The sequence below is a fragment of the Anoplophora glabripennis genome, unplaced genomic scaffold (genome assembly GCF_000390285.2).
Source record: "Anoplophora glabripennis isolate ALB-LARVAE unplaced genomic scaffold, Agla_2.0 scaffold143, whole genome shotgun sequence".
NCBI lineage: Eukaryota > Metazoa > Arthropoda > Insecta > Coleoptera > Cerambycidae > Anoplophora > Anoplophora glabripennis.
Window position 1 is genome coordinate 123,231 of NW_019416225.1, and position 70,431 is coordinate 193,661.

General features: G+C 34.3%; 9 protein-coding genes across 11 annotated transcripts in view; 3 read left to right on the top strand and 6 right to left on the bottom strand.

The window, feature by feature from the left end:
• Positions 1–2,574: 2,574 nt before the first annotated feature.
• On the bottom strand, positions 2,575–5,215 carry LOC108914966 (serine protease HTRA2, mitochondrial-like). Its single transcript, XM_018720902.1, has 4 exons — positions 4,496–5,215; positions 3,740–3,923; positions 3,367–3,577; positions 2,575–2,907 (listed from the first exon to the last, which is right to left on the bottom strand). Exons 1-4 carry the CDS (start codon positions 5,213–5,215, stop codon positions 2,754–2,756), a joined length of 1,269 nt encoding a protein of 422 aa, XP_018576418.1. The 3' UTR covers positions 2,575–2,753.
• Positions 5,216–5,500: 285 nt separating this feature from the next.
• Positions 5,501–7,914, bottom strand: LOC108914977. The gene is made up of 7 exons (XM_018720917.1): positions 7,817–7,914; positions 7,322–7,599; positions 7,058–7,266; positions 6,724–6,981; positions 6,556–6,624; positions 6,404–6,493; positions 5,501–5,684 (listed from the first exon to the last, which is right to left on the bottom strand). The coding sequence occupies exons 2-7, from the start codon at positions 7,590–7,592 to the stop codon at positions 5,583–5,585; spliced, it is 999 nt and encodes a 332-aa protein (XP_018576433.1). The 5' UTR covers positions 7,593–7,599; positions 7,817–7,914; the 3' UTR covers positions 5,501–5,582.
• A 1,219-nt stretch (positions 7,915–9,133) lies between these two features.
• Positions 9,134–11,383, top strand: LOC108914972. The gene is made up of 3 exons (XM_018720909.1): positions 9,134–9,215; positions 10,721–10,877; positions 10,993–11,383. Exons 1-3 carry the CDS (start codon positions 9,165–9,167, stop codon positions 11,376–11,378), a joined length of 594 nt encoding a protein of 197 aa, XP_018576425.1. The 5' UTR covers positions 9,134–9,164; the 3' UTR covers positions 11,379–11,383.
• A 1,674-nt stretch (positions 11,384–13,057) lies between these two features.
• LOC108914973 (chaoptin-like) lies at positions 13,058–17,086 on the bottom strand. The gene is made up of 2 exons (XM_018720910.1): positions 17,026–17,086; positions 13,058–15,951 (listed from the first exon to the last, which is right to left on the bottom strand). Coding segments are annotated over exons 1-2 (2,853 nt in total). The 5' UTR covers positions 17,028–17,086; the 3' UTR covers positions 13,058–13,100.
• A 1,148-nt stretch (positions 17,087–18,234) lies between these two features.
• Positions 18,235–23,308, top strand: LOC108914967 (slit homolog 3 protein-like). The gene is made up of 3 exons (XM_023454560.1): positions 18,235–18,280; positions 18,567–18,644; positions 19,461–23,308. Exons 2-3 carry the CDS (start codon positions 18,640–18,642, stop codon positions 23,155–23,157), a joined length of 3,702 nt encoding a protein of 1,233 aa, XP_023310328.1. The 5' UTR covers positions 18,235–18,280; positions 18,567–18,639; the 3' UTR covers positions 23,158–23,308.
• Positions 23,309–26,814: 3,506 nt separating this feature from the next.
• LOC108909355 (dynein heavy chain 5, axonemal) lies at positions 26,815–49,286 on the bottom strand. The gene is made up of 56 exons (XM_023454623.1): positions 49,152–49,286; positions 48,189–48,482; positions 47,945–48,134; positions 47,692–47,895; positions 47,397–47,641; positions 47,218–47,325; positions 46,797–47,121; positions 46,517–46,740; positions 46,306–46,453; positions 45,997–46,178; positions 45,692–45,898; positions 45,454–45,642; positions 45,118–45,394; positions 44,822–45,067; positions 44,583–44,749; positions 43,389–43,673; positions 42,687–42,928; positions 42,424–42,610; positions 42,094–42,375; positions 41,499–41,978; positions 41,223–41,422; positions 40,925–41,169; positions 40,418–40,860; positions 40,118–40,342; positions 39,892–40,064; positions 39,655–39,833; positions 39,327–39,514; positions 38,781–39,272; positions 38,296–38,414; positions 38,114–38,241; positions 37,600–38,001; positions 37,284–37,549; positions 36,783–37,217; positions 36,050–36,451; positions 35,777–35,985; positions 35,486–35,724; positions 35,011–35,414; positions 34,686–34,912; positions 34,384–34,618; positions 34,107–34,293; positions 32,635–32,780; positions 31,773–32,021; positions 31,488–31,716; positions 30,799–31,185; positions 30,442–30,675; positions 29,861–30,330; positions 29,539–29,787; positions 29,134–29,302; positions 28,904–29,056; positions 28,408–28,815; positions 28,150–28,343; positions 27,914–28,097; positions 27,630–27,856; positions 27,456–27,575; positions 27,255–27,407; positions 26,815–27,201 (listed from the first exon to the last, which is right to left on the bottom strand). The coding sequence occupies exons 1-56, from the start codon at positions 49,245–49,247 to the stop codon at positions 26,815–26,817; spliced, it is 13,935 nt and encodes a 4,644-aa protein (XP_023310391.1). The 5' UTR covers positions 49,248–49,286.
• Positions 49,287–60,218: 10,932 nt separating this feature from the next.
• Positions 60,219–63,115, top strand: LOC108909371 (peptidoglycan-recognition protein 2-like). The gene is made up of 4 exons (XM_018713694.1): positions 60,219–60,430; positions 61,360–61,539; positions 62,365–62,691; positions 62,787–63,115. Exons 1-4 carry the CDS (start codon positions 60,397–60,399, stop codon positions 62,960–62,962), a joined length of 717 nt encoding a protein of 238 aa, XP_018569210.1. The 5' UTR covers positions 60,219–60,396; the 3' UTR covers positions 62,963–63,115.
• A 2,193-nt stretch (positions 63,116–65,308) lies between these two features.
• LOC111691540 lies at positions 65,309–66,146 on the bottom strand. The gene is made up of 2 exons (XM_023454561.1): positions 66,100–66,146; positions 65,309–65,614 (listed from the first exon to the last, which is right to left on the bottom strand). Exons 1-2 carry the CDS (start codon positions 66,106–66,108, stop codon positions 65,309–65,311), a joined length of 315 nt encoding a protein of 104 aa, XP_023310329.1. The 5' UTR covers positions 66,109–66,146.
• Positions 66,147–67,415: 1,269 nt separating this feature from the next.
• The window catches only part of LOC108909379 (alpha-tocopherol transfer protein-like), a 6,475-nt gene continuing 3,459 nt past the window's right edge, over positions 67,416–70,431 (bottom strand). The window contains exons 2-7 of one of the 3 annotated variants that reach the window (XM_018713704.2): positions 69,573–69,777; positions 69,155–69,314; positions 69,036–69,097; positions 68,729–68,922; positions 68,503–68,619; positions 67,416–68,438 (exon numbers count right to left, since the gene is read on the bottom strand). In XM_018713704.2, coding sequence (XP_018569220.1) covers positions 68,178–68,438; positions 68,503–68,619; positions 68,729–68,922; positions 69,036–69,097; positions 69,155–69,314; positions 69,573–69,777 — 999 coding nt within the window. In that variant the 3' untranslated portion in view covers positions 67,416–68,177. Of the gene's footprint in view, positions 68,439–68,502; positions 68,620–68,728; positions 68,923–69,035; positions 69,098–69,154; positions 69,315–69,572; positions 69,781–70,431 lie in introns of all 3 variants that reach the window. The other 2 variants (XM_018713706.2, XM_018713705.2) reach the window with 2 other exon arrangements.

Below are 70,431 nucleotides of genomic sequence, written 5' to 3' on the forward strand. Positions count from 1 at the left end.
TTTTCAAAAAACACCCTGTACAATTATCTGGCCATACCAATAGATCGTCTGGTCATAACGGAGCTTTATTTCTGGCAATAATTACACGCCAGTTTAATGCATTTGCAGTGTAGCGAACTCTAGTTATTTCAACCATAAAACAAAGTATTCCATTTCTATAATTAATAATAAGGCCATTCATCTCTCGGCTGGTAGGAAACCATCGTATAAACGATGATCTCATTGCTGCAAAATGGAGAGAAATGTAATTTTTTTACTTTGTCCCAAACTGTTATTCAAAAATACATTTTTGACTAAATTAGAGAATCAAATTCTATTTTGATACAAATTTAAACTCAGTAAAATGAAACACAATTAACCAATTTCCTTAAAAAATAGTAATAAACCTTCACAACCTAATGATGTAAAGAAAACAATGCTCGTTCGTTGCAGTATTTGCCATCACACCGAGATTTCTGGAATCGCCAATTACGCGTTTCACCTCGGACACAAACAAATACGTGTTTTCAATTATTGCTAATCTTTGAGCCGCTCCAAGCTAAGCGCACGTATATTTCTTGGGCCGTACATTTTGCAGCTGGGCGATGAATCTTATGACCTGGATTGCATCGAAAACAGCCCGCTTTCGCAATATTTCCCTTCTATCTGTTTATGTCGGCAATTTGCAATTCTATTTTAGCACCGAATAATAAAAGTCGGAACAGCAAACACCTTGCTGATATAAAAATAAACACATCCCGCTAAAACTAGCATAAAACTTGTGTACGGTGGTTATTTATAAAGTATTATACTTATTGTAAATTATTTATAATGCTGGACCTTCGAAAAAATAAAGCGCCTCTTAAATCACAAAAGAAAATCATCAATCAGCTTTATGTATATTTTATCTTCTTCGCAAGTAAACTTTGTGCGGAATTTAAAGTAGTGTGTATCGGACTCGCTTTATTACCGCACGTTTTCCGATGATTGACATTTTACTTCAGCGGTTTAGTTTTTCCAGATTGAGGCCGTGGCAGAGTTGTTCGATACAAAAATAATATAACGAGCGTTCAAATAAAAACGTGGTCAAGTTGGTTCTGAAAATTTGGACGTAGGGCGTAGCGTATAGCAAATGAACTTAAACGTCATCTGTCAAAGCGCTATATCGCCGCTATCAATTTGAATATTTTCGTTTTAAAAAGCGTTTAAAATGGTGTTTTCTCAAGAACAAAAAGTGTTTATCATAGAGTCCTACTTTAGAAATGGACGCAAGATTGATGGAATATGGAAGTATTCTATTGAGGAATGTTTCATAGAATTTCAAAATCAATTTCCCGGCGTTGTTGAGTACAAAATTTTTCAAAGTGCAGTTCAGCGTTGTGTTAATGTTTTTCGTGAAACGGGCAGTGTAACAAGAAAAGAAGGAAGCGGCCGACCTAAAAAGCGGACTGAAGAATTAAAAGAAAATGTCCAACAAATAATGGAAAATGCGCCAAGAACTTCTGTACGTGTTTTATCACAAATGGTGGGAGTATCAGTCGGTACCTGCCACACAGTGTTAAAAAAAGATTTGCGTTTGTTCTCCTATCGTTTAACTTGTCAGCAAGAACTTCATGAAGTTGATTTTCCGCGACGGGCTGTATTTTGTGAATGGTTTTTAAACAACTACGGTGAACTTCATAATATCACCTTTTTTTCTGATGAAGCCTGGTTTCATTTAAGTGGTTACGTAAACTCACAGAATATGAGAATGTGGTCTTCTGAAAAACCAGATAACTTTTTTGTCGAGGGCCCTCTACACGCTCAAAAAATTGGAGTTTGGTGTGCTCTCAATCGAAGGAGGATTTATGGACCTATTTTTTTTAATGGTACTCTTACTGCGCAAAGGTATAGAGAAGAAATTATCGCTCCTTTTGTTAACCAGCTGGAAGAAAACGAAATTACAAACTTTTACTTTCAACAAGATGGCGCAAGGGCACATACGGCAGGCGAGACGATGAATATGTTGAGGGAAGTTTTCCAAAATCGACTAATAAGTCTCAATGCTGAACATGAATTTCCACCGAGGTCATGTGATATTACGCCGTGTGATTTCTTTTTGTGGCCTTACCTTAAAAACACTATTTTTGAACTGCCTATTCCTGATTTAAACCATCTGCAGGCTCGACTTATAGACAAGATTCGTGAAATTAACAATACCCCGAGCATCTTAGAAAATGTCTTTAATTCTTTGAGGAACAGGTGTGAAAAGTGCTTGGAACAAGGAGGGGGACACTTTCAGCAGCTGCTTTAATTTATTGTTATAACAAGGAGGGGGACACTTTCCGCAGCTCCTTTAATTGTTTGTTATTGTTATCACGATTATTCTTTAAAATAAAGTTATATAGTCATTAACGTTATTGAAACTGACAGCTGCTATACAGCTCGTTGAGAAATGAGGTTAAGTTGGTCGCTATAAGCTACTCCCTACGTCCAATGTGTCAGAGCCAACTTCGACCACGTTTTTATTTGAACGCTCGTTACTTGGTTCACAGAAAAAATTAAGGTCACCTAGTATGTCAGCATAAGGAAAAATTATAATACCCACATCCAGACACAAGCTTGTTTTATTGAACGTCAATATTTTTTAAAAACGACTGATTAATTGATATTGGCAAACAGTACTTACAACAAATAATAAAAACTACAGCATGCGTGCTTATTTTACTTATCTAACAAATATTCCAGAAACATATCATATAAAATATTGTCAATTTATTCACTCGGCAGGAGTATTATGTGTGCAGTTTTATAATCTTCTTCTGCCCCTTGTGTATCAATTTAATTTCAATGTCCTCGTTGGGACTGGATAAAAGATACAATTCTGAAGGATCTTTTACAGCGATGCCGTTGATGTGAGTTATAATATCTCCAACTTCCATTCCACATCTGTAAAAAATTATAGATTGAGTCGAAGTTGAAAAATCTCTAAACCGAGTCTCAGATAAAATTTCCCTTCGCCAAGTCATCAAATTCTGTAACTTTGCTCTAATTTGACGTTGTATCTCTTAAGATAACCGCGATCCCAATGGTACTCATACATTTGCAGACAACAAAAACTAAAGCAATCAGATCAACTGTCCTCTTGTAGTTAAAATACGTATATTTCAGTCCCTTTACTTGAAATAAGCCTCTTTATTAACATTTTAATTACACTCTGTTTAATAAGGATTCTTAAGAAGTTACATTAGTTTATGAACTTAAAATAAACATTTCAACAAGTTTTCACATTCTTTCAATTGCAATTAGTATAGGAGTTGCTGTACCAAGACATTAACACAATTTTTGCCAACAAAACTAGCATCGAGTCGATACCAGATGAAGGTTATTTTTTATTATTTCACTTACTCTGACGCTAAAGTCCCTTCTAGGACTTTCCAGATGAAAAGGCCCTCGCTGACGTCATTTGGGATAACCTTAAACTCCTCCATGATTTCTGTCAAGAGGTCTGTCGAGATGGAGATTGTCGTTATACCAAAAAGGGTCTTCCCCAGGACTCCAGAGTTTTTTCCAGCTTTGACCCTGTACTTGCTGTTCTCTAAAAACTTCCTGACATATTCTGAAAAATAAAGATTTCATTCCAAAATCAACAACACTTTCATGGTGGATGCATCAAACGCAATCATAAATTAAAATAAAGAACTTATTCTGAAGAACGTGTATACCAGAATCGGTCCACGTTGTACATTTGGTCGAGGCGATTTAAAAATTGCAGACTTACCCACGGGAATGGCGAAGGAAATACCGGAAGTCAACCGGAGGTTGTTAATTCCGATGACATCGCCGTCTAAATTCACCAGGGGCCCACCCGAGTTTCCGAACGTGATCGAGGCGTCGGTCTGGATGTATGTCATCGAGAAATTCCTCAATCCCAAGTCTTCCGCCGGCCTGTTCACACAGCTCACCTGAAATCGATAAAAAAGCAATGATATTGGACAAAACGTGTAACAGCTTTCGCTCAAATTATTTACCATCTGAAAAAACAGTAACATTTATATAAACTTTACAAATACACATTTGTTCAGTTAAATTATATCTTATCTTTGATGAATCTTAACTTCTCCGAAAAAAAGGTATTCTTAATTTCTACTCATATCTTCAATTTTTGAGTCTTCAATGTACTTCAAAGAAAGAATAACGTTACCTAAAGATGATCTTATTTATCTATTATTGAACTATTAAGATAGTTCAGCTAATACAAGAAACGTAAATTCAATGCACTCCCATCTAGCGGAGGAAAGCACAAAGTGTTGTGTTATCCACAGTCGTCTAGAGACTGAAATTTATAAATCAATATTCGGTTTCCACAGATGCCGTAAGGCTCCAAATAATTTGGGGTATTATAAAGTGGATGAAAAACAGCAACTGCTTCCAATCAAATGACGTCCTACGATGACGATAATAATGACCTACTTTTTAGTACCTTATAGGTACTCAATTATTTTGTGAAGGCATGCATCTAAAAAAATATACTTACAATGCCAACAGTGACCGAGTTACTCAGAGATAAGGGACTTCCCAAAGCTATAACCCATTCTCCAACCATGGTATCTCCAGGTTTCGCAAACTGAAGGCTTGGTAACTTCCCCGGACACTCCAGTTTCAGCAGCGCAAGATCAAGATTCATATCAGCATCTTCTACGTTCACTTTATACGATGAACCATCCCTCATGACCGCTGTTATGGTGGACTGAGGCTTATTCAGCACCACATGGGCGTTGGTAAGGGCCCACCCGTCCTCGCTTATCACGAAACCCGAACCGTTCGATGTTATGATGGGTTCACCCGTCTCCAAGTCTTTCCTGTAAGGATCCCGGATTTCTAGATAGAACACAGCTGGCGCGCACTGCTTCACCACCTTGTTTATGAAGTTGTACTTCTCCCTGATCGTGTATTCTTTGTCTCTGGGATCGATGACTTTCATTGAAGAAGTGCCTTCGAGCAATTTGTTGATCTTGCCCTTATTCGTTTCTTGGAGGGTGGCTGATGTATTTTTCTCATCTTGACCTCCTTTCTTGATCAGAAAGTAAGACGTTACTAGAATAGTTGCAATACCTGCTGTCCCGAGGAGATTGATCTGTCGAATTTTTCTCTCCTGGGGAGAATTTTCGAATGAGAATGGCCTTCTGGTTAGGGTTTTTAAGAAGTTTTTGGTCAGGACTCTGGTGCTCGACAGTTTTAGAAGTGAAAGGCTCATAATTTGAAGGTTATTTTATATTCCACATATTAATTTTGAATAGTTTTCTTGTAATTAATACTAAATTCAATTCATTGCGTATTCCTGGACACTAAAAATTTTGACATTGATTCTTGACTGATTCTGTCAAAACAGTCAAATAAAATTTATCTCAAACGAAATTAATTATGCCAATGTTAATACAATAAATGACAAATATTGATATACCTATAATACTTCATTCATTTTGGGATTTAGGAAAATTTAAGTGCCACAAAAACAACTCTTTAAATTTATTTGTTTGTTCGAAACTGTGATACACATTCAAATACATTGCTCTGGTGTGAAAGAGAGGAAAAGATAACTTTCGAAATATAATTTAAACATATTATATCATAGATTGCATAGCTAACGTCGCATTGGCATCCTCTATTGATGTATCATCAAACTGCAGTGCTACTAGTAGATATGTAATAATATTTCCAGCTATCTAAAAAAGAGAGAGTTTAATCAATCATCTGTCATTGTAAAAAACAGTATATTGTTTTATTAGAATTAAAAGTGTCACTTTTGTGGCGATCTGAAATTTTAGAAAAAGCTAATGCGGCTACTGCAGGCATCATTCCGGAGATGTCAAAATACAATACTATATACAACAAAGAACTGAAGGAATCTCAAGATTGGAAAATCAAAGAAGGGGTGAAAGGTGTAAATGAAGATGTCTTGCTGGTTTATTTTTTCAATTTAAGTGAGAAATTAGCTCCATCCACATTGTGGACTAAATATTCCATATTGAAGTCAACTTTGAGAGTTTACAAGAACACTGAAATTTCTAAATTCGGAAGACTAGTGGCATTTCTAAAATCTAAGCACAAACGTTTTCAACCAATGTTAATGTTATATAAGTAGGTAAATTGTAAGTTTGTAGCATGTTAGGTTATTTGTTAGTATTACTATTTCAAATTGGTTTTCTAATAAAAACTAGAAAAATAAACCAAACATTTTGATGACCTCTATAAGTTACTAGTGGGTTATAAGTTATAACTTGCTAGTGACTTATGACTTATAACTCACTAGTGACTTATAGGCCACATTATTCCTTTAAAACCAAAGAAATTATAGTATCATTATATACAAGTGTTGGATAAATGAATTTTAAATGTATAATATTAAGAATAGTATAGTATAGTATCAATTAAACATGCTCACTGGGGCAAGAAGCCAAGGGCCAAAGTTGACAATCCCCCATGCTGTTAAATAAGCTTTTTTATCATTCCATTGCATCATCAGTGTCTGTATCTGAAAGAAATACGTATATACCATATTACTAAAATTGAGCAAGCAGTTATAAAATCACTAACCTGTTGTTGAACATGGGAAGGTAAATTTGTTATGCGAATTCTCTGTAGAGTCTTAAGAGGAAGAAGACTCTGAAAATAAGAATTTCCAGGATGATACAGCAATAATTTCGTAATAATAATAGCATACACATACAGTTTCTAACAAGTAGAAGTAAATTCTGTACTTACTTTCGTGTGAAAGCGCTGTCCCAAAATCATGTACCCGATGATTTTTACTAATCTGTAGAAGAGTGACGGAACGTAGTAGAGTCTTGAGCTTCTGGTCGTGTATCTGTCTATGGTGAAGGTAATGTAGCGATAGAGATAATAAATCATGGTGTACAGACTAGAGCAATGTCCTATGAGAAGCTGGAACCCAGTGCAATAATTTATTTCGCTCACTACACTGAATATCTCCAAGTGCATAACAGCTAGACGGTCTAGAGACTACAAAAGAAAGTTCATCATTTATCTGTTGTGGTAGCCCTGTATTTACCTTCTCCGATATATCCTCTTTCTTTACCTGAGTCTCCTTCTTCGCGGTCGGTGTCTTGATGTAGATAAGACCACAAGAATCTTTCTCACCACCCATATTCTCAATTGTGATGGCCACCGATTCAGCCAGATATTCAAATTTTGCTTCGACTAGTACCACAAACATATACACTATGGCAATCTCTACCGTTGGAAAGACTACTGTAATTCCTCTGACCAATACAGCAATGGGAGATCCTACAAACGTTATTTTAGATGCAACGTGACGCTAATTTGTATAAAAACAATTTACCTAAACAAGAGCAGCTCATTGAGAATAGGCCTGACTTAAAGGTTGACAGGAAAAGCGCGCTGTGGAGGAATGAACCAATTTTTACACCAAGATACAGCAGGACCAGCAATGTAACGCGAGTTACGTTGGTTTTTAGTTCTTTGTCTTTGGCTATGGAGCTGTCCAATTTGGAAAGTTTTTCGAGGATTCTGCACACCCTTTTACTTCTCATCACTCCTATTAGTAATGTTACCATGGAATCCAAATCAGTAATAAAATAACCCATTGTCATTAAATACCTTAAAAATGAGGGTTATACAAGTATAGCCAAAAACTTGATTTTTTTATACATATAGAGTGTTCTGCTTAAGAACTAGCCACTAGTCATTTATTCGATAAACATTCATGATTTTTTGGTACAAAAATTGGAGAAATTTTGCTACAGTTGTATATTTTTTACCACCAGTTTTTGACACAAACAGAACACTAAAAAAACTGGTTTCTTGTCTTACTCACCAGTCAGTGTCTTTGTAGGATTTGTCCTGTGAACAGTACCACCGGATTGAGTAGACAAAGAAAAAATACGCAAAATAAACAATCTGGAGAACAACGGAATAAGCAATCACATAATTCGACGTTGCGAAAGAACAGCCCCTTACGCCTTTTCCCGGCAGGGACCTTATAGGCAGGATTCCTGCTGTGCGCGCCAAAACCAGAATATGTTTGGAGATTTCACACAGGCATGGGTAACTTTCGCTGCGTTTAGGCATGATACTGCTTCGTTTTAAATAGCGTGTCAGTGCCATGATTTGAACCCGCAGGAAGTTCTTCATGACTGCGTGGAAAATATTAATAACTATATTCAATTACCCTAATGTTTGCGTAGGGGTGGCATACTGAAGTAATATTAATACGTGTAAGTAAATATCTACTGTGTCTAATATTTATTAAAGTAGTAGTACTACAGTGGATTCTAGGGAGGATTAGTATAAATTCCCGTCAAGTATGCTTTTTCTTAATATATTCTTTCTTCAAAATATTCGTCATCAAATAGAGAGATGCCAACTGCAAAATAACGTAATTATAAACTAGATATAGATGACTGATTACAGCTATTGAGGTATATTGTCCCAATAAATAGATAATAGTCTAACGATCAGTACAATACCAAAGTACCATTGCACTTCTTTGTTTAAAACATGCGAAACAACATTAGGAGTATATGCATCAAAATGATATTTATCTTCAAGAAAATTGCAGCAAAGTACTACTACTTATTGTAGAACCCTGAATACAGAGAGTATTTTTGGGATAGTTTCTAGAAAAGGGACACGCAGTGTCTACAGTATTCACTGTGAATTTGTTTCGACCCTAACTTGCTTTATGACCTAGTCAACGTGATATTTTCTTAAATATACGAATGTATTTTAAACTTTATATTTACTGAATCCTACGATTATAAAAGTAGGTAGACGAAAACTTCAATTGCACACCTTGTATTTATTACCATTTCAATATTGGAACTAAGAGAAAATGACTTATCCATTTGTATTATTGCATCTACATATATATATTTATCAAACACATACACACATATTGTCAAATATAAAGTAGGTACTCTTCATTTTCCATAAAAATTATCGAAATTGCTTTTTCCAAGTAATATTGTTAATAATAGAGAGATATATAGAAAGAGAGTACTAGAATAACAAGATATTTACAGCAATACAGAAATTTTTATGTACCGAATCAAAAATGTGAAATCTTATCAGCTTCATATTCACCTTATCCGAGATTAGATAATCTTTATCTGTCATTATCGACAATGGCTATTCTATTTTCGGTGCCAAATTGTACAGTCGAAATGTTGTTCTACATTTTTTTAACGACTGTGGGAATTTCCTTAGCATCAACAGTAAGTACAGTTTTTTAATAAGCTTTTCCTACTTTAAAGAAAGCGTCTAAATAAGAACGAATCGATTTTAATTAACCCCCATAGCAAATTTCCTTTTTAGTTATTTGTTTTTTTTAATATTACCACTTCGATAGTTGTTTTTTATTTATCATACTTTCTATCCAATTGTATAAAAAAGTACAAGCAAACCCAAATTGTTCATACTAGAATTGTATTATTTATTGGCTTTTATTCGTTATTTTCTCAAATATGAATGAATGATAAGGAAATTATATTAGAATGGTTTGTTGTTTAAATAATAAAACAAAAGTGATAACAAAGGCCAAATTCCGCCTTTGATTCCGATTGTTGTTCAATTGGCTGTTAAGGAAGTTTTTTGTTTTGTTTTCTTAGCACTGATAAGTCAGTCCCAAATCTGTCATTATTATTGAGCCGATAACAAAAGTGATTACTAAATACCTTTCTATTTATCCATTTTAATTCGTTAAGTTTTTCATCTAATTGTAAAACACTAAAATAATCTGTGTCGAAGTTTCTTTCTTTTTTATTAAAACCTCATAAAAAATGCTTAGGTCGACGCAAGATGTGCGAAATTTTCACTGAATGTCTAAGGAATCACGCTGTCCATATATTTTTTTTAATTGTGACATTAATACCCTGTCTCAATGAAAATGGCATAAGAAAGCTCTATTTTTTTAGCACAAAAAAATCTTCCTCCAAAATCTTTTGAATAGCTGCGAAAAGGTTTTCTTGATGCGGACTGATTCCAGTTTTTTCAGTAAATATGGCAAATACTTTAAATTGTTATGAGACATAAGAATGTCCCCTATTTTGGTGCAAGAATTACATATACTATAAAGTTTTAAATTAGTTTTTTGTTTGTTCACTGCCATGATTTAATTGTAAGCAATTAGAAGCTAGAGAAAATGACTGTCTACGTGACGTATAGCGCAGACGATTTTGACATCACAAGCCTAAGCCTACTTGATTGCAGTTATGATTTTTTAAGAATCATTGATAAACTGCTATTGACATCACTCTTCTACAAAAACTTACTTTCCTTCTATTTTAGTAATACTAAGTGAATTGTATTGCAAAGGTAAATATTTGAATTCAAAAATTAAATGTCTGATTTATTACTAAAGTGAAAGGAACGTGTTGTTTTTATGTTTTCGGAATTTTCATTTCCAAAACGAGCCATTTTTGAATGTAAAAAAACGCGTGAAATGCGATTAAATTATGTGACGTTTAAGAAGAAAAAAATATGTCATGCACCACAAACAATGTCTACCTGTCAAGCCAATTTTATTTTGGCGAAATAAGTTTCAAAATGAAACATGTCAAATTTTTTAAATAAATTTTTGTTGTAAAATTTTCTTACCAAATCCCCACGTCCTTGAATTAATGTCCGGAAATTTTTCCTCAATCGCGCATTTTTCTAGAAAATTTTCCCTCGCCTGCGACTCGTCCATCGGAAATAATTCAAGTGAAAATATTACTTACAGGTGGATTATGAAGACTATGGGATTTTAGGCCCTCCAATTTACTTTGAAAAATCTGTGTACAGGGCAAAAGTTGTCGACCGTGCCATCGAACTGTTAGATGGACCAATAACTCTACAAAATTGCTATCCATATAACTTCAACGTAGTAGCGATTGCAGGTAAACATAAAATTTATTCTTCAAGCTCAGAGCAGCAATTTTATTCGTTTAACTTGACTTAAATTACCATTTTTGCAATCACAGAATGATAAAATAACTCACCCATTTTTTGCAGATGAGGGTAAATATTTCACAGTGCCCGACATCGGCCCAGGCTGTAACTATAACTGTTCCATTTGTTTTTCCGCATTCGTGAGAGAAAATGTCAATCCAAGCGAAGTACTCTACGACACCATAACTCTGGAGGTTCACAGCGAGTTCTACGGAATCTCCAGTACGACTATAATAATCGTGTACTCGTCGGAATATGACCCGTATAAGTTAGTTTACAATATAAACGGGACAGAGTACGTCATTTTAAACTACTTCTATTTCAAAATATTCCTTTTCATAATAATTGTAACCGGCATACTTTTGCTTGTCCTGGAGATTAGGGAAATAATTCTCAAGCACAAGGACAAAGAGTACGCCCCAGTTAATGACGAAGTAAATTATATTTAAGGAGATTTTATTTTATTTATGTTAACAACTGACTTAGAAATTAGGATGAATCGGCAAGATCTGCTACAGCATATTTACTTTTTCTTGTTTAACATTCTCTTGATGCGTAGAAGGCTTGATATCATGTACCTGCGTTTTTCGCCGTATCCATAGGCCTGGATCTCTTTCAGCCGCTGCTTCATCCTCCTTAGAGCAGATCTGGCCCTATTTCGATAATCCGTAATTTCCTCCTTACTCTCTTTCTTTATTTGTAGCAAAGGATTTAATATTTTGGGGTAACTACATGGCAAGCTTTTGTTATGGATTATAAAATTAAAATAAATGCATCTAATGCTCGTGAGAAGTGACATTGACATGACACAAAGATAGAGGTACAGACACAAAGCAGTTGGGATATGTTAAAAAAAATTGGTTTACTCTGAAAACGTTCTTTTCAATCAGACAAAAATAAACTTTTAGGTTTATTATTTACTTCGAAACAGAAGTCCCTAATTACACACTATTTTTTCTTATCTCCTTTTATCCTTCTCCGCATACGTTTTTTCTTTAACTGCACGTGTCTCTGTTTTTTACCCTGTCCTCCGTAGCTTAGTATCCTCTTAGATACCTGCTGTAACGCATTTAGACCTTCTCTGGTGGTACTTTGATCATCTGCAACTTCTTCTGACTTACTGTCCTTTTTCATGCGCGGGGCAGGCTTCTTTGGAGCTCTCGCGTAATTACGGACCAAACTTTTGGTACACACTGACAAATAGGAAAAAACTTTTCTCGAAAATATTGACACTGACATATTACGCGTATTCTGCTGCTGAAAAATTTTTATTTTGCAATGTAAATTATAATGAAATGTCATTTTTTTAATCCATAAAACGAAATTTGTTATTAAATTTGTAATGATAGTACAAGCAATTGTAAATTTTCAAACAGGCTAAATAAAAGTAATACTCATTATTTCCAGTTCAAATAATTTATTTCATAATTAGTGTCCAATAATTTACCACTTGATTTTATTGCCAAAAATAGTATTTTTCTCATATAAACATTGGAGCTACGCCCCCTTAAATAGGTCCTCAAAAATCCGTTCCTGTTTCCGACTCCAATTTACCTTTAATTAATTTTTTATAAACATTTGTATGCAAAAAACGTATTTTTTTTAGTTTTTTTGGTTATAAAACCTAAACTAACGAAGCAATCTGATTGCTATAGACAATTTGTAGATAACCGAATTACGAATAAAACGAGAGGTCGATCAATCCGATCGGATAATTAGAAACGAAGAAAACCCAGAAAAACAGCAGAAAAGCAGGCATTGTCGGATAATTAGTTTTTGCACAATTGGAATTTTAATTTTTTGGTGCACTATTTCGCAATATTTCTGGATGCGTTGGAGGTGGTCCGATTTTAATTTTTCAGCCGAATTTTAAAAGTACTAATAATACTACAAAACAACAATAATATATTTTAAACTGAGCTTCTTATTAATAGATGGCGCAACTAAAGCAGTCATAATATATAACGTCTGTCTTCTAAGTTTGTTTCACTTATTTAATATTTTGTAATAGAATCTAATTAAATAGAAAAGAAAAAGGAAAACTGTTTTATTACAAAAAAATAGATACATTTACATCCACCTGCTCTAATTCATTCATTAATTCCAATTAAAAACATTAAGTGCGGTGGAAAGTATGCAAAAATAAAAATATATGGTTAATCTATGACACGTTAATAATTATGTAAGGTCTGTTCAACAATTTCGGGAGGGCAATACACAAATTTGCATAAATCTACACACCCTACACCGTCTATATTATCGTTATCGAACACCGGTCTATCTGGCTTGTATCCGATACTCCTGTTATTAAAACTTTCTATCATATAAGAGAGAGTATCGCATTTCCACTTGTTGTAAGATATTCCTACGTACTTGATTTTCTTCAAATTTACCAGAAACCTTCTAAAATCGAACTGTTTCAGGTGATTTCCATCGAAACGGACGGTCTGTAATTGCTTCAATGAAAAGAATATATCCACATAATCCAGATTAACCAACTCATTATCAGACAAATCCAACGATTCCAAGCTCTGCAAATTCGAAAGAGCGCCGGTTTTTAAAAGTTGTATCAAGTTGTTGCTTAAATTTAAATCTTTCAGCGTTGTTAAATATTGGAAAGCTCCTATAGGTATATCCTCCAAGTTATTCCCTTGTAAATGTAGACGTAACAGTTTCTTCAGACCAGAAAATGATTTCATGTCTATTGAAGAAATATTGTTGTGTTCCAAATGGAGATCCAACAAACTGCTCAGGCTTCCAAATACCAATTGGGATTCAATAGCAGTTAAACTGTTATTTTGCAAGTATAGAACCTCCAAAGACTTCAATCCAACGAATGATTTATCATCACACATACCAATATTAGAACTAGATAAATCTAAGGTTTTCAAAGACTCCAAACCGTAGAAAGTATCTCCTTGCAATTCAGTCAAATTGTTGTTATTCAACAGCAAGGTTTGAAGCTTTGTCATACCATCAAAAGCTTTTTCCTCTAGATGCAGCAAAGAAAGCCTCGAAAGATCCAGGTGCCCTAAAGACAACAAATCCTTAAAAGTGTGTTGCTTTATAGTTTTCATATGTTTAAATAACGACTGGGAGTCTAAATATTTCAATTTGAAAAGATTGTTTAAAGCACCAGTCGCCACATACGAGTGACTATTACTGAAGTGAAGTTCCATTAGGTTGTAAAGACCATCGAAGAAATTGCTCTGCAAAACATCGATTTTTGAGTCTTTTATATGAAGGTATCTGATGTTAGAATTCAAGATCTGACTGGATTTAAAGATTCCTTTGAGGGTTATGGAAAGGGTATTCAATTTCAGCCGACTTGAGAAAGGGTTTAAGGTGGTAATATGGTTCCCTTCAAGACGGACAGTCCTTAGGTTGTCCACATCGATAAACAAGTAATGGGGAATTATAGCTATATTATTGTAACTCAAGTCAATCGTTTCAACGCGAGATAAGTTGTAAAAAGCGTATGATTCTACGTTACGCAAGCCCAGTTTAGACAAATTCAATTCCTTCAAGTTACTTAGATTAGTGAAAGCATTGTTCCGGATAGTATCAATTTTATTCCCCTTCAAGATGAGTCTTCTAATCGGCAAATTGTTGAAACTATTCGCTTCTAAAATAAGAAGCTTGTTGTAGGCTAGTGTTAAATGTTGTAGTTCATTTAAATCTAGGAAAGCTTCTGGTTCAATCCTTTCAATAAGGCAACGCTCCAAATTTAAGAAGACTAGACCACGACAGTTAACAAACGAGTGGTTCTTCATGACCTTGAATAAATTAAACGATAAGTCCAGTTCCTTTACGTTGACCCCATCAAAAATATCATTGACGATTTCTAACTTATTTCCTTTCAAGCGTATCACTTCAGCCACCAAATTTTCAAATGCTGAGCACTCAATTATTTCTATATTAGAACTAGAGAGGTCTAAAATCCTTATTGATGAATTCAGGAATACTTTGTTCTTTATCAGAGCTATATGATTGCTGCTTAGATTTAGAGAAAAAGTTCGAAGGTTTTTGAAGTAGTGTGGGGATATGTCCTTCACAGAGGAATTTGACAAGTCTATCCTAGGCTCGTATGGCCAAAATTTAAAAAAGTTATCAAAGATGTTTAACGTTGATCTGTTTAAAACTTCTATTTTACTATTCTTTAGAAACAAGTGTTGTGTAGGTATAATGTTAATGTTACCAAAGTCCAAAAAAGTTGTAGACGATGATAGATCCAACTCGTCTATTTTTACAATTTTATTTACTCTTAAGTGGCTGACATTAGTTGCAGAGAGACCAAGAAACTTTTTATCGTTCCGAAGTAGCACAAGAGACTTCAGTTCGTTGTGGCTAAGATTTAACAAGTGAAACGCTAAATTTAATTCAAGTTCACTAAAAGCTGTGATTTTGTTGTGGCTCAGGTCTAATTCATATATTTTAAAAGATTCTTTCGACGGAATTAAGGTTTCGATTCTGTTATGAGTAAAATTTAGATGCTGCACTCGAAAGACTCTGCAAAAATCTAAGATTGAAATTCGGTTGTAGCTGAGATCCAAACGTAGGAGGTGTTTGAGGGTTCCAAACACCTCGTCTACGTAGCTGATGTTGTTGTTGTTTAGAATCAACACCTCCAAAACAGGCGACAAACCGTGGACGAAAAGAATATTGTGTAATTTGTTGTAACTTAGATCTAGACGTCTCAGATCAGTAAGTTCTTGGAACGCTTTATTATCTATACTTTCCACTGAAGAACTTTTTATAGTTAGACACGTTGTCGTGGAGTTTTGTACAGATAAAGGCAAGTTGGGAAAGTGTTTTATTTGGTAGAAAATTGAGTCCTCCAAAGTAATTGTTAGAGATGAAGATATATTATCTGTCTTACATGACTGCGCGTAAAAAGCTTGTATGAAATTTGTGTAGTTTGTATCTCTACAGGACAATTCCATTGTTGTAAGTATGCAGTACCCTTTGACGAAAAACGGATTTAGAGCAAAGGTCAAGAATGTAAGAATTGCCTTCACGTTCCTGAAATATAAAGTTAATGATGTGTCAACTGTATTTCTTTCCCTTTGCTTGAATATTTCTTGTATAATTAGTAATAATTAATTAATTGGGTAATTAATAATAAATTAATTAGTTTTAGAAGAAAATAACGTTTTCTTATATACTTTGAAATAAAGTATAGAATGAGTTACTGCCAAAAATAACAAAAGAAATAAAAAGAATAACAAAAGTTAAAAGAAATGTTGATTGGAAAATATATAATACAAAATTCTGTAACTTTTGTCTTAGTGTTTGTAAAAGTCCGAAATATTTTCCAAGACACAGAGTGTTTAAATTTTAATTTTTTTTTATTTATTTTTATTAATTATGTCAAAGAGTTTTAAAGATATTCACTCGAAATCTGATGGTTGTATTTTATTTAAAAATATTAACAGCAACCTTCTAGATAATGTATAAATAGAAATTAAAAAATTAAAAATACACAACTTGCAATGAAACATGTTTTATTTTTTTCCTCAAAAACGGTGCATCCTACGAAAAAAATTGGAGTGACCAATTTCATTCATAATTGATGGAGGATTTCTAAAAAAATATATAAACTGGAAAAAGTCAGTGGCGTTTCATTTTTTTATTAAAAAAGGTTGTGGTATTCTCGCACGAACGCCACTGGTGCAAGTAGAAATATTCGGATCACTCCAAAAAATGCGCATTAATCCCTCCAAAGCGTTTTTCAAATTTCGAGTCAATATCTTTAAAACTCTTTGAAATAATTAATAAAAATAAATAAAAAATTAAAAAGCACTTTGTATCTCTGAACTCTTTTTCACAAAATAACTTCGGCAACCACCCCCTAAATATTTCGCACTTATTTACAAACACCCTGTATACCAGGTAAGAATTATAAAATAATAAAATACAATTTGTAAGGATTAATTATTTCAAAAATATTTTTCCCCTTGAATTAAATTAAATAATTGTTTAGTGATTCATGTTGAACAATGTTCAATAAGTTGTGTAATTAAAAGCTAATATAAAATTATTGTAATTAATACAGTTTTAAATAAATATTTAGTAAAAAAAAAGTGGAGTACTTACATTTTTAACGATTGTAGAAGCACTCTTGTCACTAAATATTCAATCAGTTTATATTTCACTGCAGCTGTATGTTAACAACTTCTAATTAGTCTAAATAGTGCTTCGAATCATTTTAATGAATGTATGCGCATACTAACTCATAAAACTAAACAAACCGATATAAATTACTTAAAAAAAAACTTATTGACATCATCTCAGAACATTTTTTAAAAAACATGTACTTACTCCTATTTTTAGCTCTCGTGTTTTTTTACTCTGTTTTAAACTAATTAAACAAAATGTATTTTTTTCAATACCTTTTATAAATATGATCAGTATATTTTCCAATAAAGGCTTAATCTGTATTGCAATGCTCAAATGTGGTTTCATATATGTTGTAATTAACTTTTTTAATAAAACTTTATCAATCAGTTTGAAAAATAAAGTATATGTATAATATTCAAATCAAATAGTATTTACAATTTCAGTTTTATCTTGTGAAGTTAAACATATTCAAGGTCAAATATAAATCATTGCATCACTGTTACATAGTTACCCACTTTTACTTTATTATAAAAATATTCAACTAATTTATATAAATCATAAACATTTTTCCTGGAGCATCCTGTCAAATTGAATTACTTGAATAAATGCACATATTATAGTAATTTTTAACAAAAATGATATTCAGAAAATGTCCTACAAAGCCTAAGGTTTAATGATCCCAACTAATTCGTAAATCGTAATGTTTAGCGGGGAAATTAGACAGAGATATTAGTTATTTTTGTCATTCACAAAATAAAATCGTACTTATTAAATCTATAAGTCAAACAGTGATAAAACTTATGACAAACCATAGATCTGTTATATTTTCAAATGACAAGCGTAAGTTTTTCATAAAAAAATTATTCAAAATTTCAAATGTTTTTCTGTAATATCAATTATTACATTTTTGCTAATATGCTACTATCACAACATATCACAAAAATCAATAACGAATTTTCGTGTATATACTAAGATTACAATATTATTTTAAAAGTATTTCAAATAATAGTGATTTAATACTGCCTAAGCGTAATTTCTTTGGGCTGCTATACTGTAACAAGGTATATCGGGGAAGCACATAACTGTGGTACGGTTAAAGTACATAATCATCATATCTTTATCAGCAATATTTTTGTAGACAGTATTATTTATATATACCATTTATCGTTCTCCAATTTAGTTGCAGCGCATTCGGTAACAAGCTTGTTTCTGTGCAACATAACAAAAAAAGGTAAGTTAATTTCTATTACTAATATCAGCAAAAAGTATTAATATTATTGTTAGTAAATTTCATTTTCTAGTTTAAAATTGACAAATTTTTGTTAATTGCTGTTTGAAAAACATTTTCTACATTATTAAGTCTCTACCAAATTTTTCAAAGCGGTGTTTTTACCTGGCAAAATGTTATTTTGATAAATATTCGAGCACATATTAATTATAAGATAAAACTTTAACACTGTTAAGACAACTACCATCACAATCACTTATTTGAAAAATATTTTTTTCTAATTTTTCAGACCTGTGGAATAATATAAATAAGATAGAAGAATAAGAAGATTTTTGCTTAAGAGTTTAGACAGAGAGCTAATTATGAGGTAAGTCGTTTTATGTATTTGAAAAATTTTACATAAGTAGAAATTTTCACTAAAAATCATCACTAAAAGCAGTTCATTTTTAGTAGACGACATGAATCGCATGTATAAATGTATAGTTGACGAAAATTATTAAAACAAAAATCTTATTTTATATTTAACACATGGTATATAATATCTGTACTTGTTACTATTTATTTACTATTAGATGCTTTTTTTTCTTAGAAACATACCCCTGATTTAGCGCCAACGGGTTTTGAGATATTATCAGTTGGAAATTACTTTTCAAGAATTTTCTATCTTGATATACGAAAAACAGATGAAAAGAAATGTTTATCCGAACCTTTTCTCTTCAAAAAAGTATCTAAAGTTATTTTCTAGATGATTTACAAATGTCATTGATATGCAACGTGATACTCTGTAAAAATGGTTCTAAATCGTCTTGTAAATTTGCTAAATAACTTTAAATGTGTTTGTTGTTTCACATGGTTTAAATTTTTCTGCACTTACAATTATTAGCGACACTTTACATAGAATTTTACTTTAGTCAATTCTGTTCCATAAAATAAAAAATAACCTTTAGAATTAGCTTTGCTTTAGACTCTAATATTTTTTAGGAGATGGTGGTATTTTGAACTCGAATAATCCTTAAATTATTAACATGTGTGGAGCAAAAATTAATATTTTCTAAACCGAAATACATATAACTTTAATTTACATACAAATCACCTTTAAAAATTCATATAAAACAGTCTTTCTTTAGATCTGCTTTTTTCAGCTATTCATAATGTCTACAATTTTTTTATTTTTCTGTTTCAGAACAAGAATATTTCATCTGTTTATATTATTCTTCGCTGCTACCACCAGTCTGGGGATGCAATGCAGTTTTCATCCCGGAAAATTTTTCTGTGATGGCACCGACGAATATGATTTCATGTACCATTTCCACATGAATTATATTCCATTACGTTATAGAAACGAGAACTACGAAGTACAAATCGTCAACTCTAATTACTCAGTTATAGAAAAAATCATCAACCCGCCATTGCAACATGGAACCGCTGTAATAACCAAACTGGCAATTATAAATTCTTTCGTACGCCTGGTAAAGGAGTATGCCTTCGAGGAACTTGACCAGATCAAGGAACTGGACCTGAGCTGCAACAAAATCAGCGACATGGCGTTTGTGCTGCCAACAAGTCTGGAATACTTAAATTTGAGTCACAACTACCTCAAAGAGTTGGATTTCAATGTTTTGGTAATGAGTCGTATCGATTTTAGTTATAATTTGATTAGCGAACTGCTGCCTTCTTATCAACAACGACTTTTTTTATACGCTAATTTAAGTAGTAATAAAATTAGCGAATTTAATGAGGTGGAATTAAACTGCTTTTTCCGTTCATTAAATCTTAATGATAATACGTTAAATAGCATTACCTTAAAAAGTTATGAGAATACAGATTACAGCGTAAAAATAAGTCACAATCAAGTAAATTCTATAAAATCTGACAACTTTAGGGTAAAAAATCTTGAACTAACACAATCAATTTTCCCGTTGCCCCTCACATCTCGTGGCATATTTATCAACACCATGTACATCACAGATGTACTAACTTTGAAAGACAACATAATACCTGTATTGAACACAGGTACAATAAATATAAATAATGTAAAAGCAAATTCATGGAATTATGAAGAAAAACCTAAGATAGATTTTTCAAATTCATCCATATCAAAAATCGAGGCATATTATTTTTCGGAATCAAGATTCCCTTTAGTAAACCTGAGCTTCAATAATTTGGAGAATTTGAGCAATAATGCATTTTCTGGAAGTTATATTCGTAAACTAGATCTGTCTTTTTCCAATATTACTCTCATAGAAGCCTACGCTTTTTATGACTTAGAAGCAAACTCAATTAATTTAAGAGGGAACAAATTAACAGTCGTTGACTATATTTGGAACAGTGTAACAGTTAATGAAATAGATCTGTCATTTAATTTGATAAATAAGATAAATAGAAATGCATTTCTTGGTTGTATTTCTCTACGTTCTTTAAATTTATCCTATTCCTCAATACAGGTTATTGAACCAGATGCATTTTATGGGCTAAATGAATTGACAACACTAGATTTAAGAGAAAATAAATTGTCAAGATTACTTAGTAGTTCATTTAACGATCTGCCGTTAACAACATTGGAACTTACGGGAAATAATATAAAATCTGTTGAAAGTAGCTCCATTAATAACCTTCCAAATTTGCGAATATTAAATCTTTCTACATCCGGCATTACAGATTTAGACGGAACTGCGTTCACCAGTTTAGGCAGTTTAGAGTTTTTAGATTTAAAAAACAACAATGTGAGAGTTTTAAGCAACCTTACTTTTTCCGATCTACCTGTTCAAAACATAGAATTATTTGGGAATCCAATTAAGTCCGTTGGCTACAAAGCTTTTAGTAACTTAACTCACATACGATCTATTAACCTTTCTAGCTTTGGTATTGAAAATATGGAGGAATATGCATTCTCAAATTTGGAAGGCTTGGATTTTATTGATCTGCGTAATAATAATTTGACGCTTTTACAAAACCACACATTTTCTGACTTGTCTGTAGAAAGCATAAAACTGCAGGGAAACAAAATTAAATCGATAGGTTACAAAGCATTTAATAATATTCGTTATCTTCAACTTTTAAACCTTTCCAACGTCGGTATTGAAACCTTGGACGAAAATGCTTTTTCGAATATAAACAGTTTAATAGATTTAGATTTAAGTAACAACAATTTGACGGTTCTAAGAAGTGGTACATTTTCACACTTATCTGTCCGAAATATATATTTGCAGGGAAACAGAATTCGTTCCATAGGTTATAAAACTTTTAATAAATTATCTTACTTAGAAGATCTTAACCTTTCAAATTTAGGTATTGAACAGATACACGAAAGTGCATTTTTCGATTTGAATAGTCTGAAGAGTATAGATTTAAGTCATAACAATTTGACAGAAATAAAAAGTTACGTTTTTTCCAATTTAACTGTGCGTAATATACATTTAAATGGCAACAAAATCACCTTTGTACATAGCAAAGCTTTTTATAACTTATACAATTTAAATATCCTAAATCTCTCAAATTGTGGCATTTCAAATTTATCGAAAAGATCCTTTCATCTTTTGCCTAGTATCGAGACAATAGATCTTAGTAGAAATGGAATTAGTGTCTTAGAAAGTTTTTCATTTGATGATCTACCAGTAAGATTTCTAAACTTAAAAGAAAACAATATAAGAAACATACAATCCAGAGCTTTTCATAAATTAAATCAACTAGAGCAAATTTATCTTAATGGATTGCATATCTCCAATTTAGAGCCGCTATCGTTCGACAATTTACCCAACCTTGAGTTCGTAGATTTAAGCAACAATGAAATGTTTGTACTTCCAGAAAATCTCTTTCATGAACTACCAAACCTCAAGACAATCGACTTGGATGGGAACAGTATAAAAAATACAAGCGCCTTCGATAACGGTCTTCAGCTAGAGGAACTGAGTATAACTTTTACAGGGGTGGTTCAAACTAAAAGTATCCCAAACGTGTATCTAAGAAAATTGTTTATAAAAAATTCAGACATAGTAGAACTGCAGAAAGATTCGTTCATGGGTTCATTCAATTTAAACGAGCTGCACTTTCCTAATACAAACGTTTATTCTGTGCAAGGCAGAGCCCTCAACGGTCTTTTTAATCTAAACTTCTTGGATTCTCAGACACTGTTCAAACATGTTAAAATTTTAAGGAACGAAACATTTTACGGTTTAACGAGATTACAGAGCTTAGACTTGTCGAATCTTCACCTGAAAACCATAGAACATGACGCGTTTCTATCTCTGTACAACTTAAATATTTTATTTTTGGATAACAACAATATTTCGCACCTGAAGACCGGCATTTTCCGTTATCTATCATCATTGACAACCTTAAAATTGTCTCACAACAAAATTTCGATATGTCAGTCCAATTTATTCGAAGGTTTGGAGAATTTAAATGGCCTGTTTTTAGAAAACAATGACTTAAAGACATTAACCAGTTTGTCGTTTAGTGGGTTAAGCAATTTAGAAGAACTGCATTTAGAAAGCAACCAAATCCAGTGGTTGCCTAGGAAAGTATTCTCTCATCTGACAAACCTCAAGAGATTGTACCTTAACGATAATATTATGACAGAGATACAGCCTCATTACTTCAGTAATCTCGAAGGACTGGCTAAGCTGTCCTTACAGAATAATAAAATAAAACACATTCCCGCCAAAGCTTTTAAACATTTAAAATTGTTAGTGGAATTGTATTTAGATAACAATAAAATAGAATCGGTTGAAGCAGGCGCGTTTTCTGATCTGCCTAATTTGTTGGTACTTACTACTTCAAATAACACAATATATTTTGATTATCAAGTCAATAACAGAGACCAATTGCAAATATTGCCTGACACAGACTCATACGTGTATGAAGACCATGAATCAAATTAGTTACCTACGTGTATCAAGAATGATATGAAATTTAGTTACATCTACATAATTCTTTTTTTTTTTCTAGTGCTATATATTTGTGAAAAATGTATTGTTATTTTACCAAATTGTAACATATTTTTAATAGTCAATGTACTTTTTCTGCATTATTCTGTTGTCTAATAACATTTTCTATTGAATTAAGTTCAGTATTTTTAATATATTTTCGTCAATGAAACCAGAAAAAAATGTTAGTATCCTGAAAATATTATAATTTGGGGGAAAATTTATAACCGAACTTAACTAAATGAGATATCGATAATCCAAGAGCATGTGGTTACATATGAGGTTGTGAATAATGCAATGCTGGAAACCGCATATCACTAAATATCTCCATTAGTATATAATTCAAAACCTCGTATGTCAGTCCAGTGAGTCTTTTTTTTTGAGTTAAATTTTCAGGGTGTACTTCCAATTTTTAAATAAGATTTGGCACTTCCAAACCCCAAAGAATTCTCATTTTAGCAGGTTTATGTTAAGATTGCAAGCATTATCCGATAAATAAAAAAAAATAAATCGGAATAATTTCAAAAAATTTTAATCTAAATAAAGTCAAATGTGCTTTTAATTGCTTTTTTATTCAGTTATCTATTCTGTTCCAATCTGAAAGGCCAATTGAGCTGTGATAAAATACATCGTACAACAATCTCTGGAAAAATATATAAAACAGAATATACATGATACGAACTATCTCAAGACAAAAAATTTCCGTGATAAAAGCCTTGGATATTGGCTGACTTGTTCTCACTACTTAGATATATTATTATTATAATTATAATTAATATTAATTAAGCATAATTAATATTGATTACTTATAATTAATTTTGTGGTCTGTGTTTGATGTTTATGCCATAATTTACTTCCTCTCATAATAAATACAAGACATTTTCCTATGAAATTTATCTTCAAAAATTTTAATATTCCAAATTTTTGTTATGAAATTTTTCAGGGTGTTCGGATTTAAAATGGGTCGCTCTGTACATATTATGCTTTATGTAAAAATACGTAATTCATTCAACATTTTTGTAATAGCCATTAACTCGATCCCATTATTTTGATTGTTAAATATTTTCTATTTTCCAATAAAATTTTGTGTTTGATTGGTGATATTTTCTTTAAACCTCTTACTCTAAATTTGGTTTAAATAAGCTTTCCATTTCTTTCGATTAAAATTTGATGGAGCGACAAATGCTACCGAATAACCTTGATGCCAAAATATGATAATTGGGCCAAATATACCAAAACAGCATAATCACTGAAAGTTTATAAAAGTACGTGCGAACTGGGTAGCGGGGAGGGATGGGTATGTGCGTGGGGGTCGGGAAAGTGTGTGCGATTGGGACATTTCAAAAATCGTCAGTAACACTTAAACATGTTGCACTCAAATAACAATATCATGAAAATTAAATGAGATATCAATAATCCACCCACTAAACATTTTTCAGTTTCTGACATGTTTCAGAAACGTTTCCATTTTTCTTGAAACGTTTCATAAAAAATCCATGCAACATTCTGGTAACGTTCTAGAAGCCCAAGATGTCCTCCCCAAAATACGTTTCCAATGAAACGTTTAAAAAAATTGGTTTCAGTAACATTCTTTTTATGTTCCATTTATGCCCTCGATATTTTTGTTTTACGTTTCAGTATATTTTCAGAAATGTTTGAGTAACATAATAATTTTATTACCATATTGTTTTCATAATGCTCTCAACTTTAGATCATTTTCATTTCAAAAGCGTTTTTGAAATAGTATAAATAGTGTGAGTATTTTTTTAAATATCTCTAATACCCCTTTGTGATATTTTTATTTGTATTGTGAATGACTTAATTCGAACTAAAAAAAGTTACATTGTATATTAAAAAAAATAAATATGCTCTTCTATTTTGGGGATGCGGCAACTTTTACTAAGAATTTCTTTCTTTTTGAGAAGCCACTGAAAAAAGTTTCTAATATGGATTATGAATTTTGCCATTCATCGTACAAATAAAAATATCACAAAACAATATCAGAAGCATTAAAAAAAAGCTACACATTTTATATAGTTCAATTACGCTTCAGAAATGGAATTTTCTAATGTTGAGACCTTCATGAATATGGTAACAATGACGAACTGATAATTGGAAAAAGTTAGTTATGATTATGAATCTTGAAATGGTAGGTACATGAAAAACAAATAACATTACTGAAAAATAATATAAAGTTATAATTTCTTCTACGCATGGTCAATATTACATATATCCTTTTAATAATAATAAATTATACAGCAGAAATAAGGATACAAAATGATATCTTGACCAAGTAAATATCTGTAGGTATACCTAAACTCTTTTTTTTTAAGCATGCCTATACACATAAACAAATATAAACATTTGTACAAAATATAAAATAAATTACATCTATTTCACTTGATTCATCCATATTTCAAATAGTTCTCACTGACTAAGTAGTTGCTCTTCAAATTATATCAAAACGTATACCTAGTTCCATGTTCCATTTTCTTAGTTCTTGTCCCTTGTCCTCTTGTCTATAATAGGTAATGGGTATAAATAACTATGTTTAGGTAGATATGACGCAAAATTGGAAATCTCTTTACACATATCGTTTTAAACATTTTGCATCAATATTCATTATTTTATATGCACCTTACAATTATCACAACTGCACACACTAAAAATTATCACATAAAATAGCGTCAAAGTAAAGATGAATAACAACGAAACCAAGCAAACTGACCAACCGCAAACCTAACCTAACATAATACGAATTGAAACGACACACGGGAAACAAATAAACTCGGGCTGTTACGCGCAGTCTACGCAAGTCACGAACATACATTTTTTCTAGACTTGTGTTATAAATATGCTACCACATTTTTTTTCTAATTATGTCTTTATATAACAAAGGCAAACGAACTAACGCTTGAGAAGGATTGGGGATCGAGAGCAAAATTTAACTAATGCCGAATGTTCCATAAGATAAGCAAAAATAGTAAAGGGTCGTTCGTCTGTTATGTTTCCGAGATCGAAAGGGAATGTTTCGAGTAATGTTTCAAACTCTCTTCAATTACGTTTCGGCTATGTTTCACTAAATAAGTTTTCAAGTGCTACATTTCTGTAATGAAAAAGAAACGTTTCTAGTTAATGTTTCAAATGTTTAGTAAAACATCTCATTTGCAACGTTTCATTTACGTTTCGTGTTTTGTGGGCAAGAACATGTGGTTACAGAGGAGGTCGTCTACATTGCAATGCTGCCAACCGCATGTCACTAAATATCTCCATTAGCACGTAATTGAAAAAGTTCGGTTATTATTTGAACAGACCTTGTATACAAGTCCAGAGGATGTCCTTTTTTTAACTAAATTTTCGAGAGTGTACTTCCAAATTAATTTGTTTTTGCTCATTTAAACCCCAAAAAATTGTCATTTCATCAGGTTATGCTAAGATTACAAGCATTTTTCGATAAATTAAAAAAAAATAAATCGAATAATTTCAAAAAATTGTAATTGCAAATGATCTTTTGTTTTCATCGTATATGTACTGTTATTCTTTGTGTTCAACTGGTACTTTACAAAGAGTTAACGAAATAAGTAATAATTCTTTTATTCAAATAAATAAATATTACTTTATATCACATAAAAGTGCAACACCACGTAACGTCCAGTGCCTTGGATTGTGTTCTGTTTCAAAGTCGATGGAACCAACGTATTTCTGATCCGTTCTCTGCGGCTTCCTGTAAATCGGACACTCGTACAACCTAGGATCTTTACCGGCCGTCGTATTAATGGCGTAAATGTATATTACAGGCATCTGCTCATACAGGATCTTTGGTTTGCTCTCGACCAACTTGCCAGACTTACGATCTAAACTAGCGCCCTCCAAGAAAAGTCCATGGACATAAACTCCTTCTTGTGGACCCTCCTTCAAGTCTTCTTTGCTGTACCTCGTTATGAGGTTCTGTAAAACTACAGAGTCCAACGCCCAACCCTTGTGAGCCCTTGTAACATCCTTAAAAATGAGATTGTTACACTTTCATTAGATCGGAAACGATAGGCAGTTACCTGTCTCATAGCCGTTAGGAATCCTTGAGGATTGAAGAAGCCAGTCATCCAAAAGACGTTAGGTCTGCCGTTTTGGCACCAGTTCCGGAACTGAGCGTCCCGTTCCAGGAGTTCCGTGTACCAAAACCCTAACGTTGCTGACTCCCAAGATATCTAAATTCATTGTATTAACAGTTTTGTAAAAGCAAGACCCAAAGTTACCTTTAGCCATTTTTCTGGAATCCTTGCGTCGTACATGGCATCCAAGGAAGTTCTTAAATTCTGGCTCATGACTATTGTTCCGTCTATGGCAAGCTTTAGATCAGTTAGAGTGGACTTAACCTAAACATAAAAGGACAGTCGTGAGATTGCAGTACAAAATTAGTCATCATTTACCTCTTTAAGTACTTTTTGCATCCTGTCTATTTCTTGACGCAGAACTATATTCATTGGCAGTAGGGCACCCATCCTTTGAAGGGCATCCTTAACCTCGAAACTGTTGTACTGCATCGGCAACTTCTGCAGCATGTCTTGGGCTAAGCAATACACCACACTTTCTCTGGTTTCACCACAACCACCACCTCCTTCTTTTGGTTGCACGCTAAGAATTGTGTCTAGAATACCTAAAAAATTACATATGAAACGTTTGTTGAAAAATAATGGTAAGGCAACATCTTCACCCTTAGCAGTGTTTATCTGATAGGTGATATCAGCGTTGGAATGTAAACCGAAAACTTCTGGTGAATCAGTCGCAGGCAATGCATTGATGTAGTCGATGTATCCATGCAAGTTCCTAGTTTGTGGTACTTTGTAACCTTTGTAGAACTCGAAGCCTGGTCTTAGAAGTATGTCACAGAACCACACCTAACGCAAAGTATAAATAAAACCAGTTGTATGATAACGTATTAAATAAAACCTGAGTGAAAGTTGTTAACAGTCTCTTATCAAAATCATCAGTTACTCTCCCACCATATTGCACCTCTCCCAACATGTAGCACACAGTCGGCCATGACACTCCTTTCTTGGGGTCCATATCGTCCAGATGGTTCTGGATGAACTGGACGCTAGCAGCGAAATCGGCTTGATTGAACTCGTAAGGAACGTTCCATCCTAGAAAAGAGCAATACCAAACATTTGAAAACAGGAGATTTCAATGGAACACCGAATGTATTACCAAGTGGCCCAAACTTTCTCCTTTCTTGAACCACCGTGTGCAAAAAGGCGACGGCGTACAGCAAAGGTGGCCACTGCGATTGCGCCGAGTAGTCCAAGTAGTCTTGAGTGATGCTCTGGTAAGTCCTCTTCAAGCTAGCCCTGATCCCTTGGGGCGGCTCGTTGGTGAATTTAATGGCCATTTGGAGAAGCCCTATGGGGAATTGTTCATGAACTTCCGTTGTCAACCAGATACGAAAGGTTTCGTGGATATTCTCGGTGTCTACAATCATACCCATTGCCTCAGTGGCAAAAGGCAGAGAAAGGTGTATATTTTGCAGGAGAACCCACCCGCCGTTCGACATGGACGATTCGATCATGTCTCGGGCTACGATTTCCTGCCCCTGACCCATGGAGACTGCTTTTAGTGCTGAAATGTAGTTGATGTGTAATTTTTATTAATTGAATTGTTCTACCTATCAGGGTCTTCAGTAAAACTTATAATTTCATTAACATACTTATTTCCTTAGCTTTTGCTAACGCAGATATTTGTGGGGAAGGATCCGAGCCAATGGATAGAATGCATATCAAAGGAGTAGTTGGTTCTGATTCATTCCACGTTGCTTCCAAGTCTAATATGCAAGGTTCGCCATACTCTTCTCCCAAAGAATCTATAAGAAATAAAAACACTTTTTAGCAACGTTTTTGTCACGTGCTGACAAACTTCGAAATGGGAAAAAGCTCTTACCCATGATGTACTTTCGAGCCTGCGACAAAGTACGATCTGGACTCCATGAACGGATCAGCAGTAATTTCCTGAAAACGTCTAATTTTTTGTGATAACCACAAGGTATGTCTTCCTCTTCTGGTTTTTCTTTCTCGTACCAAACTCTCCAGTCCTTTTCATTCGCTTCAATCTGATTAACAATAAAAACTCAAGCCAGATGCATGTTTAGAAAACAGAACTCATAAGAAACACCCATTAGAATTCTGTATTTGCAAAATTCAAACATTGAAACAAGAAATAGAGTAATCAAAATCAGTAATTTGAAAATTAAAGATAAACTCTGACCTTTTCTAAAGGATGGAAATAAATTCGGTGTTAGTTGACAGTGAAAATCACACATTCGCACATTTTCTCTTTTTCCGTTACCTTTATTAGAACGTCCGAAAAAGTGGCCAACTTGTTGATTTCAACCAGATTCAGCCAAGTTATGTCCAGAATCCATTTAAAAGGTTTTGGAACCACTGCATTTAAATCTAGAGAAGCACCTCCTTTTATGAAAGCCAGGAACTCTTCGTGACTTATGACTCCTTTCTGTAAGTCAATCTTCATGGCCATCATCAGTGTGAATAGTGCTTTGTGTCGCTCGTACAAACTTCTTTGAGTAAAAGTCCAAACCTAGAAAGAACTTACAATGAAGACAACTTACAACCACCTAATAGCAGTTGTCAGACACTACAATTTGCTTTACCTCATGAGTAAGATACTTCAATATGATGTCTATTCTTTCCGCCGTGTTGGTACTTTTCTCCGACTTAGTAATTGAACTATCAAAAAGAATCAGGAACTGCTTGAGCGAGTTCTGGTACATGACGTTGACGTTGCTCATTTCCACGATGAGGAAGTACAAAATGGAACCTCTAGCTGCCACCGCCCTGAACTCTTCCCGGGCGACGTTGATCTTCCTCTCAGTCTGAGCTGACACCTGCAGTTTCTGAGTCACTTCTTCGGCAGTGGTTTTGGTGACCTGGAGGACGTTTATCAGTTCTTCGTCGTCCACCAGGGAGCCCTGGGTAGAGTTCAACCGACTTAGCAGGTTGGTTTCCAAGTCTTTCATGCTGCGCTGGTTCTGTACCACGGATTCAAAGAGCGCCACGCGCTCCGCCTCTAGGTCAGATTTTTCCATTAAGATAACTCTCCCAAGCAGTTGATCTTCCAATCCTACATATGAGAATTTGGTATATTTATGACAAACACGTCCTTCTTATACTCTCTATGATCGACTACTTCCTAGTTCCAACTAGTTCAACAAAAAAAGAAAGGAAAACTTACCTAACATGGTAACAGTAAAGTCTATTATGGAGGTTTTGGCGCTAATTTCTGGGGAATATGGTGGATTTGGTAATTTGGTCGTAATATACAACATGAACCCTTTGAGAACATCACATTCCTTATCACCGACTATAACTTTTTCTATAGAGCCTGATTTGATGAAATTTTTTTCCAAAACGTTATCCAGGACCGGATCTAACTCTATATCGATGTCTTCTATTAAAAGTGGCTTTCCTAAAACAAGAATAGGTCGTTCGTATCTTTCGTATGGGATAAAGTATCTATTCAAATAAATAAGTGGTGCTGAAAAAGATCATGTTCAATGATTCCATTAACGAGCAAACTTTTTGGGCTTACCTAAAGACAAACAGTCTTCAACGTGTGTCCTGAAATACTTATGATTCAAAGAAGTTATTTGCAAATTGTTGTCCGCTTCTTTGTTCTTAATCCACATCTTACCCTGGTTCTGTGGATCGATGAGTAGTGGGTATGACCTTGATTTGGTAACTATCAATGCGTTTTGGACTGACAACTCATCATTTGGCAGTCCCTGAAGGGTCCATTCGGAAACTGTGGAATTCTCCACGAGCATGTTTGTAATGTTTAAGTTAACCGTGTACGGGATCGATCTGGACAACAAAATTTCCATCCAGGTGTTGACTAGATTTGCCCTGAATTCTTGATTGTATGGGCCACAGTAAGACAGGAATCCCGTCGCCAGAAGAACATCTCCGACTAGTCGACCTGGGTAATCAAAATGTTGACATATATGTAAGTCTTACATAACTTGTTTCGTTGAAATTAAATTAACTGGTAAGAAGACTAATTAAAAACATTAAAAAATCTAAATGTAGGTAATTTCCATCTTCTCAGAAAAAATTTATATATTCGGCTTAAGAGGGATTTTTGTAAAAAGTTTCTCAAGTGAAAGCAAGAAACTAATAAACAAAATAATCTTATCTCAATGACCTCGCCTCAGTTTTATTAGTTAAAATATGTCAAAAGTAATTTTTATTTAGGATTTATTATGTTACTAAGAAATTTACCCAGTTGTTGTTTGAACTCCTTGCTCTGCTGCGTCCACCTGACCTTCTCGCCACCGAGTCCATTTATCAGTGTGGTGGCAGTGTTCATCTTCCTCAGACACGAGTTAGCCGCATCCGTCAGTCTCTGTTTTTCTAAAACTGCTTTGTCGTATTGCTCCTTTACTTCCCTCAACGATTGTTCTCTCTCCTCCAGTTGTTGTTCAGCTGCAGCCAAGTCTTCCATGGCCACCTAGAAGAAACACGGGCACGTAAAAATAAAAATAAAAACAGTAGTTTCCGACTTACTTTCAGTCTAGCTTCCTGCAAAGTTAAATTAGCTTTCAAAGGTAGAACTTCCCTATTGACGCTGTGGAAGAACGCCATGGCTTTCGTCCAAGACAGCAAACCAGCGACATCACCACAGACCCGCTTGGCTGTATCCATGTTGTAATCTTCCATTTGGAAGTACGGTTGAAGTAATTCCACCATTTCGTTGTTTATGATGTCTTTGGGATAGTTTTGAAGTTGAAGCAAGAACGTGGTTGAGGCCATCATCTAAGATAGGATGTATCGTATAGTGGATTTTACTTATATTTCATAAATTACACAAATTTACTTATACAGAGTATTCCTCGAAAAGTTCAAAGGATTTCCAATAAAATGTGATTGACAGTACTATTTTCTTTAAACCTCTTACTCTAAATTTGTTTTAAATAAGCTTTCCGTTTCTTTTGATTAAAATGTGATGGAGCACCAAATGCTACCAGATAACCCTGAGGTCAAAATATGATAATTGGGCCAAATATATCAAAACAAGGTAAATATTGAAAATCTATAAAAGTCATCGGGACAAAATATTTAACTCTCTAAAGAATAGCAGTGATCAAATTTGAAATCTTAAATAGGAACCTCTTAGTTAAAACGAAACGTAAAAATTAAATTTGTTTTAATTTTGACAAAAATTTCCAAATTTATTTTTGTAATACTTCATTCATTATAGAGCAGCTTCGTTCTTATATTCGCATTCGTTTTAGCATCAACCAGCCTTTATCCTCTTTACCTATTTTTTAAATATTAATTGGCATTATTTTAATATTTTGAGAAAGAAAAAATACAGTCAAATAGACTTTCAGAAAAGTTAAAGTTAAAGGTTAGAGAAGACTCTTACCTTTAACGACTCAGGCCATGATGGTTTTGGGCAAGGCGCTGCGGTATCAGGCACGACAGGATGTAATTTTCGTTGAAACAGGATGAGGACGCAGTCCATTATTCTCATGATCAAATGAGGCGGCCGCCCCAATTTTCTCACAGTAGCTGAAAATAATTTAAAAAATTAATTAACACTTTGTTCATGAATCAGTATTCAAATATTTGGAATACTAGAAAATTTCGTTCAATTCTTAAGAGTGGCGATGTGTCTTGTGTGAAGAATTACCTATTCTTGTAGACCAATGTCTATTCTAAGTAGGTTTGATAAGCTTTTTAAGGTAATTCTGTATAATCAACATGTATTTATAGAGAAATATACTAACTTCGGTAGTTATCTGACGCTTTAGCTACTCAAAGGCAAACTGATATGCAGAAGGTATTTAACCATTAATAATAATCATTAAGCATTTACAAAATTTAATTTGTGCCATTCTCTTTTAATTTTTAAACTTAGATTAATTTATTTTTCTAATAACTTAGCAGTATTAGACTTTATTTTGTAGAATATGGAGATTACACATCTTATAGTTCAATTACTAGCGCTGGTGTTCCTCAGGGGTCAATCTTTGTCCCACTTTTATTTTTAAATGATTTAATTCTGCTTTAAAAATATATCATATGTTGTTTACGGACTATTTAAAAATTCCACACAAAAGGAAAATAAAAAGCGTTCAGTTACATGTATTCTCAAAATCAAAAAATGCAAATAAAAACTTATTAGCCAGCGTTTTTACATAGTTTAGCTTATTTTAGGAGTTCCTCTAGATCTTCATATGATATTCTTTATATTATGTTTTTGTTTACCCCTTTAGAGTAGGTGATTATCAATTAAAATTTTCCAAACATACTCTTCCATATATTTTCAATCTCAACTTACTGTAACAAAAGCTGGGACGCGTGGTAATTTATTTATTAGTTCTCGGAACGGATTTGCCAAAAAGTAAAATATTTCAGTCAACACTAATTTATCGAAAAGTTAAGAGCTTTCAAGTAGGTAGCGTCGCCACAAGCCCGTCGTTCGGAGAAGGCCTTATGAAATTTAGCAATATTTTTTAACAAGTTCACTTAGACTGTTAGGGTAATGTGTTGAGCATCTGGTATGAAGAGAAAAATCGATATTTCAAATAACGCGCGAAATGCATTCCAAAGAACGTAGGAATTCCGAGAATAAGTTGTTAGAAAAATAATAATAGATCAAATAGCTGGTTTTTAGGCGGATTTTCCAAGCTATAAGAATAGATTAAATGAGATTGACTAACCCGTCCCGTATTGCTACACAAAGTCACTAGAGGAAGGCTAGGGTTACTTGCGAGTTCAGTTAGTCACAGAATTATCTATATAAATGTAAGTCCAGTCAATTAGGTAATTTTTATGATACTGGTCATAGCGGTAGTTAGATAAGTAAAGAAATTACCCCTCGGGTTACATTACCAATATGTGCAGGCTTTATAGTGTTCAAAGCTGCCTCGGCTTCCTCTAGCGCCGGTTTGGCAGCCTCCAGTTTCTGTTCAGCTAGAGCCTTTTCCTCGGCTATAGAAGATACTAGAACTTCAGCTTTCTCTTTCACCTTTTGCACTTGATTCTTCACAATCTCTGCTTGCATCGCGCGTTCAGTTACCTTAAAAAGTACATAAAACAGAATTACAAAAATATGTATGAATTGTTTGACAGATTTGGACTGGAAAATGTACTACGTCATGAAACAAACCTCGGTAAGAACCGTTTCAGCCCTTTCAGAAGCGTCGGCTAGCTCCTTCTCCATAACAGCTAATTCTTTCTTCAAGATTAACACCGACGATGAAGCCTCCGCCAATTTCTCCAGACCGGTATCCATGCGCAGAGCGCCATCGCTCAATTCCTTCTGTTTACTCTTGTAGATGCTCTTGTAGCCCGCTATGAAGTTCAAGTAAGACTTTGGGGTGACATGGGTTGCTCGACGGAACCTTAAGCAGCAAAATTCCCGGTTAGTTGAAAATGAAACGAGTGTTTTATTTTATTATCAGGTCCTACCTCTGGAAATATTCTGTGGACGTGCACGATACGACGTCTTGGATAGATCCGAGTGCTTTAACTAACTCTTGTTTCACTTCCGATGTACATTCGATCTCAAAGTCTGCCAAGAAGTGTTCGGCCACTGAGATTAGGGCATCCTTCGGCCATGGTTGAAACCAGTCTATGGTGCAACCTGATATTAAAGCTGGGAAGCGCAATGCTCTATTTCTAAACTTCTCACCAACCTAGAATTGGAAATATGATCCGCTTAGACGCACCCTATCTTTTATTTGTTTGGAATTTAAATAACAGTAATCAGAATTTATGCAAGGACTATCATTACCGGTGAAAAACAAAAGACGACGTGCAAATTCTGGCAGGTCCTGTTCATGAAGTACTCCATCACGACTTCCTGATTTAGGGTCCTCTTTGGGTTCTCTCGTTTCATGATAGGAGTCAATTCCTGTATGATTTCAGCCTGTTCGTCCTTAGTGAACAGATTCGACATCACACCAGCCGAAAGGATGTTGTTCAAGTACTCTAAGAAACCCTCTTCCTTTATGTCCAAGTCGGTGAAAATAAAAGTAGTTCCCTTCCCCTGACATCCGCACGATCTGTAAAGGACCTTAAGGTCTTCCAAGAAGTTCGCTATGTTGTAAGAGCGGGTTAGGGCTATCTGAAAAGTCTTGTAACCGGCTATGAACGATGACAGTTTGGTAAGTGATTGCTTGCCGCTTCCTCCAACACCTGAAATGGTCAAAATATAGTTTATTTCTATTCAAGAGGCTATTTCTAGAGTCACCATTTGCCCCACCTACCAACTAACATAACGTTCCCTCGAGGATGTCTTATAATCCTCGATATTTTGACCAAATGCAACATAGCGTCGGGGAAGAACACCAGGTCCATGCCGTTTCCCCTCACCATCTCGTTGAATTGAGACAGAAACATATCTAGCCTCTCTCGCAATACGTTTTCGTCGTCGACTGGTTCGTAAACCTTGGGAAGTTCCATATCGGCATCCTCACCTTCCTCACCTGTCGGCTCAGGAGCATCTCTGAAAAAATAAGGAATTAATGTTGTCAGTGATATACTGTCGTCTATTTTACCTCATGAAATCAACGAATACCGGATTTGGTTCAGTTTTTGATCGAAGGTCCGCTCCTAGGTGCTCTTCCACTAAATTCAACAACTCCTCGTTGAACCACTCTTTGTCGGACTCTAAGGTGAATCTATCGGAGAAAACTCTTGTGCATTCGTGCTTCCACAGCACCATCATGCAACCCTCAGATTCTATTACTGTGGAAAGGGTGCCAATCTTGCAAGAGAAATTGATCGTTGACTAAAATGATAATCTAATATAATGTGATCTTTTCACTTACCATCCCCTGCCAAATCCTTGATAGATCTCGGAGAGAGAAAACATAGTGGAATTTAGCCGGAGTGGGCAACAATTTCTGCCTCGTGTTCTTCCATAAAATTCTTGTCAAAGGTATCAGTTTCTTAACTAGATTCCGTACTTCCAAGGAAAATCCCCTCTTGGAGTTGTAATGACCTTGGGCTATTACTCCAAATATTTTATCTATTGACGTGTCTGTCGGCAGCGGACAATTAAACATGCAAAACTGCCTCTTGAGCCTGGAGGGTATGTCGTTCTTGCCACCACCGGGTTGTCCCATCGCGGCTACAAATTGTACATCTACGATCGTGGTGAATTCCCCTGGTTTCTCCAAGCTGTAAAAGCCACCCATGTCCATGGTCTGTCTCACGATTTCATTGGTTACCTGGATATAATTTTATTACTACCACACGCGCCATTATTCCATGGCTAGAAATTGGCCTCAATGATTTAGGATCGAGGGGGATCATCCCTCTTTATCCTGCCTCATCTCGTGTAGACCTGGACAGCCTTCGTAGGTGGGCCCCATCCGTCGTCTACCCCGACCGCAAATGCGGCCGGTGTAGGCGCTTTGTGGGACCTCCTTTTGTCCTGGCTGGGCCCCGCCGGCTAGGGCCCTTTCTTCTGGCGCTCTTCTTGCTTCGCCGGCTCGTCTGTGTAAATACTACCACATCATGCAAAATAACTGTTAATTAGCTCAAAATTTTGATATTCACCTGATCTCCCCAACAGTTAATCTCAGGCAAGTTAATATCGTCTATGAAAACGATCATTTTCTTTCCATTCCCAGGACCAAACGTGTTCCCCATCCTCTTCTCCACATAGCTCTCTATAATCTTTTGGAACTGATAGGGAGAGGTGGCACTGGAAAAGTTGAAGGCTCTGTTTAGGTACAGTTCCGGGTTGGCTTTCTTCATGTAAGACTTCATCATGACCGTTTTGGCTGTGCCCTGTTCGCCAATAAGCAGTACCGCCTTTTCTTGCTTCGCTATTGTGTCCACTAGGTAGTTGATCCTGACGTTGTCAGGAATGGGGATGAGTATTGTAGAGAAATCTGGCGTACTGGTCTCAGGATACACGTAGTTCGTCACCATTGAGCTCCAAAGCTTCCATTCTCCATCGGAACTGACAGCATAATCAAAGACTGTTGCCTGCAATTTTGGTTACTTTGATAAGTCACTTTTGAATAAAAAATTAATAATCTTAAATGTACTTACATCTGGATTCTTTCTGTCATTGATTGGCAGATCCAAAAAGCTCAAACTATCCTTCAGAAACACGTCGTACTTTAGTCTGTCTTCTGCATCCAGATAGGCGCCCATACCCCAGGTCAAAGCAAATACGTACAACTTTGCCAAATGCTCAGATGTAAGCAACTTATGCTCCTCGCTTTTCTCGGACTCTTCAAGCATATCGTCATCGTCACCGATATCGGATTTAGCTGCGGAGATGTCGTCCGTCTCCACCTGGCTGGGAATGAGCCCTAGAAACGAAATTTTAGACAGTGATGACTATTATATACTCCTCATCAACCTTCCAGCAATTTCAGAATCTGTAAGGTAATGTTGCACTGAAGCACCTCCATAACCAAAGATAAATTTTGAGTCCCCCAGGTATACAGTTCAGAAAAAGATTCGTCGAATAGAGTAGTAAATACATCTTGCTCACTCTGGCTTCTCCTCTTGAGCCAAGCTCTTACAACCGGCTTCCAAGTCAACCCCGACGAGCTCATATAGACCATTCCGTTTCTTGATACCGTAGCGGGAGAGGCGTTGTCTATGTTGTGTGGTTCGAAAATTATTTTGCAGTTTGGGGCCATTGCCAACCTGTCGCCGTTTGCTAAAGTTAAGGTTTTGTTGTCGTCCAAGACAGAGTTCAAGTTTTCTATCCATATACTGTCGACTGGACCATCCAGCACCAACCATATATGTTCAGCTAAAATTTAAAAATTTAACTCATTATTTGTAACAATATAGAAACAAAGGATGGCAGATATGAAGACAAACTTCAATCTTGAAATGATCACCATATTTTAGGTGACAGATACCTTGTTTGGATTTCAAAGTTTTCCTCCATAGAGCTGAAAATATCCCATCTGTCCAATCGTTAGTAGCTACATCTAACCTACCGAACATTTGGGAAGCTGTGATCGCTTTGGGATTCATTCTCATTTCTCTAAAATTATTGAATGGTATAAATAATTATTAATTAAAGTTATCGTAGTATTACTTGTGGAAGTCTCCCATTTGCGTCAGAGATTTCATTAAAATTTGAATGCATGTCGTCTTGCCAGCTCCAGTAGGGCCAAGAGTCATTATTCCATGACGAACGCGTTGCGTTTCATACAGCTGAAAATTTTATAAAACTAGACAATTATTTACTGACTTGTTGTAGTATTGAGTTTCAAATCACTCCCGTGCATCCGCTTTTCATGTGCAGAGGGTATATGAAGTCTGGTATGTGTAAAATTGTCTTAATCGGACGTTATTTTTTTACAATCACCAATTTAGAACTATGCTATGATGTACGGTGAATATAGACAAAAGGTTGCGGTCGCAGAACGAATGTACACGCATAATTTCACATTTCACTTGACTATGACATTTATAATTCTCTTCAGAGCGCGTAATACTGTTTAGTACAAACGCAGATGGCCACATCGAACATTTACTATATCATATAAGTATATTATCAGTCAATTTACACTGCCCTACCTGAATCAACTTAAGAGCCCAAGAGGAATGATTCACAAGTCCCGCTTGTTCCACTTGATTCTCAATGGCATCTTCCAGTTCTGGATAAGCGGTTTTTTCCAGAACTTGGTTCGGGAACAAGTCCGCCACCAAGGAAATAAACAACGGCTCGTCCTCGTCTATAAGTTTCGAGAGATTCATGTCTCTCAATACCCTCATCACTATAGTACTCTCGGTGTCTTTGTTATTCACCCTCTTTGCTGCCCCCAAACTGCGCAATACCGACAGGATATTCCTCAAGCCGAAATCATAGTGGACTTGTTTGGTCAGCTGCTCTTCGCATAGTTTGTAGAGGGTGTAGAACTTTCTTGCGAGTGTTATATTTTCAAGAAAACCACAGCTGGCAAGTTTAACTCTGATGATGATCTGGCGGTCTGGTACCATCATGGCGACTGTTCTGAATTGTATCTTCAAATTTTCGGGTAATTCTTTCCTTCCAGCGTAGCCAGGATTCTGTAATAAACGATGTTACTCTAACAGAAACGAGGTTTTTGGAGCATAGGTCACCATTGTTATAAAAATGCCAAATTCTGGACACAGGTCGATTATATCGCCGTCGGTGAACTGGAAACTCTTCTTTTTCTCTTTTTTGCTGGCTAGTACTACAGCAACCTGCTGTGCAGCTACCGACAAGACAGGCAGTTCTATCCTGTTGAACTCATCGAAGCATCCCCATGAACCGGATTGAGCCAAACCTAAAATCGATAAAATTGTTGCATTTTCCTGACATACAAAAGTCGCAAAAGCATTAGTAACATGTTAATCAAACAAAATGGACCTAGTATAAGTCCTTGTGGAACTCCCAGAATAGATTATAAAAACTGTATGCGTCTACCTTTATAAATACGACCAAGACCTCTGTAATCCATCTGATCGGAACAGTTGAAAACGACGACGTATTTTGCCAAAGTTTTACCCATATCCTTTACGGTTTCTGTTTTGCCGGTACCAGCTGGTCCACAAGGAGCTCCTCCTAAACTCATGGCCAATGCTTGGGCAAGTGTTATATAGCACCTAAAACATAACATAGTTAAAGTTGATTTTATATTGCTTGAGATTTCTTCAAGCGTGCCTATCGGTAAGAGGGGTGATAACCAATCTGTCAGTACATCCAAGGTATTCATTTTGGTACGAAAACGACACATCCGTTATTATTATGAGTGTCTTATCTTGCTCCTCTTTGAAATAAAATCTACACTGTTTTAACCACTCGAAGTCGTTCACGTGTCTTACATTCATTCGGCACTAAAAATTAAAACCGTATTCACAACTGTCCAACTATTAAAGTAAAAGCTTACCAGGATGTCGAAAATATCTCGCTGATGAACGTGTATAGTGATAAGAGTCTCAAACTTCGTTCTCTCGATTCTTGTAAGGTCTCTCGTGGTTTGATCTATGAGAGTATTTAAAAGCTCCAGGAACTTGTTATTAGTGTCTGGCATGACTTTTTTGTCGTGCCTTGCCTGCATTAAGGCCAGCTCCGCATCTCTGGTCCAGATCATCTGCAAACCAAGCAATCCAATCTGAAATAAATAGAGACATATGACAATGAACCTCACATTAACAAAAAGGTTTTGGGTGTAAGAAAAATACTTCACCTGCGCAGGCATTTTATCCAAGAATTGAAGCAAGTGGAAGTTTGGGTCGTTTATCATGTTGTAGGCTTGTCTGATAATCGAATGGAGCGAAGATTGGGAAGTCTGCAACAGCTGAGTCAGCCACGTTTCCACACTTCCTTCAGCTCTGACTGCTTTCTCCAGAGGAATTGATTCCCCCTCGGAAGAAACCACAGCTGTTATTTTGTTGTATTCAATATCATGGAACTTCACCCATCTGGTGTTGTCGAAAATGGAGAGCAGATGGTTCTGGATGGTGTGCGAATCAGACGCTTGTCCAAGAATTTCTAGAAGAGCTGGGTCTGATACGAAGAAGAATCTTGGGAACATCGTTCGTTTTCTCTCTAGGTAGCCACTTAGGGATTTTTGACACAGCTCTAATTGCTCCTGGAGATGAGGCAGCAGCTGCTTTAGAAGATCATCACCTTAGGACAAACAATTAGTGAAAATCTGGTGAACAGACTAACGATATATTGAACTACACCTTACCAACGCAACATGCAACTACACCAGACGTTTCATGAGCCCTTTGCATAATCTTCTGCCAAGATTTGTCAATCTTCGAGAACCTTTTCGCCTCCTTGGGCAACTGTTTAGCGATGTCTCCCCCTACGAAAACTGCCTCCAAGTAGACCCACATGTTCTGCACCAGGAGCCATCTCTCCAAGATTTCATTCGTGTTGGATAAGTCATGTACCCATTGTTGAATATGTTTCTTGAATGGCGCGTTGTATCTAAGAAAACAATCACATTTTCAATCACTTTTTTATTATGCCGCAAGTAATACCTGTTCGAGAGCAGGGAACCTAATACCATAAGACTATCCTCCAACTGCCCAATCGTCTCAGCTGTTGTGTCTCCTCTAAGTAACAGTTCTCCTCTGTTATTGAATGTTTGGAAAGTTAATTCGTGGATTGACCATTCAGTTGTTACTTGCCTTAATTTACTTTCAATGTCCTTCTCTTTCATTGCAGATATACAAATATCCTACGTCAAAAAAAATAAAAAGATATTATATCCTATTGGAGAAGTCAAAAGAAAACTAAAGTATGAATTTTTCTACCTCAATGTCCTCTTTATGTTGAAGAAGAGGCGCTTCCAAAATATTCTTCAAACAGAACCCGTCGCTCTCAAAATCAAAAGTATGCTTTAAAGAATCCATAATTCTCTGCCAATGCCTAGGCTTCATAGCCTTATTCGCCATCAATTCCAGTAGAGGACACATATCATTAAAGTCATCTATGGTCTTCTTCAACGCGAAGAAAGCGGGCCACTCTTTCAAGCCTTTTGGCAACTTCCTGCATCTGTTTTGGAACTCCATGAGTTCGTTGTTGATTTCCTCGATGTTAACTTCTCCCCATGGTATGTCGTAGTAACTGTTTACTCGGTCTATAACGTCGTTGTAGAGCTTGTAGAGTTTCTGAAGGAGATTCAGTTCTTTACGGATCTGGGCCAAGTCGGGGTAATCTGTTGTTGGCAAGCCAAAAAGCTCCTCACCACTTTGGTATGTTTGGAGCCTGCGCCACATCCCATCAAAGCGATTCTAGAAAGTTACAAAATAAACAAATTAAGACTGTTTTCATCCCAGGTTAACATATAAAAATCAAAGAGTAAGAAGAAAAGTGTGACTCACTTGCAGCTAGGTAGGTTAAACTTACTTGGAAAAGGATAAGCCTGTCGGAAGCCTCTCTTGGAGAGAGGCCAGGTTGCATTGGCCCAGCAGTTTTATATTCGTTGCAGTAGTCGATTTTGTCTTGTCTAAATTTATCCAAATTGTTCTTCAAGTCATCTTGGAACTGCGGTTGCATATCTAGTAAGTTGACTTGAACTTTGAGGGCTCTATCCAAAAATTGACTCCAAGTGTAACGAAGGTTGTCAACTTGTTCCAGTATTTCTCTTTCTACAGATATGTCGTAACGGCTAAGAACGTTAAACGCCTCCTAAAAAATCAAACAGTGGAATGGTGAAGGTATGGGTTGAAGCGTTACCTCAATTGGGTCAATTTTTAGCTCCATATCTACTTCTTGTTCTCGAATTTTCTTCAAGGTGTCCATTATTGAACGAACATCATCTAGATCTCTTATAGTTCTTTCCAGTTTCCGTTCCATTTCGCTTATAACGGCGTATACGTAGTCCATTTCTCTACGGTACTTCTTCTTCATTGCCTGTCCAATTCTGAAAATATAGTTTATAAAAAACTTCCTTTGAAATTTTCAAAACTATAGCGATTGTTGTGAAGCAAAATACGTACCTGTGTGTGCACGACTTGATCTCTGTAACAAGTCCAAATTTCAGTTTTTCCGTAGATATAGCCAAGCAATTTGCTATGACGAACGTGTCGGGTTCGGTTGTTAACCGCTCGTTCAATTCTTCGTGTTTTCTCAACGACGTTTCGAACTCCGAAAGGCACTGGCTCAGTAGTTCGCGTTGGGACTTTTCATTTCTCCAGAGGATGCTGTAAGGCCTCCATCTTGCAATAAACTGGTTCATTTCCTGCAACAAAGCCAAATCCAACACTCGAAACTGTGCTGAAAATTCTACACTTTTGTACATGCAATATTTTACCAGCACATTCCACGACTAAAAAAATGTCCTCTAAAAGGAAAATTTGAAACTTGGTTTGATGTAATGTTCGTGATTCAAAAATAATTGTCTGACTGAATTCAGAACATAGGTGAATTTTTTTAATTTGTTAATAAGATATTGATCACGGAATTTATGGTAAGTTACGTATAAAATAAATGAAGTAAACAACTAAAATAGATGTTCGTAATATTGCAAGAAACAACTACTCTGCTGGCTACATGCCCCGACAAGCATTGAAGTATACCAGCAATTAAACAGTTATGTTCATTCGTCTGTCGAACCCACCCGACATATACCGATCAAATTATTTTTAATGTCTCGGACATGAAATTAGTACACGTTAATTTCGAGACGCCCCGTGAAATACCTGCTTCATATCCTGAGTGCAAGTGGACAGCAGCGACAGCGTCTTAACCACCTCCTTGTTCTCCATCACGTGGCTGTAGAAGTTCCTGTGCTGCAGCGGGAACTTGGGTTTCTCCTCCGTGGCCAGCCTGTAGAGCCGCCTCCTCCTCATCTTGAAATCGTCCTCCTTGGTCTTGACGGCTCCCTTGGCGGCCTTCTGCTCGTTGCGAGAACGGTACACAATGTCCATTAGATTGGGTTTGGGGCCGGCGATTTTTTTCCACACGGATTTCTTCGGTGGGGGTGCCTTCAGCAGCAATTTACAAAAGCCGCATGCCCAGTGGAGTGACGTCGGATACAATGTGGTGGGTGGTGTGTTTGTTTATAGATATATATGGCGGCGGTGGTGGTGGTGATGGTGGTGGTGGTGGTAATTTCAAAACAAACGGGAACCAAATCAAAAGCAGTTACATGAGTGTGTATTATATACAGGGTGAGAGTGTGTCGTTAATATACGGTGTGTCGTTTGTACATGGTAGTGGGTGGTGTTTCGGTGGGGGAGGAAAAAACAACAACGATTAATAATGTCTGCAATACGCTGTAACAGTTGTATAAGTTTCGTGCTGTTGCGCTACGCTGCTTCTGCGTACTTACTTGGTTCTTAAAACTTGTACAACTGTCTTCTGAAACCTTCACATTTAACAGTTAGTCGACACGCCGAGTCCAATCTCTTTCGAGGTAAGATTGTCACTCTACTTCACAACCAATCATTTAGGATATCGATTAATATTTTAAAAAATGCTACAAAATAGTTTCTACGAATACAGATATATTTGAATTGTTGTACAAAAAGTGGACAACTCAAGTTTCAAATACAGAATTTAATGTTCGAAAATCGCTGTAGACTTCCATTTTGATTCGTACAAATTGTTTGTTTTTTAAATGATCCCGATGCTACTTAAAAACAGACTATCAAGCTTGATTTATGGCTATGATTTCTTAATTTTTTTCCTTATACGTCAACATCATAACATATCTAATTATTTTTAAACATTAAACAAAAGGATTCACATTATTGTTTCATAAGTTTTACGAATCTGAAGCCGTTTGAAATTTTATGGTAATGTGGTCAAATTTTGTCCTCTTAAGACCTATAATAAAGCAGCAACAATATCGCACATCGACATATGCACTTCAATTACAAAGAAATGTTTACCTGTGGTAGACCAGCAGTCCACTGTCCTACGCCTTTGGATGCCGAGGTGATATACCTTCCAGCAACTACCAGTAACTCTTGTACTTCTTCCAAGTTGGGTTGGATGCCTACTTTAGGAATAAGCAACACGGAGTTCAGCAGAAACACCGCTGTCCTCTCCGAACGATCTACAACAACCCAAAACAAAACCAAGAGAATATGTGTGATAAAATAAAAGTATTGTAAGAGGCTCAACTAACATTCCATTGAAAATCTCCTTCGCAAAGCATCCAAAGAAGTCCTGGTGACTCTCACCAAGACATCGACGATCTTCCTGCTGTAGTAACGTCGCATTTCACCTAAGGCTCCCCTTACGACATCCTGCATAGCCTTGCCCATGCCGCCACTGAGCAGGATGTGAGGCTTTTCGAAACATTCCCACACCAAGGACCAGTCTGACTGCTGCTGCGTCGACGCCGTGCCCACGTCTGTCAGCTTGTCATCTTCTATAAGACAATTTAGTATCCGTGCTATCGAAATTAGTTACATTACTTACCTTCAAAGAAAAACTCGTCTTCGTCTGAAGCGGACGGAGAATCCACTTGCACTTTGCGTACCAAAGACAGAATTTCTTCCACAGCTTCCTCCACCATCAGGCTCTTCTTGTGGAGTTCAGCAGCTGCGTTTCGACACACAGACTCAATTTTATCGCTGAAATAGTCTACGCGCCAGGGATCCTCCTCTATTTCCGGGAGTGCGTGTAGTTGGATGGACTGCATACTCTTCAGTACTTCCAGGACCCTGTTCACGTAGATGTCATGGACTCTATCCGACTATAAAACATATTTAGAGGTCAAACATGCAACAATCAACCGACCAGTTTTGTCCTCACCAAAACTTTGAAGTCATGAATCGCCTCATTCCCCTTGTCCACGAAATTTTGCCAGTCGGATGATACCCAGTTGAGTTTTGTTAGACCCGGTTCTACCTTGTTTATCAGTTTCACTAGATGTGGCAAAAACAACGGCCTTACTTCCAGTTTAACGTTCTTCACAGTCGTTAAGAAGTCGTTTATCAGAAACTGCAAGAAGTAGATAAAGAAACGTTACCAATTAATTGAATTTAATTACTTGTAAGTGATCTTGGACTAAACTGAAATGGTCCTTCTTGGCGAATAGAGTCAACGCGACCATTGGCATGGGTAAGTCCATCTTCATCATAAGATCTGCTTCTCTTATGAGCAGTGGGATGGTGTTGTGGATGTTGACTTTTAGTTTTTGTTGCTCTGGGCACACTGCTAGCAGGTTCCTCAGAAGGCAGTTGTCTACGTCAGAAACCTAGATTGAAGTAGCATTAATTCGATCATCTTTGTAATATTTAGAAAGGTATATAGAAGTACAATAACTCCTTGTGTTATAAGTGAAAAAATTCTTACGTGTTGATTCATCCACAAAGCTACCATATCGGTTTCAAAACTTTTGAGCATGTTCTCTGCCAGTCTGTGTCGTTTTGAGAGTTCAACTGTAGCAGGCATATGCTTTAAGATATGGTGAGTAGTTACGTTCGATAATAGTTCATCGAGGTGGGACACTAATGATCTCGCCCACTTAATTCTGCCTAAAATTTGTATAAGTTGACTTTCTGATGACAGTATAGACTTTATAGCAACTATTCAGTTGACTTTACAAAAAGGAAAATTTATAAAAACAAGACGGAAAGTACTCAAGATCAAAGTAAAGTCTACCTGCTATTGGCGGAAACATTCTAGGTACTGGCGGATCATCTTTCTGTTTTTTATACATCTTGATAATTCTATCAACTTCTTTTTCACAGTGCTTGAGAATCCTTTCGTATTTCTCCTCCATCTTGTTTAGAGGAATTTTCTCACTGACCTAAATAATGGATGCACTGTTATAACTTAAACAAGTTCAATGAAATATTAAATACTAGAATACCTTTTCAAATCTGGTTAAGAATTGAATTCCTTGTGGTGTCTCCCAAACGCTATCATAGCTTGTTTCGATCGTATCGGCAATTTCTTCCTTTAGTTCATCAGTGAGCGCCAAAAAGCTTTTGTAGTCGTTCTCAAATTCGCTGTTCCTTTGATCTAAGTAGTCATATTTTTTATTCATCACCACCGATTTTATTTCGGTGAACTTCTGTGTTGCCTCCTCCAGAGCTGCAACAAACTCCAAGGTAATTTAATTATTTGTGTATAAATAACGCAGCAATTACCATCACCGAGTAGCAACCCCTCCATTCTCTTCTTAAACAAGGCGTTGTAGTCATCGATCAAGTCGAACATGGATATAATCTTGCTGAGTCTCCTACAAAACGCGTCAAACTTTCCAAAAACGTAGTTCTCGGAAAAATTGAAGGGCTGTTCGCCAGCAACAAATGGTTGGTTTTTTACGGCGATGTAAGTTTTTCTGTACACTTTATTCAAAACGATGCACTGGGTTAACTTTTCTTTTATGTGCTCTCTGTCCTGAGACCAAATGCTTTCGTTTCCTCTGCATGTTATGTAGTCCTTGCATGTTTCGATCATCTGGTTGGTAATCTAGAAGAGGTTCTTTTGTGAATTATTACCACCAAGTGCAGTATTGTCTTGAAGTAGATTACTATTATAAAAATAGCGCTGACGTATTGTCATTACCTTCACCATTAAAGCAGACGTGCGTTCAGAAGTGTTATAGAATTGTGAAACACTGTGTATTAAGCGAACAGTTTGAAGAAGTCCTAGAATCGATTTCTTCATTTCAACCTAAAATAAAATAACACATTTTTAAAAGAAGCAAAAAAAATCGTAACTCAAGTAGAATTAATGAACCGTACAGGATCGTCCAAGTATAAGGCGTGGCATTTAGTTTCCAAAGCTTGAATATACTTAGCGTTGTCCTTGGCTTCATTGTAGCAGAAGGTTATTTTCTTGTCGGTGTCGGACCATTCCTTGAAGATTTTCGAATGTGCCAACTTGATGCACAGAATGGTGTTCTTCACCTCACTGGTATTGACCTGGTTGACGATCTGGGAAAACCTGGCTCCTCTTTTCTTCCAGTACTCGAGCTCGTCTTGAGGTCCTAAAATTACATAAAAATCAAAAGAGTTTATTTTTGGAATTTCACTTCACCTGAAGAATCGTTCTCCTTTCTAATTTGTTCGCTTTCCTTAAGAATCTCGTCCAACTTCTTGATCCACGATTTCACTCTGCCCTCCATGAATTCCACTTTTTCTGGATGCTTTGCCATTTCCTTAACTTCGTCTGGAGTACTGTTACCGGTGATGTACTGACCGTCATCGAAGAGGTTTTTTTCCCCACATACTTCTTCACATACTGAAAACGAACCATGTTAATAAATATTTCTAAATGGTAAATTTCCTACCCTTCAAGACGCTGCAGAAGGACCTCAGACTCGGCAGCAGTTGATTTTTGACCATGGGACAGTTCGCAGCGTCATCGTCACAGTCGGGACTTGGGTGTGCCAAAGCTTCCATGAAGACATGTTCTATGATCCTCTCTATAGTTGTTACCAAACCGATTTTTTGGTTGTCTATTATGCCACAATACAGATCCTGAAGAAATTGGAAACATGGAAAACATCTACCTTCATCTCCAATCATACTTACCTTTTGGAACCCTTCCTCAGGCAGCTGCTTGGTGGTGTTGGTCCTAAAAATGTATATACAAATCCCTGTTAGCGGTACTGTGGTGCCATCGGTTAGAAACAACTTTTTTTTATAAGTGGGTGCGATCTGCTGGTTGATTAGATTGATTCTACTGGTGCTAGGTTGCAGTTGTCGACTAGTGCTTGCTTTGTTGGCCTCCTGCTGAGCCTGGGATTCGGTGTCCTCCACGTCTTGATAGAACCACATCAGCTTAGTCTTCATGTTGGGTAGGAAGATTTGGTTTATTTCGTCGAGCTGTTGAATGGGGAAAACCGATATTGGGGTGTTTAATTAATTTTTTATGCTTTTTCTGCACTAAATTAGTTTTCTATTTCCGAGATATTATTTTATTTTTAAGAAAGTCTCGTAACCATCGATTTTTGAAACGATATCTCATTTAAAAAAATAATTATTATATTTTTTAATTTGATTGTATGATATTTCAAAAAATCTTGTACATACTGTACTTTAGTTTTATTTTCATATGCCAATATATGTTAAAAAACAAATGAAATTCAAATATTTTTTTATCAACAAGACCATATTTTCCTCAAACGCACTTAAAAAAATAGATAGTAGCAATCTTAAAATTTTCAATACTGACCAAGTTATATTTTACAAATAAGCTCCTATTTAAAGTATATATTTGAGCTAAATTTGCTTTTTATTTATTATTTCAATCGCTTGTACACCTAAAAGTGGGAACACCCTGTAGTAAGAAATGTCTTACTTCTAATAATTAAATAACATTTGAACAAGTTTTGGCGAAGGCGCCGGTAAAATGTATAAATTATTGAATACCCAAAACGGCACTAAATATTTATAAAATGAATGAAATCTGAACAATACTTGCTTTGGCGGACTTCAATGTCTGGCTTGAATGAAACTGAAAAAATATTTTCTACTAAAATTAAAGTGGCCTACCATATCTCCTTCAAACACATGGTCCATGATCTCGTGCCTAGGCAGACCGGTAGCATCTATGAGAAGTTGGAAAGTGAACTCCAACCGAGGGTCCATCTCCCCCCTCCTCGCCTTGCGTTCGCATTCTTCCCGACGGCGCTGAAAAGGACAATAAAAAAATTATGACATTAATAAGCACGCAACTACTCAATTATCAACTCCAGTTCCTGACAAGTCTTACATTGTTGGTGAAATAGGAACTAATTGAAGTGTAATAATTAAGATTGAAAGGTGCAGGTTTAGATGGCTGAAGATTTCACATGGTTTGTCGTAGTTAAAGTGAAACTATTTTAAAATATTTGACATCATCATCGATCGTTAATCAAAAAATTAAAAAATGTATGTATATGATGTAAAAATGTGAAGAAGTCAAAATTAGGTTAGTTTTATTAATAGTATTCTGCGTTAAGTATTTACTTGTGAGATTTTGTATTACTTTTTTATTTTTTATGGTTAATAACCCGTTGTGCCAAATGAATCAGACAAGGTGTGAGTTTTATATACATTTAGATTTGCCTAAACGAGAAAGAAAGGTACAGATGTTATTTTTTAAACATTCTTTCTAAATTGCAGTAATAAGGTACACCTTTAAGGCGAGAAAATAGATTTTACAGAAAAAAATACAGGTGTCATTGCAACAATAGCAGTTCTTTTTAAAAACTAAAATATGACTTCTCTTTAAATTCACAAGACAATTTATTTTAATTATATTTAGCGCTAGGTAAATCAAGCTGAGAACTTGCACTTATTAAAGTATCTTTCCATAAGCAATTTAAAAAAGCAGTTCAAGCTAAATTTTTATATTATTATAAGTCTTAATTATATCTAAATATTTACATTATTTTACTAAAATATCAAAAGTTGATTAAAAGTGATTGTACTGAGTTTAAAAAGAATTTTTTTAGGTTAGAAATAATTCATTTCCTCTACATTTTAACGGAAATTTATTTAAATATGTATATTATATGTCATGTAATCTAATTGTAAGTCATTTCGGCTAGTAGGTATACCTTTTATTAGATCAATACACTTCAAATACTGAAATTTCTAAAAGCAAGTCAAATAATAAGAAGCTGTGAAATAAAAATCACATTTCTACTTTTTGTTCTTGTTACTTACAAATAAATTTGATACAGTAATTGTCTTCTGTAGAATTTTGTTTTAAGACCCGTTTTCTTAAATTCTTAATTCTTAAAAAAATTTCATCGCTGTAGCTACGGGATAATTTGTTTGCTGATCATGCAAACGCTGTATATATATATATATATGTCTTTATAGGTTATATTACTTTTAGTATTCTTTTAAGAATAGATATTATTTTATTATTGTATCTGGGTTCACGAACAGGTGTTCTTTCATCGTGTTGAACTCATCTGCTGTTTATTTTACTATTGTGTGTTTCCTTGTTTTATACTGATTTATGTGCAGGTGCATTTTTCACCGTTTTCAGCTTGTCTGTATTATATATTTTGTGCATTATAAAATTTATTACCCACTTTATTATAGAAACGTTGTAAAATAAACTTATTTATTATTAAAAAGTATTGTGTGGTGTGACCAGGGCGGATCTGTCGGAATATCCCACTGGATGTAAGAGGGGGCAAGCTAAGTTTTGTTGGAATATCTTCAGTACGACTCGCATAATAAAAGTGTAGTTCCCTAGATCTGGACGAGGTCCGGAACATTTTCAAAATTGCAAATATGATTACAAAATGTATAAAAATACCAATTTTATCTGTTTTTTACTTATATCTTATGCATTTTGGAAGAATATTGAAGAGGAAAAGTTTTAAAATTGAATTTTGTACAATATACTGTAAGTTAAAAATGTTTAAATTTATTACCGATGTTGTAAAATGAAAAAAAGGCAAAATAATGTCTCTCCGAGGGTATTCTAATTTTGGTAAAAAAAAACTTTAGAGTATAATAAAACAACAAACCAAAAATTTCATTAAAATCGGTTCAATAGTTTTCGCAAAATAATTTTTTGAAAAAAAATTTGAAAAAAATTTTCAAATTTTCAAAATATTGCATCTAGATACTTGAAAATTTTTTCACATAGAAAAGACTTCTCAGCCTTTCAAATGATTTTTGAAAAATCGAAATCGGTTGATTAGGACAACCAGAGATAATTTTTAAAGTTAACACTCTTTTTTATTTTTAAACAATTGGATTACATTTATCAATTTGCAATTTAGTTTTTTTTCAAAAATTATAATTTTAAAGTACTCGGAAAGACTTCTTTTTTTTTAAAAAAGTTAAATTCCGTTTATTGATTTTCGAGATATAAGCGGTAAAAGTTTATCGGCATTTACCGTTAATTTATAAACAATTTAGCAATAATCTTTGCTCCAGTGGCTTCGTTTTTCCGAGTTCTGAGCTGGAAAAAATTTTTATATCCATAAGTTATCGGCAGCATAGATAAATCAGCGGAAAAGCTGTCGCTCGCATGCGCGAAAAGTGACTCAAAACACGAAATGTGGGGGAGGGGGCTTTCGCTCCGAAACTGAATTCGGAAGTTCAAAATGCGAAGGTACGAAAAAAATTGCATTATTTCGGCTTCTAATGGACCAATTTCGATCTTTTTTTTAATCCAATGTCTCACGAGCCAAGGAATTCGAATATCGTAAAGCCAACAGTCTAATTTGTACATATTTTGTTGTAAACAAAGTTTATTATTTATGCATTAAATATACTGTATATTTTACCCTATGCTATTACATTTTTTCAATGAAAAAATTTGTTTACGTATATATTTCAACACTCTGAATATGAATGTATTTAGTTATAATTAATACAATTATTTAACTAATTTTTGTTTAAACAAATTTAAAAAAAATCTTTATTTGGAAATTAATTTTTTTTTGTCAAATACAAATAAAATTAAGAAAAAATAGTAATTTAAAATGATAATTTTTGAAGAAAACAGTTGCAAATTTATAAATGTAATATAATTGTTTAAAAATAAAAAAAAAGTGTTAACTTTAAAAATTTACTGTGACCGTCCTAATCAACCGATTTCAATTTTTGAGAAACCATTTGAAAGGTTGGGCGGTCTTTTCTATGTGAAAAAAAATTAAAGTATCTAGATGCTTTATTTGAGGCTGTGCAACATTTTGAAAATTCTAAATTTTTTTTCCAAATTTACTTTGCGAAAACTATCGAACTAATTTTAATGAAATTTGCTGTGTTGTTTTATTATACTCTAAAGTTTTTTTTACCAAAATTAGAATGCCCTCGGAGCAATTAAAATAATTTAAAAAATTATCCAAAAAGCTTGATTATTTTGCCTTTTTTCATCAATTGCTATTTTGCAACATCAGTAATAAATTTAAACATTTTTAACTTACAGTATATTGTGCAAAATTCAATTCTAAAACTTTTTTCCGCTTCAATATTTTTCCAAAATGCATAGATTCCAAGATATAAGTAAAATATAAATAATAAAATAGGTATTTTTTTAAATTTTTTCAAAATTTTTGCAATTTTGAAAATGTTCCGGACCTCGCCCAGATCTAGGGATCTACACTTTTATTATATGAGTAGTACTGAAGGTAATCCAGACAAAATTTGCTTGCCCCCTCTCACATCCACCTCAAAACAGATCCGCCCTGGTCTAATAATGCATTGAAAATTTACAAAAAACATTGTCACACCTGAAATATATAAAAAAAGTGTACCAAAGCTATACTTTACAATAAAATTGAAAATTATACTAGTTATAAGTATTTTTCGAAATTACTTCAAGTAAAATTACAATGAAATGTTTTCATTGTGATATTCTTCTAATTAAGTTGCAGTCTCTAGTACTTAGATTAGTGGGTTGATACTCCAAGAACCAACTACTTTATTTGAACACATATTATTGCAAATTCATAAAAAGCGCATATATTACTAAAGCTTTTGGAAATAAATGACAGTGTTAATAATGTTTTTATTATGGCACTTCAATTTTCACTGAACTTTTGAATACCAAAACGATGGCAAAAATGTTGTTACCACGCCTACATACAAAACCTGTGTTAATTAACACAAAATATTAATTACGATAAGCAGTGCCTCGGGATCGAGATCCTCCTCTTCACTGTCATTCTCCGAGGAGGAATAGTGGCCCTGAGGACCGTACACAAACATATTAGAACCGTCCAAAAATCACCACCACGGTGTCGCGAGATGTCCACCGGAATTGCCGGAAAAAACTGTTCTCCTCTGGATCACGCCGGAGCGCTCTCGCGAACCCGCATGCGATCGCATTTCGCGTCGGTGTCAGAATTTTATGTAGCGTGAAGTGTGACATAACTGTCCTGGGGGCACGCGGGTTCCTGGCACCGCTCCATCCACGGCGAGAAGCCTCATTTGCCGGTCGAAAATGGAAAGTTGTTCCGAGTCGATTTATGTCGGAGGAACTTGGCTCGGCCCGAAAAAGTTTAATATGATGGCTCGAAGATAATTTATTGTGTGGAAATTCTATTAAGGCCCTGAAAGGCGAAGGTCGACGTTTCAAAGGGCTTGACTCCGGCGGGGCAGGGCGCTAACGCTTTTTTGTGATGACTGATATTAATAGACAGCTTTCTGCGTAGTTTGCGATTAGTTGTTGTGACTTTTTTGCGTGAGGGACTATTTTTCATTTCGCTTTTGTTGTCGCCAACCTTTTAAAGGTGTTATGAAATGTTTTGCAGTAATAAAGCAAATTAAAAATTTGTCTACACAGGTCCTTTTTAATAAGCCATTTTATTAAAGGTCTCTGCTGAATCGCTACACAATTATAGACAAAAAAATTTTTTTTTTCAGTAAAGAATACAATTTTAAAAAACTTCGTCATAAATGCTAACAAAAAACATTAACCTAATTAAAATATTTGCCCTACTATTAAGGACAAAATCCGTTCGATCAAGTTATATTTTACTCAAATAAATGAATTTATCTGTCCCTAATAGCATGAGCGACTATCCCACTTAATTGGTACAGTCCGTGCGATATTTGTTTAGGTAGAATTCCAAGAAGACCCCTGCGCCACTTTCTTGGAATTAACCGCATTCGACACCCGCAGTAGAAAGACATTGGCGGCGTGACGTTCAATGTGGCAGCTTGCAGTGTAATAAAATAAATCTATGAAATTCAAATATTTTATTATCAACAAGACCATATTTTCCTCGAGTACACTTAAAAAAATCGTAGTAATCTTAAAATTTTCAATACTGAGGAAGTTACATTTTTCAAATATTTATTTTTATTCGTTATGTTAATCGCTTGTACACCTAAAAATGGGAACACCCAGTAGGAAGAAATGTTTAACTTCTAATATTTAAATAACATTTATACAAAAATAAATGTAGAATATTTTTTTAAGTTTTGCCGAAGGCACTGGGTAAACTTATGGGCTCTATTAAAATTAAAAGAAATTAATTTCCTAATGTCCAAATTGTATTTATTTATTTTTTTAAACATTATTTATTAACTACTTAATATTTTTTGCGGTTAGTCTCTATTTTACAATCATTTTTAGAACTGAGATCAATTCCTGAAAGGGAAATATAAATACATGCCACGATAACATAACATTGAAATTACTTAAAACAAAGGAATAACCGAAAGAGCTCGAAATATTTCTAAAATGAATGAAATCAGAATAATATTTGCATACTGTGTTTTGCAGTTAGGAGTTTTCAGTGTAATTTCTTATTAAAATAAATCAATTTAAGTGAAAAATAAAAGAAAGTGTGATCTATTTTCAGGGTGTTGTACAGGGTGTCCGACTAAGGTCGGCGAGGTACGATATTAGAGAACATATAGACCCTTGAGCTTCGGGAAAAAAAATTTGTTGAATAAATCGACCAAGAGAAATCGTTGGAAATAGTTTTCAAATTCGTAGCTCGGCCGCTAGGGGGCGCTACATACAAAGTTGAATTTTTCTTAGAAATGTTTCCTATTGAGAATATTAAGTAATACAAAAATGGATAGTCGGATTCATTGCGCATAACTTTTGTTATTGACATTTTGTTCTATCTCTCCACAGAGAGGGTGTCTGATCAGAAAAATGCATTTTTTTTAACGATTGTCTCATCAAAAGCCGATAGTGTTATACCTCGTTGGAAAGGTCTTTTCATGGTTTATTTTGTGGTGAATGCGTATTTGTCATTTACCTCAATATGGAAACCTATAGAAGAAGTGATTTCAGAAGCATTCCGTTTTATGGATTTCTCTCAAAAATTTTAAATGCATTGTTTTCTTTACATAAACGAATTCAGCAAAAAATTAATGAATATAGTATAAGTTTGAAACTTCTAACGAAAGTTTTGTTTATTTATTGGCGCTATTTATCCAAGTTTAGGTTGTTTCACGTTTTCTTAAAAAAGTGAAATAGCAGGATAAAACTTTTTATGGGTAAGTTTGAAGAGCATAAAAATAGCTACATTTTGACGCCAAAAAGGGTTCGATATCATTTTTTGTTATTAAGTTATTCGCAAATTAGTGATCAAAAAATAAATAATGATAATGAATTGAAGAACACGACGCTAACGAAACAAACAAAAATATTTATGTCTAGCAACATTTGTGTAATTAGGAGAGAAAACTATTGGGAATATTGTCATTATCTTGAACATTCATCAACAAATTATATATTAAAGTGACTGAACAAATTTGCAGAAAGTTAAATGTAGAACCAAAACTCATTAAAAAAATAATTCTAACAATAATAAGAGTAATAGGTACCATATAATTAATATATAAGTAGACAATTTTCGACCGTTAAATAGTTATAATTATTGCTAATATATTGTGGAGCTGTATCTAGAATGAAGAAAGGCAGATAGAATATTTGTATAGAACTGTATATAATATCTTTGTACGTATTTATGATTATTCATTTCATGATTCAAGTGAACCCTAAAGCAACATAGCTACTAAAAACATAACCTACACTTAAGTCAAAGATATCGTAGATAATCTATTGTCTACGTTAATAAAATATTAATAGCAACATTAATCGACAGTTATATGGTAGTTATATTAGATTCTACTTTCGTGGATCTGTTTGCATGTAACGTACACAATCCAGTTGTTATTAGACATATCCAATCGATAACCACTTACATTCTGTGTACCCTCACTGAATGACCTACTGGGCATAGCCCATTTCCTCAACCCTTGCAACAGCAACAGTCTGCCGCTCGATTTTCCTTGCTTAGCCATTCCTTCACAGTGTCTAGCAATAAATCAGGCAACAATTGAATAATCACTTATTAAAAAACACCTCGTTCGATTCTTTATTTGACGTAGCGTAGCAACTACAGTTTGATCGAATATGAGTGTTGTTGGACACTTTTGGCGGTTGCTAAAACATGAGACCTGTTCATTTTTGAATCGTTCGAAATTGCTCTTGCATTTAAAACAATTTGGAAAATGTTTTCGAATATATTTTTTTAAATACAACATATTAAATGATATCGAGCAGGGATTTTTTCTTGGTATATCTAACTCTTTTTTCATACAGCCTCTTCATCAGACAAGTCACTGTTAAGCTAAGCCAAAGTTGCGTAAAATAGCAACAAAATTTAGCCGCGAATGATACGCATGAAATGAAAACTGTTATCTATACGATGTGAAGTCCGATTTTGTATGAAAACATGTCTCTGGTGAGGATTGCAACTCTAATAACGGTTAAACAGTAAGTTATATACGAGTATACTTTAAAATACTTAGTAGCAATAAGAAATATTGATTTTTTTTTTGTATTTTTGCTATTAAGGGACACATACACGTTCAGTTAACCTCGAAGATAAGTGACTACGACTGAACGTGTTCTGCTTCATGCTTGTATCATACTAAAAATGAGTTATACGCCAAAATGTTACCTAATCCTACAAAGTATAATTCTAAGGCTTATTTGTGACTGTGAAAGAGTTAATCTAGATAGTAACCCGTACGTCAAATCTTATTTAATTCAATTTGTTCCTAAAATTACACTAAAAGAGAAATTGTGTTTCTGTTTGAGAAGGATTTTTTCTGCTAGAGGTCTACATCTAAGTATACCCTCTATGTATATAAAAAGCTTTAATATTTTCCCTCTTCTTACTTTTAAAAGAATTGTTTCATAGGAAAGGTAATTTTAATAATTCGTTATAAACATCATTAGAAACTACAAACACTAATTGTAAGTTATATTTATATTTTTTCCATACAAGATTCTGAAAATTAAAAAAGTCTTAAATACCTATATAAAATACATAGAGAAAAACATTTATTTTTTTTTACAGAAGTGGCTCAGCTTTAATAGCGTTTTAAAAATAAATTTTTAAATATATTATATTGTTATATAGTTATATAAAATGGCAGGTAATCAAAATTAATGACTTTATTGATAAAAAATGGTGAATAGGAAAAATAAGCACTGATGAAATAATGATTACGCCATTTTTCAGGAAGTACCTAACAAAATGTCGGCAATATTATTAATTTTATGAAAACCTCGTAAAAGAAAATTAAGCCAAACGAAATGTTAAAAACTCTCCCTATAGGCTCCAGTCACGCTGATTGCAGAAAGGTTCAAACCAGTGGCAATAACTTAATTTTAACTACTGCCTGCGACAAAATTAAATGTTCCGTTTAGACAAACATCTAAATATTAAGGCAGTTATATCCCTAATAATACTTTTAATTTATCTACCATGCAACTAATCCGGCACTAATTAACATTGATTAAACAGCGACAAACGGCCAGTACAGCGTCTGATGTTTAAAAATAACCCACTAATTTACTAAGTTCAGCTCCCTTACCCTGTTGAATTCCTCATCATCAACCATTTTCTCCGACTGGCACTAAAACCGAACTGAAAATTTATTCCTAGATCCAACTAGTTGAGGTCGTAATTACGACAATCAAATCGCATATAAAAGAATTGTTGTATCTTCTTTCAGTGCCATTTTCCACAAAACTGATTTGTTGTAATAATGAATATAGAATGAAGTTCCAATAAGGGCATCGCGAACCTATTGCAAACCGTTCAGTGAGATAGAAAATCAGGTACGGACCAGAAAAATTGGAGCCCCATTTTGGATAAATTATTTTTATTTTAATTTTTAATTAAATAGGTAATTTTGCTAAATTTTATTGTATAAAGTTGAATTTCGTCTTTAATTTCTCAATAATTAGCTTATTTGTGCAAAGAAAAAGACAGTCAGAAGAGTCAGATACAACCTAAAGTCAATGCCATTTATTGAACAGCTGTTGGCTGTTGCTTGTAAAATAAGGAATTTATATTTTTTTAACGTTATAGTCATTTTTTTTTGCTTTCTAGTCGGTAAGTTATTGATAGAATGTTTAATTTGGTTAAATCTCTTATTGTGAGACTTCTCAAATTTCGGAAATAAAAAAATACAATATGATAAACAAGATGATAAAATTTATAAGCACCATAGTATGGCAATAACTATAGAAAAAAGACATCACTAAATGACATAATTCCATTATATTACTTTATGGTACCAATTAAAAATTATCTGAAATTAGATACTTACAAAAGCATAGCAATATTTAAAGACAACTATCTTGTACGTTCTGAAAATTACTACGTCATTCTACGATACTCTGCTGAAATAAATACTGAAGTTAAGTATCTTGCTACACTCCTTTGTGTCTAATTTTGTCCAGTACGGTCCATCTCTATGACTACTCGCTGATCTAACTACCGTTCGTGGTTGGATTCATTAAAGGGCAGTAATCACGAACGTCAGAATAACATTTTATGACATTACAAACTGCGGTATAATAAGAAAATGAATAATATGATACTATAAAATTAACTTTTTTGTGGGATTATTACAGGAACGTCAGAAATGAGGATTTACTTCCTCGAATGTCACGGCTAACGTTGAAATGGGACATTTTTAATGGTACCAATTATTTACATTTTAAAAGATATAGGCCTGACAAAAAAATGGTGGTTGCTATAACGATAATAATCATTATTTGTGTCACTTTTTTAATAAATTTGCAACTAACCGTAAAAGGGTAAAAAAAAAAATGCATTTATTTACATCTGAAGAGTATTGTGATGTTGTCTTCGTATTTTGGTGTTCCAATGGGAACGCCAGGCAAGCAGTCCGAGAATACCGACGAAGATACCCAAATAGACATCAACCTGCCTGCCTGTCAAAGTTTGTCATAGAGCTTGTAGAACACAGTGTATATCTTGCATCTTATGTGACTATTATATCGACATCATAGTAATTTGTAATACAAAATTTATATAATTCGTCTCTATCTTATTAGACGACAAAGGGGACCTTTATTTTAATTAAATACCATGAATAAATCTGTATCAAATTCTAACGTTAAAGTTCGTACCAGCCAGAGAGAGGCATGCTCAGTATTTATATTACTTACATTTACATGGCATGCTGAAAGATGCCAAGACTGTTAATTACTACAACGTTATTCAGAAGGAATGCCCACCCAGAAAAAATTGCCGCTGTTTTTATTAGAAACACAGTACAGTGCATGCTATTTTTGATGACGTACTTGGCTATCTCGATTTTAAGAAAGATAAAAAGTTGCGGTTTTAGAGGGAAATCTTGAGATGTAACAAAGTGATAGAGAAATAACAGGACGCTCTCTGCCAGTTTGGCCCCATTGAAGGCCAAAACATTGAGTAATATAAGGTGTAGCTCGTTTATATGTCACATCTCAATCAAAAGATCTATCCATTCGCTGTCAGGACTTGGTGGTCATAGATAGTCATATATTTGATGCTTGTTGGAGATAGCTATTTATATTGCTAATATTTTCTGTTCAAATAAGCTGAGTATTACTTAAATGTTGTGTATTTTATCAAAACTTCTCCAACTCTGATTGAACCCTTGGTATGACTTAAGGAAAATTAAGTGCCACAACAATATTTATTATTGTTATTATATCTCCGAATCAAATCGATCCACAACTCTCTAAATTCGTTCGCGAAAAAACGCCGCGATTCGTTGACCTCGATAAAAACCCATGAAAAATTACCGCCAGTATCGCGACCGGCATGAATTAAACAGGAACCTTGAGTGTAGCGTACGCCGTTGCCTGTCTAGACCACGTGGTTTCTCAATTATCATATCTCCTTATCATTGCGTTAATTGCTTTGCGACATGTCAGAGTCTGTGTAGTGCCAATAATTTGAATAATATTCCATGATCTTGTAGTTTCGTCTTTGTATCAAAGATGAGTTTCTCAAGACAAGGCTTTTGTGAGATAGGTAAGAATTATTTTTATACATTAGTCACGTTGTATGTAGTGTATTTTTACTACGCTGTGTGTGGTTTCATGCGGAAGAATAAACACGAATAGAAATTTTCGCAGCTATGGTGCAATGAAACGTACGACAAAGCTAAGTGTATTAAATTCTTGATGTTATAAATATCTTTACGCTTTTAATTTAAAATAAAAGCCTATCAAAATTATTTAGGTTTACTTTTTGTTGCCTTAAAGGTAAAAATATTAAAGATATGTGTACTATTTGTTATCAAATAATAGATTTGATCAGAAACATTGCAAATAGAATACCTACTGTAATATTTTATGTCTTATATTCTCTATTATAATCCCTGTTTCATATTCTATAATTTTGTGATGTTTTAATTTCACGGAGCAGTAAAAATTGTCGATTCTACTTTACTGGCAGTTCCTTATCGTACAGACTACCACAACTAAGCTAAATCGGATATAACAGCTTCCGTTTTCTTACCAACAGGATAACAGTTTTAACCACGTTTGTAGTTTTTATCATTACATGTGTTCGATAGCACCTTTTTTGGAAGCGATGTTCTAAATTCTACGAATTCGTTATCCGCAAAATTCCCCTAAGTTAATTGTGCAAGCCATAGTTTATTTATAACTAGTTCTTCCGAAAAGTACTATAAGATGTTACGGACGTAATTTCGATTCCCGTAAAAATAAAAATAGACATGATGATTTAACGAATTATTATTGTTATAAAATGGATACAGTTATTTTATATTATTACTATCTCTATGTGTGTTGAAATTGTAAATTGACACGATATACAGGTAGTTCCTTTTTTAAACATACTAACTACTTAACAGTTGATACAGAACTTCATTTTGAACACAATGTATATTTATTAACAATATAACTTAACTACAAAAAATTTCTGCTTTGTTGCAGTCCACAGATGGTGCTCCTCTGCGTTCGCCTGCAGCAATGACAGTGAAGAAGAGAGGGGGGAACTCCTCAACACGACTTCGACTTTCCGAATTACCTCTTGCGACAAGTTCTGGATAGTGGTGCTTGCCCTGATCTTTATAGTAGGAGTATCTGCCTCAACTTATCTTCTAGTTGTGGAAGGTAAGAAATATCCACGATTATCATTTATGTGGCGTTCAGTCATATTGAAACTGCTCGCACAATTCAGTAGAAGAATTGCAAGTCAGACATAGAAATCGAATTACAAAGTTTGCAAACAGTTCTTGAGTAATCGCGAGTTGTTAGATATAAATATATCTGTATAGCGATGTTTATTTTGTCTGTGTTATAGCTTTTGGGTGTAGTAATTATTTTTATTTATTATTTATGTAACAGAGGACACAAATTTATCATACTTGAGATAACAAGGCGTCCCGGTATCTAATATTTTGATATGTATGTCGGTATCTTTTATAAACTTTAAATAGACTCATTATTAATCATTTGGCCTCTCTCTATATGTATCCGTAAGTCACTAAACAGCACATTACTAATATAATTAGAAAAGCGAAAGTCACACCTAAAAAATATGCGCTTGGACTTTTCAGGTAAGGATTGGCCGTAGATTTTTGCACGACACAGCATGTAAAGAAATCGTAAGACTGCCAGAAAAACTTCTCCCTCGAATTTTTATGTGATATATTATAATGCAAAATACAAATATTTGATTTTTTGAATTGTATCTTATTTTTGTCAAATACATCATTCCTTTTTAATGGAGTTTTATTTATAGAAGGAGGGATATAATAATTAAGAAAAGTGAGGGAAACAAAAAATAGCGTCTCGTATTAATAATAGAATTCGAAACTTTCAAAAAAATATGCATATACAAACTTAAATCAAATTCACTGTCCATTAAACTCATGGTTTCCGATTAAATCGAAATCGGATATAATGGGAACATCTCAGGCATTTGTAACCTTTCAGGTAGAGATCCCGTTGCAAACGGCTTCACCCTGGTGCCTGGAACAGAATGGATATCTTGGACTAAATGTAAGGAGACCCCTCATCTTCAACTGCCTGTTCAACGAATCCTTCTGCTTCCAACTAACACCACTGAGTGTTGGAACGAATTGGAATGTTTGAACGAACTTAGAAATCTTAGCGAAGACATCGTTAAAAGACTGAACAACACAGTTGTTCCATATAACTTTGTCCTGGCGGGGGATAGCCGAATATACGAAGGAAGAGGATGGAACTGCTCTTCTGGCTTCGACAGCAATGGTGTCCAACTTTTCACTATAGGGTTTTTAGGTAAGAACAAATACTTTTCAACTTAACCTCTTTTTAGTCTACTTAAATAAACTATTTAAAACCTTTTTCAGTATGTATGTTGTTTTTACTTACAGGAATGTATGACAATCGACTGCCAACATCAAAACAAGTGAAGGCCTTAGAAGCGTTCCTTGAGGAAGCCATCTTGGAGCACCGTGTCTCTGACTGCTACCAAGTATTATCACAAGACTCGGCAACAACTGACGTGGCACATAAGTTAGAATCGAAAAAGAAAAAGAATATATGTTAGACAATGTTTTTGATTATTGCTGAATTATGCCAAAGACAGTTTACTTGTTACATTTTCGTAACAGGTTTGTACCTCACAAGATGTGATAGTGAATTTGTGATTTATTGTCTAATTTATTTTGCTATATTATATTAATGTGGAACTACAAATAAATATTTTCGGAAAAATATTTATTGCAAGGAATGAAATTCCAATGATAATGGTCAATTTTTGTGGAAGATATTGCCATTCTTGTAGAGCTGGTAATAAAAAAACCTCACATTCTTTGGTTTAAATATTGACTATATTTAACTTGAAGATATATAAAATATTTGAGTACAGACTCACACAAATCACAGTTTATTTCTTAACAATATTACACAAAGAAATATAGTCAGAGAGCTAACCCTATATGTTAAAAAAATTATTTGATCATAAATAAAATAAATAGTATTCCTAAAACTAAAGGAGCATTTTGTTTTTGAGGCAGCAATCGTTATCATCTCCATTTTGAACTAATTGGAGACGGAAAAATGGTAAACTCTTCATTGGTCCAATTTAGGTTTGCATCCTTTATACTTTATAACCGAAAAAATCTTCTTCTTAGGGGTATCCGAAACCTCTGCGTCTTTCTTTTTCTATACACAAACAGTGGTCGAAATACTATCATATCCGCAGTTTGCATTATTTCATCGTTATTGTTGGATTCACTATTCTTTCTCAAAGTGGTTCTTTGTAAGTCAAATTTTTCGGATTTAATGCTACCATACTGCTTAGAACTACTGGAGTTATTTGATGGGAAACCAAAGCATGCTATGCAATACAGCATAAGGACGAATGCCACTGCCTAAAAAATGAGATACTAACTTTTAATCTAAGAACACCTAATATTGAAACAACAGAACATAAACGTTATAAATTTTACAGCTAACTATAGATTTTTGTAACAACGTAAAATTAAAAATTAAAAAAAAATAAAATTCACCTAATAGGCTGATTAACGTTTATTTTGAAATTATGTTTTCTTTTAAATATATACTGTATACAAATTATTAGTAAATTATATTTTCTCTCACTATTACCATAATTTGCGAATGAGCTATAATTTTACGAAAATTTTAAACAAATATTTGCTTACCCATTGCATTTCGAAACTTTTCCTAAATTTCTCTTGTACACTTGACACTGCTTACTAATAAACGATCTTTGCTTTCTCCTGAAGGATTTTTCACTTATATACACTTTTAGCTGAAGAGTTAATTAAAAGCGTTCGTACGTAAGAGGGCTTCTCGAAACAGTCCATAAGGATGGGATTATTCGCATAAAATTCATGACACAGGATTGTTTACTCATGCCAAAACAAATACCTAAATTTAAGGTGTGTGTTTAACCGTACCGAAGTTAATAAATAAAGTAAACTCTTCGGAAAAATATTTATTGCAAGGAATGAAATGATGGTAATTTTTTGTGGAAGATATGATCACCTTATAAAAATGAGTAATGGTCAGTTTGAAGAAAACTGCTAGTATATAAAACGTGCGAAAATTGTCATTTTTACAGTCTAATACTGTCCAAATGGGATGTTACATAGTAAGTGAGACTAACAGTTTTTATTATAATATAAAAATATACCTACATACGGCTTAGTTTTCGAAATACAGTGTGTTAACGTATATTCATTGTGCAAATAAGATGTTTGACAGACTCAAAAAACTTGGCTAAAATTTCTAAAAGTCACTGTTCCTAAAAGTAATAATGTCTACTATAACAAATGATGGATTTTAGCGTCCTAAAAAAAGTCAGGAATGTTCTTTTGTATGTTACGTCCGTAACCCTCCTATATTTATCAATGAATTCTCCTGAAAATTCTAAATTGTATTCATATCTATAGGTCATGTCATTACACTTATAACAGCTACCTTGGGAATCCCTCAGGAGTCAAACTTGTGTCCGCTACCTTTCCCCTATCCGTGAATGCTCTTGACAATATGCGAAATTGTGATTATATGCTGAGAACGGTGATGAAAATTTATGATGGCGTTTCTTCAGTCAGTCAGGAACACAATCCTCAGCAAGAACTCAATAAATTTTTATTTTTAACTAGGTTTTTTCTATTTATCTAACAATATTTTTTGTGTAGGATTCTTTTCTTATAAATAAAAATTATTATTATTATAAATTCAATGTGTATCTGCTAAATGAAACAATTAAAAACATATACATATTTCAAAACACGTTTATTTAATATTTACGGTAACAAAATATACAATTAACAAAATATATCTCCCTAAAAAAGTAACAGGCAGTTGTAATAAATAAATAAATAAATATCTACTACATCAAACAACTTTAAAACAATCCTTAAACCTAAATAAGGTACGCCGGCATTATCCTATTAACTTTTCTATAACGGTACGGATCTCTCTTAATCGGCTGTTTCGACTGTTTCTTCTTATATCTAAATATGGGGGTGTACACCACCCTATGGGCCGTATCCAGGATCTCGTCCTGTCGCCGTTGAACAGGAGCAGGGTCAGGATAATAATAATATTGCGGATAAGCCCTCGGATTACCGCTGCCTTCTTTGTAAGCAGCAGCGTTGAAATCGGCGTTGTTCATCGGAAAGCTCATGGACGAAGCCAAGACCGCCAGTAAGAAGATCAGTGAAGGAATCTGAAAAAAAAAATAGTAATAAGATTTTAACTGTAGATCGTGAAGAATGAAATAAAAATATATTGAATCTAATAACAAGAAATAAAAATAGGAACATGTCAAAAAGGACAAATAAAAAACAATTAAAATACCAAATTTTTTCGTTTATTTGAGAAGTCGTTGTTGATTTTATTGAATATTTTAATAAATTTGCTGAAAGATATTCATTTTAAAACTTCAAACCCTGTATCTAAAAAACAATGGCAAATATTTGCATAAAAAAAATTATTAAATTTAGGCAACGAAAATGTTTCTTCATTTTTATACCGTTCAGTATTTTATCGTTACAAATTACTAATTTGTACTAACATTATAAAAGCTATTCAAAAGAGAGTTAAAAGATCACCTTGTGGGAAAAGAATGAAAAAAACTCCTTCATTTTTGACACACCTTGAAATATTGCACATAATTCTTTTCTACTTTTAGTTAGAGTTAGTTAAACTTACATTTCTCATCTCGCGTACTTTGATAAAAAATCGGTGCTCTCCCCAAAACAAACCACCAACAATTAGCCTGGTGGATAAACAACATTTGCTTATATACACGACGTTGATCTATAAATAAATTTCTATAGTCTTAATTTCTTGAAGTGATAAGACGGCTCGCAGAAAAATTCTGTTATTCAGCAACAAATTAGAAATGATCACCTGCTAATTATTTGTCCACATAAAAACAAACCGATTTGTTTGGTTTAACAGCCTACTCTTTGCTTTTCGTACATCCATCTAATTGGTACTGTAAACCCTTATGGAAAGTATCGCTAACAGACAACGGTGAATCAGAATTGGAGAATAATACCTACAATGTTCTAGCAATTTTCACATTATTTGGCACGTCTCTTACACGAAGAAAAATGTTTGTTGAAAATCTGTGGATGATTTAACTAGTAAGTGGATAAATCTGTAATTATTAATTAAACAATATTGTACATATACAGTGTGCACTCGACATACTTGTCCTACGGAAAAAATGTAAACAACTATAAGTTGTGAAGCATTTAGTAAATTTCAAGACAATTGTTTTCCAGTTTTTAAAGAAATAAAATAAAATATTTTATAGTACGAAGATAGTGTTGTGCTTAAATTTTAGCTCGAATTTTAGTAATTATGAATCTCTTAAAACAGGAACTTAACTTTCAATCAAATTATGAATTTGAAAAATATGTAATTAAAGTACCCAAAAATTCACGACGTCCATCACCATACGTATTAAAAATAATTTAGTGACTTTAGATCAAAAAACAAAATTCAGTAATTTTTAAACGCACAGGTACAAAACAAACTACAACATATGCTCAAAGTGTCCACCACCATCCAATTTTCGCGCGGTAGCTGGAAAACACCTCAAGAAAAGGAAATAGTGGTATGCAAAAAACACTTAGACACGGTCCAATTCCAGATACCAACTGAAATAAAGGTTTTTTGTTTATTTTAATGTATTCCATCATCTGTTAAAATTAAGGCAGTCAAACTTTTAACACCCTGTATATTTCAAATGGAAAAAAAATGAAAAAGTTGAGGATAAAACAGTGACAGTCATCCCCTAAAACTACCCCTTTCGCAACATATAGAATTTGCATAATAGTATGTAAATTAATGCTTTGAAGTCTAAATAAGATATCCTGAAGGATTTTTAAAATATCTCAATAAAAAGTGGTATATACTGTCATTTCTTAAACTTCCTTTAATACCCATTTTCGGTAAAAGTTAAATATAAAAAAGTTATATTTATTTTTTATGTACTTTCTGTCCAGAAAATATCGGGAAACTATTTAGGACTATGATATATCCCTTGAATTAACCCCTTGACTTCAGTTTTCAATTATATTTACTTATTAGGAACTAATAAGGACTAATAATTTTGAAGACTATAGAAATCCATTAACTTTGGTCAAATAAATTTAATGAAACCTGAATTTTAATTGTTTGAATATTTGTTTATCATATTTACAATATCACATATTTTTAATATTGACCCATTTTAAAATTACATCGAAATTATTCATATTTCTTACGTATAATTAAATCTGCAATCTTATCCTTAAATACGATATTCAATAAAAATGAGACAAAAACTTTTGTATAGATATATACATTGCAACAAATTATTTCTAATCATTGTGATGACGTCAGTGGTATTCCAGTATTTAAAAATACAAAGGAAATAAAATGAAAACAAAAGAAATCTTAAAACTATGCTAAATCCTGTTCCTAAATAGTTCAAAATAGGTTCAAACTAAATTATTTGGTCCTACACAAATATCTAAACATATTTAATTCTGCTACTAGTAAAGAATACTTTTAACCAAACCTATCAATTATTTTAACTAATACTACTTAAAAACACAACTTTTTACGTATTTTAACAATGTACAGAGAAAAAGAACTTTTACTTCGCCTAGTAACACAAGTAACGTAGAATTATACGACTAATAAATCCAATAATCAGTAATAGCTAATTTATAAAATAAAAAATAATACGAATAAACTCAAATTTTGTACAAATAATCATTTCTAAATGATCCCTAGTCCAACTCCAGCTTCCTGAAGCTCCCGGGTAAGCTGCCACTCCCTGTATCGTCTTGGGAAGGGGTATTTTTGCTCCTGATGATGCCTTTGTCGCTGAGGAGATTCATAGCGTCGAAACCGAGCAGTCTGTCTCTTTTGGCAGACAACTCTTCTTTCCACATATCCACCATTTCCTTGGAAGGGATTTCACCACCCAGCTCCAAGGGCAGGCATCTCTTGGGAATCTTGGTTAGCAGTTGATCCGTGCAATCGTGAACCTAGAAAGTTGAAGTATTCCTTATTTTAGACAAATCTCAAATTTTAAGTAAGGCCTAAACTTACAGCGAATCTTTCTTTAAGCTTCTGACTCAAATTAGACTTGGCGAAATCATAAATGTACTTTATTGGAGCCGGTAGGTTGAACAAATTTATTTCCTTGTGTCTCATTGGGAAGGATTGCTGAAACAAACATGCTACCTTTGAAACCTTAATAATATTTCATTACAAAATCCACAGAAACACTTGCAGCGTCAATTACTGGAGCAGGAAGCTCGTCTGTCACACTTACCTCGCCCCATCGTATTAAATAAGCGAATTCGGTCACAGAAAACAGTGTAACGAAAGATGGACCAACGGCTCCTAAGTCTGCTACGTGATTAACACCTAAAATTTGATTCTCTTCGTCTTCCATCAACGTTTCGTACGTTATAGCGTGAGCTCTTGACATATCTGTACCGTTAAATTTATCTAAGTCAAATTTACCTAAAAACAGAGAAAACGCATTTTAAAACTTTGTCATTTTGAACCTAAAATAAAGGTTAGTACAATATTTACAAACTAATATTTAAATCTCGGTAAAAAAAACAAGAACCCACCTAGATCATATATTATCACCCTTCTGCCATTAGTGTCTCGAAAAGGACTTACAAATATATACCTAAAAGTTAAAAAGGTGCTTCATAATTCGCAATTTTTTGTCTAACAGTTCTCTTACCCGTTGGTGATAAGTTGGTGTACCTTTGAATCCATATAGTCCAGGTCATACATTATATGCTTGAATTTCTTACGATAGTTAAGGTACTTCAAGAGCACCTGTTGAGCCATTGGTATGCTGAACTTTTTTACCCTCAAGAACCGAAGCAGAAAAACGTCATCTAGACGAAAAAACAGTTTAATAAGTCAGCATTTGATCTGCGTTGTTACAAAAGCATTTGGTGAATTTAGAAAAGAATTTAAGCGATAAAATGTTGAACGATGAAGATGATTTTTTATGAAAGAATAATGAAAAAAGAATTTGTCATTGGTCACGTAATTAAATCTACATATATGTACAACAGGTGACATTATAATCGTTCTCTCTTCTATTCTTTCTATTTTCATTATTGTCTTTAGTGTAGCTACTCCTTTTTTACCTGTAATGCAATTTTCAATGTCAGGATTCTGTTTTATCCATTCTCTGAGATGAGCCAGACACTGAGTCCTCACATTTTCTTCTTCCCTCAGTTCCCTCCTGGCTATTGCCGCTAAATTTTCAGATATGTTGGTGTCTTTATCTTTGTTGGTATTGCCATTGTGATCCTCCCACGAATTGGTGAATATAACTTCAGTGGTAGACATCTGCTGAGGCAGAACATGCCATAATAGATCATTTAGGGTATGATATTTGAATATATTTTGAATTTCACCATGTTAGACATTACTAGTACCTACCATATTTTAAAATTAGGATAAGAAATAAAAATATTTTACGTAAATAAGTCAGTAATCTGTAAATTATTTCGTTTAAATACGATCTTAAAATACCATAAAAATTACTGGGTTTTGTAAAGAAATAGTTAATCTAACATTGAACATTTTTAAACGTTAGTTGACCTTGTGATTGCTTAATTGTTCTGGTTAATATTTATTTACTCTTTTATATATCAAACAGCGTATTTTCTTAATTTTTTTATATAGAAAAATATAGTTATGCCCAAAGTATGTCAAGACTAGTTTGAATAAGTATGCCATAACAAAAGTATATTTTTTAGTAGTTTTTTCATAAATCTGCCTTAAATTTACAGAAAAAATCAAGTCATGCAATTGTAGGAAAAGCGTAAGCTATATCGTTTGCAACCTAACAGTGCTAATAGGCACTAACAACTTGCAGTCACAGTTGCTTCCTCGTTTTCTGCCCCACAATCAAATTAAAGGAACAACAGTTTGGCGTGAAAGTACTGTACAAACATGTACTTATGATTACCTATTCCATTTTTACATCACATTCTGCCG

Coding starts and splice junctions, on each gene's coding strand:
- LOC108914972 (XM_018720909.1), top strand. CDS start 9,165: ATGTTGTTCTACATTTTTTTAACGACTGTGGGAATTTCCTTAGCATCA. Junction 9,216..10,720: donor GAATTTCCTTAGCATCAACA/GTAAGTACAGTT, acceptor TATTACTTACAG/GTGGATTATGAAGACTATGG. Junction 10,878..10,992: donor CAACGTAGTAGCGATTGCAG/GTAAACATAAAA, acceptor CATTTTTTGCAG/ATGAGGGTAAATATTTCACA.
- LOC108909371 (XM_018713694.1), top strand. CDS start 60,397: ATGAGTTTCTCAAGACAAGGCTTTTGTGAGATAG. Junction 61,540..62,364: donor TTATCTTCTAGTTGTGGAAG/GTAAGAAATATC, acceptor GTAACCTTTCAG/GTAGAGATCCCGTTGCAAAC. Junction 62,692..62,786: donor TTTCACTATAGGGTTTTTAG/GTAAGAACAAAT, acceptor TTTTACTTACAG/GAATGTATGACAATCGACTG.
- LOC108909355 (XM_023454623.1), bottom strand. CDS start 49,247: ATGGACCCTCGGTTGGAGTTCACTTTCCAACTTCTCATAGATGCTACC. Junction 46,741..46,796: donor GGGGTTGCTACTCGGTGATG/GTAATTGCTGCG, acceptor AGTTTGTTGCAG/CTCTGGAGGAGGCAACACAG. Junction 38,242..38,295: donor CAAATGGGAGACTTCCACAA/GTAATACTACGA, acceptor CAATAATTTTAG/AGAAATGAGAATGAATCCCA.
- LOC108914966 (XM_018720902.1), bottom strand. CDS start 5,215: ATGAGCCTTTCACTTCTAAAACTGTCGAGCACCAGAGTCCTGACCAAA. Junction 3,578..3,739: donor TTCCTTCGCCATTCCCGTGG/GTAAGTCTGCAA, acceptor TTTATTTTTCAG/AATATGTCAGGAAGTTTTTA. Junction 2,908..3,366: donor GAAGGGACTTTAGCGTCAGA/GTAAGTGAAATA, acceptor AATTTTTTACAG/ATGTGGAATGGAAGTTGGAG.
- LOC108914977 (XM_018720917.1), bottom strand. CDS start 7,592: ATGACAATGGGTTATTTTATTACTGATTTGGATTCCATGGTAACATTA. Junction 7,267..7,321: donor AATGAGCTGCTCTTGTTTAG/GTAAATTGTTTT, acceptor TAACGTTTGTAG/GATCTCCCATTGCTGTATTG. Junction 6,625..6,723: donor GACAGCGCTTTCACACGAAA/GTAAGTACAGAA, acceptor TCTTATTTTCAG/AGTCTTCTTCCTCTTAAGAC.